At 35.7% G+C, this 72089-nt stretch overlaps 3 protein-coding genes and 1 non-coding gene across 5 annotated transcripts; 3 read left to right on the forward strand and 1 right to left on the reverse strand.

The window, feature by feature from the left end:
- The first annotated feature begins 22630 nt into the window (after positions 1-22630).
- Positions 22631-26390, forward strand: LOC133802382 (zinc finger CCCH domain-containing protein 40-like). The gene is made up of 5 exons (XM_062240681.1): positions 22631-22902; positions 23247-23421; positions 23774-24043; positions 24433-24656; positions 25308-26390. The coding sequence occupies exons 2-5, from the start codon at positions 23317-23319 to the stop codon at positions 26197-26199; spliced, it is 1491 nt and encodes a 496-aa protein (XP_062096665.1). The 5' UTR covers positions 22631-22902; positions 23247-23316; the 3' UTR covers positions 26200-26390.
- Positions 26391-31192: 4802 nt separating this feature from the next.
- On the forward strand, positions 31193-36411 carry LOC133800451 (disease resistance protein At4g27190-like). Of its 2 annotated transcripts, none has more exons than XM_062238410.1 (4): positions 31193-31747; positions 31839-31893; positions 32760-32840; positions 32932-36411. In XM_062238410.1, exon 4 carries the CDS (start codon positions 32937-32939, stop codon positions 35856-35858), a length of 2922 nt encoding a protein of 973 aa, XP_062094394.1. In that variant the 5' UTR covers positions 31193-31747; positions 31839-31893; positions 32760-32840; positions 32932-32936; the 3' UTR covers positions 35859-36411. The 2 variants fall into 2 exon arrangements, with proteins under 2 accessions (XP_062094394.1, XP_062094392.1); XM_062238408.1 differs by having other exon boundaries at positions 31194-31747; positions 32760-32836.
- A 2947-nt stretch (positions 36412-39358) lies between these two features.
- Positions 39359-40402, reverse strand: LOC133799418 (uncharacterized). Its single transcript, XM_062237436.1, has one exon. It carries the CDS (start codon positions 40400-40402, stop codon positions 39359-39361), a length of 1044 nt encoding a protein of 347 aa, XP_062093420.1.
- A 14198-nt stretch (positions 40403-54600) lies between these two features.
- LOC133802841 (small nucleolar RNA R71) lies at positions 54601-54707 on the forward strand. The gene has a single exon (XR_009877586.1). It is a non-coding gene; the product is annotated as a small nucleolar RNA R71 (small nucleolar RNA).
- Positions 54708-72089: the final 17382 nt, after the last annotated feature.

The raw sequence follows: 72089 nt of genomic DNA on the forward strand, positions 1-72089 counted from the left end.
CGCCCGGAATCAACGTCGGATAAGGGAATACGAGCTTGCACGCGAGCAGGAGGACATTTGAGCTCATTACCGCCGCCAGATAGACGAGGTCATAGAGGGGAAGAGGAGAGTTCTTCGGGAGGCCCTCTATCCGAAATCCAATTCAGGACCTAGGCCGATTCCCCTCGACCCTGCACTTAAGGTCACCGTCGCATACCATCCAGGAGAGGTCCAATTTTCACTAATGGGGGAACCTTCTTCCTCGCAGCCGAGGAGAGAAATGTTTGAAGTCGAGCACTGTTGGAGCTCGGTTACCACAATTAGTCAGATAACTAAAATTCTGGTTTTCCACGGCCTCAGCCTATCAGGCTCCTTGAAGTGTCAAGCTCCGGCCGACCATGAACGAAGCTGTTTCGCCCCTGGGGGCCACGACGCTAGGTTGAAGTAAGTGGCATGTAGCCAGGAACATATGAGGGCGGGAGCACTGCTGCCCTTGAAGTCTTTTTTCAAGGACTTCACCGATTTCGTTGGGTTGGCCCCGTTCCAACTCAACACCAATTCTTACAGGGTGCTGTCTGCCCTGAGGTCCTTATACCACGAGATGGGGTGGAAAGGACCTTCGCCCCAAGAGATTTTGTATCTCTTTTGTCTGAAGAGTAACCCCTCCCGAGCTCGGGGAGGGGATGGCTTTTACTATCTCTCGAGCTATCCCAAGGAGAAGAAGGTCTTTGAGGATCTTCCCAATCACCCCCCTGATTTCAAAAGGGCCTTCTTCTGGACAGATGGTCTGTCCCCATCTCGGCACTACTCGTTTAGGCGGATTCGTAAGTATTCTCGTTATTTTTGTTTCTGTGCTCGGTACTTTGGCTTATAGATCCGTACTTAGAAATATGTCTTGTCTTTCAGCCAATTTTCAGCGTCCCACTCCTGAAGAGACAATGAAGGAGCATAGAGAGACCCTGCTCCAACTTCCCCACGGCAGGCGGTCTCTCTTATACCTTTTACACGAGGATAGGCTCCGAAAGTGCGGACTTTTGGGGGAGGGCCAGTCCACCTTTGACCGGTCCAATAAAAAATATGAACACTGGGAGCAGGTGCCCCTGCCCACAGGCCCCTTTCCTCCAAGGAGAGAAACGAGGCCACCACCTCCAGTTCGCCTGAGGAGTCCGCTGTCGGGGTATGAGGCTAATGATGAAGCCTCGAGCTCAGATTCGGATGAAGGTAAAGTCTTTCCTACCTCAAGAATGTGGTCCCCCACCTTACTAAAACATAAGCCCAATAGGTTAGTCTCATGCCCACAGGATAGATACCACTTACATATGGAGCTGGGTAGATGACTGTGTCCATAGGTTTGATAGTGGGCTCGGGAAATACGACACCATGTATACCATGGACGAGGTGTGGGACGGGATAGTTGTTCAGTACGGGACCAACGACTATAGGGACCTTTCGAGGTTATCACCCACATATAGGGAAGGCACTCCCCCCGCCTCCTCTGAAGACGGGGGAATTTCATGGTCCCCAAGCTCGAGCTCGGGGGAGAGTTCCAGTTAGGTTTCTTCTATCATCACTTTATAAGTCTGTGATACTGAAACAACTTGTATGCTTCTCTTTTATTAATTCACTCTGTGTTGTGACTTGTGCAGGCAAGATGGACTCCGACCTCGACAACATCATTGACGGTGCTGGCGCCAAGAGGAGCAAGCGTCCCAGAGCGGGGGGGCTGAAGACCGATCGGCCGAGCAAGGGCCCCAAGAGGTCCAAGAAAACCCCTCCTCCTGCTCCGCCGGTTTCGAGCTTCATCGCTGCGGCGACTTCCCAGGCCGGCGCTTCCACAACGGCGCCGTCCTCGCAGGTCGTCGCCTCTGCAGTGGCGCCGACTTCGCGGGTCGGTTCCTCCGCCATGGTTGAGGCCCAACCTCCTGTGGTGGCTCAGTCATCCTTAGGTTTGCCTTCTAAAAGGCCTTATGCTTCTCGAGCTCAGAAGCTATCAATTTCCACCCACATGGATACATATGTGGTCGACAATGCCGCTGGGTCCCATGGATCTACGCTGGTCTCGGATGTTATGTCCCGGATCGGCCAGAGCTTTGGCAGTCTCGAAGCTCCCCAATGGCAATGCTTGAACTATACCCAAGACTGCACTGTCCTCTATGAGAAGAGTATCGAGCTCGCTGCCGCTGTAAGTATCCTTCTATAGTCCTTCTTCTTGGTTATAATCACACAAACTTGGTGTTAATGATGACTTTTTCTTTTTCAGTCTCTTGCCTTTACCGCCCAGCTCAATTATAAGTTGAACAACGAGATTCATTCGAGCAAGTCTCATGCCCAAGAGGCGAAGGATCTCCACCTCAAAGCGAGCGATGATCTGAAGGCAGCGAATGCGAAGCTTGAGGCAGGAGCCAAAGAGCGTGAGGGCATGGCCACCGAGCTCGGGAGGCTGAAGGCTGAGCTCGAGGAGCATAAGAAGGAGATCACCCAGCTCCAGGAGACCAACAAGAAGCTTGAAGAGGAGAAGGCTGCCACCTTTGACATCATGGAGGATGAAAAAGCTTGTCTCCTTGCCGAGTACAAAGAGAAGAAGGATCAAGCAGTTGACTCGGCCATGTATCGAATGTGGGCCTACAATGAAGACCTGGACACCAGTTTCTTGGGTCCTCACGAGGCGACACTTCTTGACAGGTGGAATGCTCGGCTCGAGAATGAGGAGGCTGCTCAGCTTGAGAAGGAAAAGGCTGCTCGGGAGGCCGTTTCGGAGGGAGCTCAGGAGGACAGTCATGCTATTCATCCTGAGGGATCCGGCGCTGCTGATGCTGAGAAGGCCAAGGAGACTCCACTTCCTTAGATCTGATCTCGGGGAAATCATCTATTGGGGCTGCGTCCCCTTATTTTGTAATTATTTTAATTTATGCCCACGGGGCTGATACAATTTCTTTAAATATTATTTATATATGCTATATATTTCTTGGTTCGAAATATTTTGCACACATTTTTTTTTATAGATGAATCATTTATGTTTATTTATTCATACAAACATATTTTGGATTTAGGTTCGAAGCTCAATGCATTCATGCACAGTTTGTTCAAATTATCCGCTTCCGACCTCGTTATTTTTCAAAGTCGGATGTTACTTTAACCATGAACTCGAAAGTACTTATATGATATGTAACGTGAATGGTTTGGTTATATCTTTTTTTGCTTAGTTACTTTTCCTCGTCCTCGGTTTTTATTCCAAGGTTAAGAGTTCGAAACTATTTTTCTTTAAGATATTCCAGCCTCGATCTCGACTTATCCCGAAGTAGGTTTAGGTTCCTACTTATCGTCGATTAGTTTTTTGGCTGGTTTGTTCCAAACCTGTTAAGTTTGCACATCTGGTTAACTCCAAACGTTTTCTGTTTTTAATAGTCCGGTTATGTCCGAACCATCTAAGCTCGCGTATTTGGTTATATCCAAATGCTTTATATATTTTTTGATAACTCGGTTATGTCCGAGCTATCTAAGCTCGCGTATCTGGTTATATCCAAATACTTTATATATGTTTGATAACTCGGTTATGTCCGAGCTATCTAAGCTCGCGTATCTGGTTGTATCCAAATACTTTATATATTTTTGATTTTTTAAGCTGATGGTATATATACCAATGATGCCCCCTTAATATCCTATGAGTGTGACCATAGGTTATTAAATTAAGAGAGATTGTCAAAAATAAAAAGAGATAACATATTGAACGAAATAGGTCTTTTATTTGATGGAATTCAAATGCAAAACAAATTAATACAGATAGAAAATCATGGTTATAGGCAACACTTTTCCTATACTACTGATAGTAAGGTCTAAGGTGTTCTCCATTCCATGCTCGTGGTACCAGGCTCCCATCCAATCTCGCAAGTTTGTACACACCAGGACGGATGATTGACTCTATCTGGTATGGTCCTTCCCAGTTCGGCCCGAGCACTCCTGCTGCTGGATCTCGAGTTGCCAAGAATACGCGTCTCAACACCAGGTCTCCTATTCCGAACTTTCGATCTTGAACCCTCTTGTTGAAATATCTGGTAGCTCGTTGCTGGTAGGCAGCATTTCTCAGCTGAGCCTCTTCTCTTTTTTCTTCAATCAAATCTAGGGTTTCTTCGAGCTGAGTGTGGTTTGAACTTTGATCGTAAATCTGAGTTCGGATCGTTGGGATTTCCACCTCAATGGGCAACATTGCCTCGCAGCCGTATGCTAGAGAGAACGGGGTATGTCCTGTTGAGGTTCGAGCTGTGGTCTTGTATCCCCAAAGGACTTGGGGCAATTCTTCGGGCCACCGTCCCTTTGCTTCCTCCAACTTTTTCTTTAAAGAACTTTTGAGAGTTTTGTTCACAGCTTCGACCTGGCCATTCGTTTGAGGGTGAGCCACTAATGAGAAACTCTTTATTATGTCGTTCTTTTCACAAAAGTTGGTGAACAAGTCGCAATCGAACTGGGTTCCGTTGTCGGATACGATCTTCCTCGGCACTCCGTATCGGCACACGATGCTCTTTACAACGAAATCAAGGATCTTCTTTGAGGTTATAGTTGCCAATGGTTCAGCCTCTGTCCATTTTGTGAAGTAATCCACGGCGACTACAGCATATTTCACTCCGCCTTTGCCAGTTGGGAGGGAGTCTATGAGGTCGATGCCCCATACCGCGAAAGGCCATGGGGATGTCAACATGGTCAGCTCGGATGGTGGGGCTCGGGGTATCATGGCGAATCTCTGGCATTTGTCGCATTTCTTCACATACTCAAAAGAATCTGTTCTAATGGTTGGCCAGAAATATCCCTGGCGTATGATCTTTTTGGACAGGCTATGTCCCCCGGTGTGATCTCCGCAGAACCCTTCATGAATTTCTTCAATGATTTTCTTAGCTTCGGGAGGGGTTACACACCTAAGTAATGGCATGGAATATCCCCTTCGGTATAGTTTTCCGTCCAAAATGGTGTAACGGGGAAGTTGATACATCAACTTTCGAGCCTGGTTCCGATCTCTTGGAAGAGTTCCATTTTCGAGGTAATCAACTATCGGGGTCATCCAGGTCGGCTCTGTTTCGATCATACACACATCTTCCTCATCTGGCTCGTTAATGCTAGGTGTTGATAGGTGTTCTATGGGTACAACATTCAGCTCCTCATTTTCGGCGGATGTGGCGAGTCGAGCTAAGGCATCTGCATTTGAGTTCTGTTCTCGGGGAACTTGTTCGATTGCATAAAACTCGAAATACTCCAATGCGGATTTTGCCTTCTCCAGATAAGCTGCCATTCTAGTGCCACGAGCCTGGTATTCTCCTAGGACTTGATTAACCACGAGCTGGGAGTCACTATAGCAATGTATAGCTTTAGCTTTGAGCTCCTTTGCTATACAAAGTCCCGCGAGTAAAGCCTCGTATTCGGCCTCGTTATTCGATGCTTTAAATCCAAACCTTAGGGCAGAATGAAATCTACTTCCTGGAGGGGTAACTAAAATGACCCCTACCCCCGCTCCATTTTCATTTGACGAGCCGTCGACGTAAAGTTTCCACAGCTCGTGGGCCGTGGTTATTACCTCGTCGTCGGCTATACCAGTACATTCCACTATAAAGTCCGCCAATGCCTGTGCCTTAATAGCCGTTCTTGGGTGGTAGGTGATCTCGAACTGACCGAGCTCAACAGCCCATTTAAGAAGTCGACCTAAAGCTTCTGGTTTTGACAGGACTTGCCTAAGTGGCTGATCAGTCAGCACATGGATGGGATGTGCCTGAAAGTAGGGACGGAGCTTACGGGATGAATGAATCAGGCTGAGCGCGAGTTTCTCCATTAGTGGATATCTTAACTCTGCCCCCAGTAATCTTTTACTGATGTAGTAAACGGGTCTTTGCACCCTTTCTTCTTCTCGGACGAGCACTGCACTTATCGCGTGTTCGGTAGTCGAAAGGTACAGGTACAATATTTCTCCCGTTTCAGGTTTTGATAGGATGGGTGGTTCCGCAAGGTGCTTTTTGAGCTCTTGAAAGGCCAGCTCGCATTCCTCCGTCCATTCAATTTTCTTACCTCCTTTCAGCAAGTTGAAAAATGGGAGGCCACGATCAGTAGATTTCGAGATGAATCTGCTTAGGGCCGCCATCCTACCAGTCATACTTTGGACATCTTTGTGCCTTCGAGGTGAGGGCATGTCAATCAGGGCCTTGATCTTGTCGGGGTTAGCCTCGATTCCACGAGAGTTCACAATAAAGCCCAGAAATTTCCCTGAAGATACCCCGAAAGTGCACTTCTGAGGATTTAGCTTCATGTTATACTTCCTGAGCACACCAAAGCACTCTTCGAGGTCATCAACATGGTTCTTGTTAAGCCGAGACTTGACAAGCATGTCATCAACATAAACCTCCATGTTGTTCCCTATTTGTTCGGAAAACATCATGTTTACGAGCCGCTGGTATGTGGCTCCAGCATTCTTGAGCCCGAATGGCATGACATTATAGCAGTATAGCCCTTTGTCCGTGATGCAGCTTGTATGTTCTTGGTCGGGGGCATGCATGGGAATTTGGTTATATCCAGAATAAGCATCCATGAACGACATCAGGCCATGCCCCGCCGTGGCATCCACGAGCTGGTCAATCCTTGGTAACGGAAAACAATCTTTTGGGCAAGCTTTGTTGAGGTCTGAGTAGTCAATACAGGTTCGCCACGTCCCATTGGGCTTCGGGACCAAAATCGGATTGGCTACCCAGTCAGGGTAAAAGGCGTCCCTAATGAAATGGTTTGCCTTTAACCTATCAACCTCCTCCTTCAGTGCTTTCTTTCTATTTTCGTCCAACTGTCTTTGCTTTTGTTGCTTTGGGGGAAAGCTTTTGTCTATGTTTAGAGCGTGGCTTGCTACATTTGGGCTTATCCCTACCATGTCTGAGTGCGACCACGCGAAGACATCCTGGTTTTTCTTCAGAAAGCAAATTAATTGCTATTTTGCCTCATCTTGGAGGTGTTTTCCGACCTTCACTTTCTTAGAGGGATCAATTTCTTCGAGCTCCTCTAAAGGTTCGAGGTCAGCTTTCTCCTCAATCCTCGGATCAATCTCCTCGTCAATTTCTAAAACTGTTCCGTCTTTGTTTTGTATGATAACGAGTGCTTGAGCGTTCGTTTGTTTCTTTCCCCTCAAGGAGATGCTATAGCATTCCCTCGCTGCCAATTGGTCTCCTTTTAATGTTCCGACTCCGCTAGGGGTCGGGAACTTAAGAGCAAAATGCCTTACTGATGAAACTGCCCCCAGCCCGACCAGGGCGGGTCTTCCGAGCAGCACATTGTAGGCAGATGGTAAATCTACTATCACGAACTCCATTATCTTGGTCACCGAGACTGGATAGTCTCCCAAGGTCACGGGGAGCCCAATGGACCCCATACAGGCAGTTCCTTCTCCTAAAAAGCCGTACAAAGTAGTTGCACATGCTTTCAGGTCGAGAACGGAGAGTCCCATCTTCTCGAGGGTTGCTTTATAAAGGATGTTAACTGAGCTCCCATTATCTATGAGTACTTGGTGGACCCTTTTATTGGCCAACTGGAGAGTAATGACCAGCGGATCATGATGAGGGAACTGAACGTGGGAGGCGTCTTCCTCGGTGAAGGTTATTGGTTGTGTTTCAATCCTCTGGCTTTTTGGTGCCCTAGGTTCAGGTTCATAAGGAGACCCGTCCCCTGTCTTGAATTCATTAACATACCTCTTTTGGGCATTCCTGCCTCCTCCTGCGAGGTAAGGCCCTCCCGAGATGGTTATTACATCCTCTCCATCAATCGGCGGGGGCCTATCCTCTTCCCGAGCTCGGGAGTTATTGTTTTGTGTCGTCGGGGGCGTGGCTATTCTCTGGCTCGTGGCCGTCTGACCAGTACTCTAGTTTTTGACATATTGCCGGAAGTAACCTCTCGAGATCAACCCTTCGATCTCGTCCTTCAATTGTCGACATTCATCTGTTGTATGCCCGATGTCTCTGTGGAACCGGCAATATTTACTGGAATCCCTCTTGGATTTTTGATTTCTCATCGAGTCCGGATGCCTAAATGGGACCTGGTTTTCATTAGCCAGGTATATGCTCTCCCGAGACTCATTGAGCTCGGTGTATACTCTATACACGGAGAGATATATTTCCCCTTTCTTCTTCTTTCCTCCCTCGGCTTCGAGGTTACTTCCTTCATTCTTTTTCCTCTTGGAGGGATTCTCCGTGGCAGGCTTTGGAGCTGCTGGGTCCGCCGAGGTTGAGGCAGAGTTAATGTTTATCGTCGTAGTTTCGGACTGGGAAGTCGCTTTGAGCATCGACCTCGCTTCCTCTACATTGACAAACCTCTGCGCTCGTCTGTTAAACTCGGTTATTGACCTTACCGGTTTCCCTTGCATGCCGTCCCAAAGGGCACTTCCCGGTAATACACCAGCTCGGATAGCCATTAGGTGCCCACTGTCATCTACCTCCCGAGCTCGGGTGACTTCCAGATTAAATCTTGTTAGGTAACTTTTTAGTGTTTCGCCCGGCTGTTGTCTGACGTTAGTTAAGGTGGACGCCTCTGGTCTGACCCCCATCATTGCTCTGAACTGCTTCTTAAAGTCTTTGGACAACTGCTCCCAAGAAGTTATTGAATGTCTCTTATATTTTTCGAACCAACTTTTAGCGGGTCCTGCCAATGATGTTGGAAACAACATGCACCTGAGCTCGTAACCCACGTTACTGGCTCTCATGATAGTGTTGAATGTGCTTAGGTGACTACACGGGTCGGTCTTTCCTTCAAACGTTGGAACGTGAGGAATCCGAAACCCTTGAGGAAATTGAGTGTTGGAAATATGGGGAGCAAACGGCTCGAGCTCCTCGTCAGAGTCCTCATATCGACCATTCCCTCGTTCATTCTTTAAAAGCCTAAAGGCTCTTTCGAGCTGATCGATCCTTTCTTGGACTGGGTCAGTAGAGGGTACTGTCTGGAATCGATCGTCATTGATCGTGATTCCAGGCTCGCGTCTCCGCAGGGGATCTCTACGCCTATTCAAGCGATCCCTCAGGTCCGGATTTGTTTGATCTCCATTACCCCGACTCTGGTTCAGATGATTTCGCAGGTCGGGACGATTCTTGCGGCTTTCGGTATTCTTACGACCTCAGTCATGCTTACTAACTAACCTGGTATCTCCGGAATCTTCACTGGTAAAACTTGTTGCTTGGTGATTTCGTGATGGATTCTTCCTTCGTCACCTCGTCTTCGCAGTGCGAGACCGAGACGTCTGACTTTTCTCAGATGGGGCGCCTCTCCGCTCCTGGAAAGTCTCCCTGTTTCCTTGTCTTTCCCCCGCACGCCCTTCATTCTGATCTCGAACGGGTTGAGCGTTTCTGCGGGAGGGCGAAGGATATCTTATGGGTGACGGAGGAAACCGTATAGGCGATGGTGGCTGCCATCCTTGTCGCGGCCTAGAGGGTCCAGAATTCGCCCGAGATGGGTCGGCCCCATTTGGTGCGCTCCTAGGTACCTGAGTCCGAGCCTCTACAGGGGTTCGGTTATTCTCAGTTCCTGCAGGCACTTCCACAGGCGGGTTAGCCGGGACCTGAGCCCGAGTACTCCTCTGGGGCCTAGGTGGAGCGGATGGCTCTGCTGGTGCCGGAGGTTGAGTTGGCCTCCTTGTGGCAGCATCTTTTCGTGGACGCCCACGGGGTCTATGGGGAGGAACATGCACGTCCTTTGGAAGAGGGACTTGGTTTTCGCGCGGAGGTGGGGGCTGAGCCACCTGCGCCTCAGCGGCTATCCTTGTCAACTCCTCATTCCGTTTGTTGGCTTCTGCCAACAGCTGCTTCAATTGCCGGTTTTCAAGTTCCACAATAGGAACGTACCGCTCCGGATTGTAGTACATATCCTCATCTCTTGGTGGAGGAGGTGGTCCCCGGGAATCAGATGACCCACTTCTCTCCTCAGCATCCGGGTTCTCCATTGGTTGTTTTCCAGGACGCCTTGGGTAGTTTTCCTCAGGTGTGTTCTGATTGTTAGCGGCCATGATTTTCTCAGGGAGGAATGCTTAAGGCTCTCAATGAAAGCACCAAACTGTTGACGCCGTTTTTCGTCAATCAGTGAAAGGAGAGCACGTAAACAATAACTGATAATGGCCAATTGAAATATAACAACACAAACACACGATTTTTACGTGGTTCAGCAGTTAAATTTGCCTAGTCCACGAGTCTCTGTTATTAAACTCAAGATTATCTCTGAAAATTCTTAAGCATGAATTCTTTAGAGTTTTCTCTCCAAGTTCAGAATTTTGGTCCTTTACAATGGTGCATGACCTCTCTATTTATAGAGAAGGCTGAGGAGTACTATCCCACATATCTGGGTAGTTACTCTTTTTGTATAAATGAAATAAATGGCTTTAAATGCCTACAATCAGATATAAAAGGAAACGTCCCCTGAAGATTAGGAGACGTATAACTGATTAAATAATATCCCACGATTCTAGGGGATTTACAGTAATAAATGAGGATTACATCTCGTATGGACAGTACTTGTAGATATTCAAGGTCTTTATCATATATCTCTAAGGCTTTAGCTTTCCAGGTTTCTCATCAGCTTTCGAGCTAGAGACATCTCCCGAGGTCACATGGCTTTCGAGATCGTCTGTGCGTCGAGCTCGGGACTCCAGATCCGAGGTCATCCCTGAGGATGGATGCGTCTCCGGAGCTTCCTTTCGAGATCATGAACACTTCGAGGTCATCATATTCGAGGTCGTCTATGCCTTGCAGGCTTGATACTTAGTCCTGGAGTATACTTTAAACCTTACGAGTCCAATTGCTAGTGAATCCAACTTTCGAGGTCACATTTAACATGGCTCGAAAACTGGGTATAACAACCTGTTTTAAACTTTTATTTTTTAAAATTAACATTTGGATCATGTATGTATTCAAAAGGTTCAAAATTCTTTATAAAAAGTAAATTATATATAATATATTTTGTGTAGGGGTTCACACCATTTTGAATCTTCTATTTTAGCCAATTACCTGATTGGACCATTTATTTTACAAAAATTAACCTTTTAACCTTGTGTTTTGTCAAAACGTTAAGAATAGGAATATATATAAATAGATTATTTGAACCACATGTATTTTGGTCAATTACTTATTTGAACCTTTTATTTTTAAAATGGTAAAATAAATTATTAAAAATGTATCGAAGAAAGAATTCGTATTAAATTTTCAGACAAAAATATTTGACGAAAATAGAGTAAATCATTTTTTTTTATATAATTGTGTTGTTATTTAATTTTTAAATCATTTAAATATACATTTATATATGCATCCAAGTTTCATTTTAATTATAATATTTTTTTAAAAAGATTCTCATTTAAAAAGACATTTAAATATCTTTATTTAAATTAGTTAATTAATTTATCATGATATACATGTAGATGTTTAGATATTAAAATAAAAGAAAATAGAGTTAATAGTAATTAGTTTATTATTATATATAGATAGATATTTTTAAAATAAAATAAAAGAGAGTTAATTACTTTTATTTTTATATTTAAAAAAAATAAAAGTATATTGTTTTTAGAAAAAGTTGAATAAAAAATGAGAAATATTAAAATAGATAGAGTGATTTAGAGCAATTTTAGAGTGTCTTTATATAAATAAATAGGTTTATAATATTTAAAATTTTTAGAAAAACTAAGAAAATACATATATCATTGGACTCTCCTTTATATAAATATATGGATTTATAATCTTTTAAAAAAATACAATATATGTGTTGATGCGGTTCTTCGCCAACAGGTAATTAATAGAATAAAGAGTAGGATTAGTGCTAAGTAATAAACCGTAATAGATGAATGATCTTAAAATAAAATGATGACACGAATACTTTTTTAGGTGGTTCAAAAGTTAAAATCCTTCTAGTCCATCAGCCAATATTATTGCTATCTTTCTGGTATTCTTTACAGGGTATTTCTTTACACAATAGAATCCAACCCTTTGCAACTCCCAGGGTCTACATATTTATAGGGAGAGGGCACCTGGGGGTTGGCAAGGAGGGTCATCCCGTGACCCTCTTACCCATCATGTCACTTCTGTGACATTCATGATTAATTCATAAAACCTGACAATGCAATGTGGTCTAATCAATAGGTAAGGAGGGTAATGGGCCGCACGGCCCAACCCAGTCGTGGGTGTCTGAACACGCACGTTTATGCTGCGTGTCCGAGAATTCAGGGATATATCAGACACGTGATGTCTGATATATGCACGTTTACATTGCGTGGTTGACTTTATAAGGGGTCACAGATGCCAACTTAAGCTCGTACCTCGAGCTTGTTGTATTCTTAGCCCGCGATGTCCGTACTTCTAACCCGACTCCTTAGTAATCTTAGTAAGCCTTTGGTTACCTTGAGCTAAAGAGGCAGGACCTGGTAACAGCAGCTCCGGGTACGTGGCATCCACATGGCTGATATAATTATGTCATATCTCAGCTTGCTAATAGCCCGTGGATAATTAGGGCGTACAATATGTAAGGAAATTATAATTTCTTTTGATAATATATAAAATTATAATTTTTGTATACACTTAGTAATTCTTCTATTTGTCTTTAAAGTTATATATATGTTTGTGTAATTCACCCAAAATTATATATATATATACTTACTTAAAACTATCTTATAAATAAATTTTTTCAATTTACTAATACTTTTTATAATTCTTATATAAAAAAATATGAGGAACTATATCATAATTACATTTTTTTTCTCTTTTATTTGATATGATTAGCACAAAAGATAAATCATAACACACACAAAAAAAAAATCAATATTATAAGGTCTTAATTTCTTTGAGTATCTTGAACTTATTAACATGTTAGAGTGTCTATTTTTTTCCCAACGAACTCAATATCACCACACCATAAAATATTTTATATGCCACTTGAAAAATTGTGAACATGATTTTTTTTAGAAATAAGTAATGAAACACATATATATATACATTATTGTTTGGTATACTATATATTTATCATTTTTTTCAATGTATAAAAATATATACTACAAAACTAAATATATAAATATAAATAATATATTAAATATTAATATAAATTTGATAAAGTAAAAAAAAATAACTATTTGACATGATTGAGTTAAATCAATCATCATAAGAAAAAGACAAATTATAAACCAAAGTTACTACATGATTTATTTATAACCTAAAAGTATCGCCCCATAATGATTTGTAAACCACGTCAGACTATAGGGATTTTAAAAATTGTTAATTAATTATTTTTTTAAATAAAAAAAATTTAGAAAAATCACAAATTATGATAAAATAAATAAATCATATATTATTGATTCTAGAAAGTCATACCACCTACGTATAGCTCACCTTCATATGACTCTCCTTTATATAAGTATATATATATATATAGATAGATATAGATTCTTAGAAAAAGATAAATAAAATAATGAGAAAAACTAAGAGAATAGATAGAGTGATTTAGAACAATTTTATAGTGTCTTTACATAAATAAATAGATTTATGATATTTAAAAAAAATAGAAAAATTAATAAAATACATCATCTTCTTCGAACTCTCATTTATATAAATATATAGATTCTATTGAATTTCCAAAATACCCTTAACATAAATTTCTCTATCTTTTTCTCATATTGTCTTCTCCCTCCCTATTTCTCACGCTTTCCCTTCTCTCAATCTCTCTCACTCACGAAAACAAGGCAGCCACAATTTATTTTCTCAATCTATAATAATTTTGGAGCTCATCTAATCTGAGATTTGAAGTTGTTCTTTGGACAAGTTTTAAATCATATCAAGACAAGAAACTCTATTTTGGGTTTGGGATCTAGTGGCACAAATCTTATGGTCAAGTATATTTTCGTTATATGTAGTGAGGATACTTGTTTAATTGCATTGCTTTAAGTATTTCGAATATATCTGTGTATGCATTCGTGTTTTATTATATTGTTTGACTGTCGGAATGGATATTTGTCTCTCTGCGTTTTTCTGGGTTTTTTGTTTGCCTCGATGAGTTTCGATGAAAGTCGACAGACCTTGATGGTTTCACATAACTAGAGGCTTGATGGTCCTAAATTTGCCTCGACGTGTCTCAATTAGTGTTAGGATTAGGGGACCTCGATAGATCTACATTCATTTAAGTAAATAGTTCACCTTGATTTGGCTCGATGGACCTCGATAAGTCCATAAGAATTCAATTAGAAAGTTCACCTCGACGGACCTCGACATTCCGAGAATAATTGAACTAGAAAGATTACCTCAATTGTTCTCGACTTGCCTCGATGGACCTCGATAGGTACTCATGCATTTACTTTGGAAACCACCTTAAACCTCGACATGCCTCAATTCTTGACCTCGACTTACCTCGATTAAGCTCGATGGAAGTTGATGTTTTACAGTTATGTTTTGCATTTTTTTTTTATAATAATCATTTTTGACAATTTTTTTCAATACAGATTCGATTGTTTTCATATTTGTTGCATATTATGGTGTTTGAGAACTGAAAGATAGGGATTGTATTTTCAGAGATGTTGAAAATCAAGTTCTACCTTTGTAGAAAGGTGTGATGTACAAGTAACCGCTTGACATTTTGTATGATGATATCCCTATTATCATCCTCCGATTATTGTCCATGATGATATCCCTATTAGAAATCTGCCATATGTTACTGACACAACAAAGTACGATCTATATGATTATGATCCTTATGTCAATGACGATGATGTTGCTGATGCAGCATATATTGATGGCCCAGATAATAAGTTAGATTTGCCAATTCAGAGTTAAGATATTATGCAGGTACAAGTAGTAGAGAAAAACCAACACAAAAGACAGTCACAAACACCTGGGACTAGCAATAATCATTCTGTTGGATATTTTTTTTTAATGGAAAAACCAATTGGGTTTTGTCCCACATCTTTTGTGAATAAAAGTGTGTCTCAAAGGATAGTCTATATATAGAGATTAGAGGCCTTAGTTTTATTTACACCAAAACATATGTTGTTATATATATTTGTCTTCCATTGGAGATTAAGATATATATATTTTCAGTATTGTTTTTTCTTTTCTACTCTTTAGAGTTTTTAGATTTGTTCTAGTGTGATAGAGTTCGGGCATATTTGGTTCGGCGAAGTAATTGAGTTACTTGTCGTTCACCGTTGTATCCTGGGAGATAGACGTTGAAACCTTGTAGAGGCGGCGAATCTGTTTTAAGGAAACTGTGTGTTACACAGGCCTCGATTTTTAATTTTGTTATTTATAATTATTGTGTAAATTAATTATAATTGCTATTTATATTATAGTTATTTATATATTGTTATTTATAATTATAATATTATATTGTTATATATATTATTGTTATTTATAATTATAATATTATATTGTTATATATATTATAAGTTATTTATAATTATAATATTATATTATTATATATATTATAAGTTATTTATAATTATAATATTGTTATATATATTATAAGTTATTTATATTGTATTATTTATAATTATAATATTTATGTATCTTTAATTTAGTAGATATAAATATTGTATTTATCATATTGCGTTTATTCAAGTATTATATACGATATGGTTTTTCCTACAATCTTAAAACAGATTATTGTTTAAATATAATATTTGAATATATCTATTAGTGATATTTCTATATCTATATATTGAAAGATATTGTTATTGCGAAAAGTTCGTTTGAACTTAAATCTCACTAGAGAAGTTCTGGGAACTGAATATTTTCAAAGAAACTAGACTGCTGAGGCAGGGGCTAGACCCTTCTTCTAGTGTTCTTTGGAAATTATCTAGTAGAGATATTTGAGGCTGGATAAATACTTAATAGAAATATTCTACGAGAGGCTAGACCACGAATGGTCGGGTTTTTTACCCTTCCAGGCTAACCTAAGAATTTTCTTTAAGTTTGATCTAATAAATCTATCAGCCATAGTGTCTGAGATAAACCTAGTCAATTCCAACCCAATGGAGTGGTGGATTGATACTGGTGCCACTCGGCATGTATGCTCAAACAAGAGTCTGTTCAAATCTTTTGAATAGGTAGATAATGGCGAGAAGATTTTCATGGGAAATTCTGCCACATCTAAAATTGCGGGTCAAGGAAGTGTGATCCTAAAAATGACTTCTGGAAAGGAACTGACTCTGAACAACGTACTGTACGTACCAGAGATCCGGAAAAACCTAGTGTCTGGTTCACTGTTGAACAAACACGGATTCCGAATTGTATTTGAGTCAGACAAAGTTGTTCTGTCCAAAAGTGGAATGTATGTGGGAAGTGGTTATGTAATTGATGGGTTGTTTAAACTCAGTGTAATGGTTGTTAAACCAATTATCAATAAAGTTAATAACTCTTCTACTAACTTGCTTGAGTCTTCCTATGTTTGGCATGGTAGACTAGGACATGTTAAATTATGACACTTTGTGTAGATTAATTAACTTGAATCACATACCAAAATTCCACATTGATTCAAAATCATAAGTGAGAAACCTGTGTTAAGGAAAAACTAACAAGGTCTTCCTTCAAAACGATTGAAAGGAATAATGAACCCCTAAATTTAATCCATAGCGATGTATGTGATTTAAAATTTGTTCAAACAAGGGGAGGCAATAAGTATTTTATTACTTTTGTCGATAATAGCACTAATATTGCTATGTGTATTTGCTAAAAAGCAAAATCGAGGCTACAGAGAAATTTGTTCTCCATAAGACTGAAGTTGAGAATCAACTTAAATTTATGTTAAAGAAACAGATAATGACTATGTCAATTTTTTGACATGCTCATTGTTGGAAGCAGTGATAAGATGATCAAATCTATCAAGAGTATGTTGAACTAGAAATTTGACATGAAAGATTTAAAATCTATGAGTGGATATGTGTTCACACTCGGTGGTGCAGTTGTATCATGGAAATCTTCTAAACAAACGGTAATAGCTAGATCCACGATGGGATCTGAGTTTATTGCCTTAGACAAGTGTGGCGAAGAAGCTGAATGGCTTCGTCAATTTTTAGAAGATATTCCAAAATGGCCTAAACCAGTGCCAGCTATTGGCTTACATTGCGATAGTCAATCTGCAATTGGTAGGGCGCATAATAATATGTATAATGGTAAGTCTAGACATATACGTCGTAGACACAATACCATTAGACAACTACTCTCAACTGGAGTTATCTCTATTGACTATGTGAAGTCAAAGGATAATATTGCGGATCCGCTAACCAAAGGGTTAAATAGAGAGTTGGTTGAAAAATCATCGAGGGGAATGGGTCTAAAGCCCATGAATGAATAAAGTCAAAACAGTAGACACCCCACCTAGTTGACTGGAGATCCCAAGATCTAGGTTCAAAGGGACAACTAAAACTGTAAAGACTATGTTGGATCACTGTGGGGGTTATCCTCATTGTCCATTCCTATGATGAAACAGTGATAACCGTAAGGAAAAGGTTAAGCTATGCTTTTAATGATTTCTTATGCGTCGAAATGTCGAGCAGAGTAATACGGGTTACTCTTAATTAAGAAAATCACCTATGTGAGAGAGAAGATGGGCCGCTTCTATAGGGATTGAATAATGGCTCAATTCCTAGAATATCTCTTGCAGAACCAGGGAAATGTTCAGGGCCAAAACGAACATAATCTTGAGAACCATTATATGTCAGGAAGATTCCTGTGTGTGGTATATCATCGTTTACACGAACGGCAGAACAGTTCAAAGACATCGCGTCTACTGATCAGCCAGTAAAGTAAATATACTTACACAAGGGAAGGTTTAAAGGGTAACACCTACCTATCCTATGCAGGCTTCTACCGTTGAACTCTATCACCTAGGTCTAAACCATCTGTTGGTTATTCTTGAGTCAGTTTTTCCATTCATGTGGGGGATTGTTGGATATTTTTTTTTGAATGGAAAAACCAATTGGGTTTTGTCCCACATCTTTTGTGAATAAAAGTGTGTCTCAAAGGATAGTCTATATATAGAGATTAGAGGCCTTAGTTTTATTTACACCAAAACATATGTTGTTATATATATTTGTCTTCCATTGGAGATTAAGATATATATATTTTCAGTATTGTTTTTTCTTTTCTACTCTTTAGAGTTTTTAGATTTGTTCTAGTGTGATAGAGTTCGGGCATATTTGGTTCGGCAAAGTAATTGAGTTACTTGTCGTTCACCGTTGTATCCTGGGAGATAGACGTCGAAACCTCGTAGAGGCGGCGAATCTGTTTTAAGGAACCTGTGTGTTACATAGGCCTCGGTTTTTAATTTTGTTCTTTATAATTATTGTGTAAATTAATTATAATTGCTATTTATATTATAATTATTTATATATTGTTATTTATAATTATAATATTATATTGTTATATATATTATTGTTATTTATAATTATAATATTATATTGTTATATATATTATAAGTTATTTATAATTATAATATTATATTATTATATATATATTGTATTATTTATAATTATAATATTTATGTATCTTTAATTTAGTAGATATAAATATTGTATTTATCATATTGCGTTTATTCAAGTATTATATACTATATCTTTTTTCCTACACATTCAAATCCAAATAAAACTGAAGATAGCATACACATTCAAATCCAAATAAAACTGAAGATAGCAGTAGATGGAGTTGTTCATCGAACTTAGGTGGAAATATAAACTCGCATTTTTCAAAGATATAAACTAATGCGATGAGTCTTATCTTGCATAAACGTGGGAACTACTTAGCCTTGCATACTTCTTATACGAAGACCAAACGACTCTCAAGTGAAGACCAACATTAAGGAACGCTCGAACTTTTAAGTATAATCAATGCAGACATTTCCAATTATAGAATAACTATTGCAATTAATGCAATCAGTGTAGTTAATGTTTAAATATTATTTGTAACGGTTACACAATGACCATGTATTGTAACGAGCATACCATCTCTTTTATAAATAGGCGATCCAAAAACTAATATGGTATTAATTATTTATTTTAACATTAATTATACGTGGGTCTCACATTATTTTGATTGAGAGTAATATTTGAAACCCACTTATTTTGTAAGATTTTAGATTAGCCTCTTACGTATTAACTTAACCTTTTCTAACCAAAGATTACCTCATACCAAAATGTTTTCCAAAAAAAAAAAAAAACACAACTAGTTTATTTTTGAGATTTTTTCAAAAATTTTTTTTTTGGTGTTTTTGTACTTTTTTTTTATGGTGCCTGATGTCTTTTTTAAAAAATATTACCTTAAGTTTTTAAAAATATATTTTTAAAAGTTTTATATTTGAAAAAATACGGTGTCAATGAAACAACTAAAAACAACAATAAGACAATAACTTAACATTAACTCATTACACGTTAATATGTTTTTTTTTAACTAAAACGCAACACGACAACAATCTCATAACAACAATATTGACGCGGTTCTTTGGCAATAGATAATTATATGAATAAGGAAAGAGATTAGTGCTAAATGATGAACCGTAATAGATGAATGATCTCAAAGGAAGATTATAACTCGAATACTTTTTTTAGGTGGTTCGAATGTTAAAATCCTTCTAGTCCACCAGCCAATATTATTGATATATCTTTGATATTCCTTACAAGGTATTTCTTTACAAATTCGAAGCCAACCTTTTGCAACTCTCAGGGTCTCCATATTTATAGGGAAAGGACGCCTGGGTGTTGGCAAAGGGGGTCATCCCGTGACCTTCTTACCCATCATGTCACTTCTGTGACATTCATGATTAATTCCTAAAACCTGACACTGAAGTGTGGTCTAATCAATAGGTAAAGGGGATAATGGGCCGCATGACCCAAACCAGTCGTGGGGTGGCTGAACACGCACGTTTATGTTGCGTGTCCGAGAATTCAGGAATGGGGTAGACACGTGATATCTGATATATGCACGTTTACATTGCGTGGTTGACTTTATAAAGGGTCAGACGTGTCAGCTCCAGCTCGTACCCCGAGCTTGATGTAGTCCCAGCTCGTGGTGTCCACGCTGCTGACCTAATCCCTGAGTATTATTACTAAACCATTGGCTACCTCGAGCTAAAGAGGTAGAGACTTGTAACAACAGCTCCGGGTAGGAGCTTCCACGTGGCTAATAGGATTATGCCCATTTTCAGCTCGCTAATAACCCGTGGATATCTAGGGCGTACATTTGCCCCCCAAGCCCCTGCTCGTGGCACATGACGTCACCTGCGGTCACAGTGGGGGCTTTTAGGCTTCCTTGTGGACTCTTGATATCCCGCCCATTACGCTGGTATCGGATACGTGGAGCATCGTGGTTGGTGACGGTCCGTCTTCCGAGAACCGCATTAAATGGCCTAGCCTGTCTTGGGCCGTCGTTTCGTCTTTCGAGTTGTGATCCTCGTATCCTACATTAAGACAATTGAACGACCCTCATTCTTTTACATTTTACGTATTTATAAGGCTGGCCACCTTTCGCATGAGCCACCATTTTATTTGAAATTTTTCTCTTCTTCTTTCTTCTTTCTTCTCAGTCTCAAAACCCTTTCTTTCTTCCGGTCACTATTCCCGACGTTCCTGAGTTTCAGACACGAGGGCTCTTTCGTGACTCCGGTACCAGCGATTCCAACGGGACTTCAACCCAGACGCTCCTTTCAGTCTTTACGCTGCGAAAAATTTCTGTAAGTCATCCGTTTGTTTCATGCTTTAAATGTTTTCCCTTTTCCTTGCTTAGGTAAACTTTCTTGTTAGCCGCATGCAATAGGTTGTTTGTCTTTCGTTTTTCTTTGCTGGTATTTTGTGCGTAGGTTTTTATCCTAGGGGTATTGACCGTAGGAAAGAGGATGCTTAGGAGCATGACTCATAGGATACAATTCCGGGGTGATTTTCTGGGAAAAAGTTTTTTATGCCTGTTTGGAACAACAAGTTTCTAGGGTGCAAAAACCGGGTAGCTTAGGGGACACACTTCACAGGCGGTTTTGCCTTTCGAAACTTTCCTTCTAAGACAAATTTTATCCTGACCCTCTTGACACATGGATCCCGAGCAATCGAGGACCCGTTGGGAGCACAGGTGCGTGTTCATAGAACCGCGTGGTCTCACTCGCCGCGGGCTGAGATTACCTCAACCCGTGTAAAGGAAACCCTTCTTCGCGCTAGATTCTTTCTTATGCTTAGGTCGCCTTTTCTAAACTTTCTTCTTTGTTCGTTAGGCGACTAGATGGGACCCAAGAAGAGCGCATCCAAGAAGAGTGCTGGCAGCTCGTCTTCTCAACAAGCCAGCAAAGGGAAAGAGGTCGCAACAGACTCCCTGATTCCCCACTTTGGTCCCACCGTGGAGAAGGAGGTCGTGGTGGGGCCCGACGCCTTTTTCGAGGCCTAGAGAATTGCCTCGAAGGTAAAAAAAAAATTATGAAAAAAAACATAATTTTTTTCTCTGGCTACTTATGTAAAAAAATTTGACTTTCATTCAACTAGTAAAAAGAAGGCTTACTAAGAATTTAAAAGTTTAAGACTTAGAGCATCCATGCTTTGCTCCATTCTTTAAAATATATCAAAAAATACACATTTTTTTATTTTATCTCTAAGTTTTACATTATACCATACATCATTTTCTATATATTTCTCTACATCATTTACATATTATATCTTTAAACATATTTTATTAATTAAAGTAAAATAAAATAATTGAAAAAGAAAAAAGAAAAAATAAATATATATACTAAATGGGAGAGAGAAAACTTATAAAGAAAAATAATAATATTAAAATATTATATAAATGATATGTAAATGTTATGTAAACGTAAATATAGATTAATTAGAATTTGTGCATAGCTATTATAAATATATGTATTAAGGAGCTGATGGAAGACGTTTTTGTGAGTTTTAGCTAAATATTATAGAGAAAATGTATTAAAAAATACATGTTTTTTTTAATAAAATTTACCTCAAACTTTTACATTATAGTATATATCAACTTCTCTATTTTTTCTCTACATCATTTAAATATTATATTTTAAAAAAATATTTTATTCATTTTAAGAAATAAAATAATTAAATATAATAGCACACTCATATATATATATATATACAAAAGTTTATAAAAAAATAATAAAATATTTAAAGCTTGACAACATATAAAGAAATACTATTCATTTAGGTAAAAAAATATAACTTTACATCACCCATTGAAAGACTATTTAACAATTTTTTCTCTATATTATAAAAAATTAAACATTTTACCTCTTCCATTAGGAGTGCTCTTAGTTGCTAAAATAAAAAGTATATTGACAGCATAAATATTTAAATTTATGCATAATTTTATGTCATTATTTCACTTAAATATCTAATTTTTAATATTTGTAAAATAAATTATAAATATTTTATTTTTTAAAACTAATTTTTATTTATTTATGTTTACATAAACAACTTAGGTATTTATACCGGTAATATTTATATTTAAAAAATAAAGTATTTATCAAATAACGGTTAAAAAAAACAAATTTGAGATATTGATGTTAAGTTAGATATTTAAATAAAACATAACCATAACCATAAACTTAAATATGTATGTTGCTAATATCACTTAAAACCATAAAATTCATAAGGACCAAATTGTAATCAGTAGTATAATTCAGGGACTAACAGAATCAAATACCCTTTTCTTTAGTTTTGTTTTGCCCTAATTGCCTCTGCTTTTTGCAACGTTCGCCTTCACCTGGTTGCTCTTCTCTTTCATCTCCCTTTGGGTATCTCCTGTAGACCGCCGGCCTCCCCAGTCCGCCAGCCGGATCGGCTGTCCTTGTCGTCGGACCATTGCTGCGGTCACATCTCGGCATCTCCGACTCCCTTGCACAGCTGCTGTCGCGACTAGTGTTGCTGTGGTCGTCTCTCTTCTTCACTCACCATCGCTCGCTGCCAAGAAATTTGTATGTGTTTGGGATTTTTCTCATGTCAGTTATATCATATTTTCCGTTTTGGGGGTAAATTCTTGTGTTAAGATTGGAGATTAGTTCAATATGTATGCCGAAAATCGATTGAATTTGATATAAAAAGCTTCGCCAGTGCTTAGGGTTAGGTTATAAATTTTTGTTCTTTTTTATATTTATTAATTATTTTTTTTTCCAACAAGGGCATTCAGTCTAAGTAAAAATTGGGGAAATTAGTGTTCTTTAGACTTGGATTTCAAAAGCCAGAAAGCAATTTAAGGGCTAGATTATTGGCAAAGAAATTTAACTGATCCATTCCGTTTCTCGTTTTGGCTTGTGCTCAGGTTAGGTTTTCTGAGTGGGTTCAATATCAAGGAAGGGCGTTTGAAAGAGTTAAATTTTCGTTAGGCAGTAATGGCACACAGGTTGCTTCGAGACGTAGAGGCCGACGGTTGGGAAAGATCGGACTTCCCCATAATCTGCGAGTCATGTCTTGGTGACAATCCTTACGTTCGGATGGTATGTATCTTTGATTTCAGATACTAGAGATATGAGTATTAACAGTTTATATTAATGTTTTGTAATTAGCACAAAAGCTTTATTCTATTTTTGTAGCCATTTTGTATTGAATTACTTTTCTCTCTGTTTTTGTTATGTGAATCATTGTTTCTTTGCTCCTTATTACATGTGAGTGTGACAACACCCTTGAAGATTCTTACTTGTTTAGCTCTTGACAATTGTCTACTTGTCCAAGCTGGAGCAAAATGCATTTCTTTAGAATGTGTTTGATTTAATCCAATATATGTTTTATATAGTTGTGTAATTTCTAGTTTCTACTAATGCTGTTGGTGTACATATACATGGAATGCAGACAAAAGCAAATTATGACAAGGAGTGCAAGATTTGTACACGACCATTCACAGTTTTCAGATGGAGACCAGGTCGGGATGCAAGATTTAAGAAATCAGAAATTTGCCAGACTTGCAGTAAAGTGAAAAACGTTTGTCAAGTTTGCCTTTTGGATTTGGAATATGGTTTACCAGTCCAAGTTCGAGATACTGCACTTTCTATTAATTCAAATGAGGCCATTCCCAAGAGTGATGTAAATAGAGAGTTTTTCGCTGAAGAACATGATAGGAAGGTATGTATAAATTTATTTTTATTTAATTTGGCAGTAAACAACAATATTGACAGTGACACTAAGAAAGAAATATATACTAGTCTACTTAATATGATGTCATTGTTTTTGTTAGGGTTTTCCTAAGCATGGATAGTTTTTCCAGTAAATTTTGGCTCCTAGTGGAGATCAACTTGATTGTTCCTATTTATGATTTTGATGATAGGATGTTAGCCCATTAATGCACTCTTTTGGATAATTGTAGTTTGATGAGAGAAGTGAACTATATGTATATGTGCTTTTGTTTGCTTGTGGTGTCTTTGTTGGAATTGCTAACCATGAAGATGGCTGCAATCACTTAAGAATCCTTTTGCTTTCTTGTTGATAGTTAGTTTGATTCGATCTTAATGCAGGCTAGAGCTGGTTTGGATTATGAATCTTCTTATGGAAAGGTGCGGCCAAATGACACCATTTTGAAGCTTCAAAGAACAACACCTTATTACAAGAGGAATCGAGCCCATGTTTGCAGTTTCTATATTCGTGGTGAATGCACTAGGGGTGCTGAGTGTCCTTACAGGCATGAGATGCCGATAACTGGGGAGTTGTCGCAACAAAATATAAAAGATCGATACTATGGGTATGTTCAATAGGGAATAGTTGTCAATTTAATTATGGATATGAATAATTTATATGATGCCTTTCTTCTTCTTCGAAAGTGTGTTTCTAGTTAATCTCTCATCTGCATGGTGAAGGGATCACATATATTAATTGGTATTTGTCATTAGTAGATGTGGGCTAGTTGCTTGTTTCTTTGAGTTAATGGTTTACTCAAGGTTTTAAATAGCTTATTTGGGTACTTGAGGGTTTTGCTTTAGCTCAACGATGCTTGGCTTCTAGGCAGACTGAGGCAGCAATCATAGGCTTTTACTTTAATAACAAATATAGAAAATGTCATGTAGAAATTATGTAGTAGTATAAAATACTTGATAACAATATGATAAACTAATTCATAAAGAGACAGTTGCAGAACAAAGCTGTAGAATTTAAGAAAATTATCCATCAATAGCTCGTACAAACTAAAGTTCTCAAAATCATGAATCCTTTTTGCAAACAATTTGTCATCTTAAAGGTCAATGAAGTTCTTCTCAACACATTTTTGCCTATATGTAATATGTATCACACATTTGTTCTTACAAGTTGAAGATTTGGTGTTTACTTGTTATTTATCTTAACTACTTTTAGTTGATGGTTAAAATGTTAGCTTGTAACTCATTTTTAATGTGAACAGAGTCAATGATCCTGTAGCCCAGAAGCTTCTCAACAAGGCAGGAGAGATGCCGTCTTTGGAACCACCGGAGGATGAGAGCATCAGAACGCTTTATGTGGGTGGGCTTGATGCAAGAGTTACTGAGCAGGATTTAAGAGATAACTTTTATGCTCATGGGGAGATTGAATCCGTTCGGATGGTACTACAGCGAGCATGTGCCTTTGTGGCCTACACAACTAGAGAAGGTGCAGAGAAGGCTGCAGAAGAGCTCTCAAACAAACTCGTAATTAAGGGTTTGAGGTTGAAGCTTATGTGGGGTAGGCCACAAGCACCCAAACCAGAGAGTGATGTCTCTGATGAAGCGAGACAGCAGGCAGCAGTAGCTCACAGTGGGTTATTACCTCGAGCTGTCATATCTCAACAGCAATTTCAATCTCAAGACCAATCTGCACCAATGTACTACAACATCCCTCCCCCTTCTCAGCCAGAGAGAAACTTTTATCCGTCAATGGATCCTCAGAGAATGGGTGCTATTGTTTCCTCTCAAGAGGGTGCTTCTAGTGGATCCTCAGGGTCAGGTGAGAACAAATCACAAGACAAGCAGCAGCAGCAGGGGCAGCATTTTGCTTACCATCCTAGGCCTCCACAACATGGCCAATATCATCAACAGTATTATCCACCATACGGTGGGTATATGCATCCGCCACCACCACCAGGTCCACCACCACCTTATCAGCAGTACCCTGCACCACATCATTCCGCAATGCCACCACGACAACCCCCTCCTCCAGTAAACCAGCAGCAGTATCAGCATCCTGCTGCTTCAGCCTCTGCTCCGGCAGGATCTGTAGCATCGGGTTCCAACCCTCCAGGGTCATCTGGATCTGCTGCCCCTACATCATCATCATCTTAGCTATAAACTTACATGTGCTGTTTTTGGATTGTGGCTGTATAGTGCACTGTTTTTGCTTAGTTGACTCTTAACTGGCTTTGTCTTCTGAATTGTGAAGATCTATGTATTCAGCGGCTTGCGTACACACCCACAAATCTTTATGATTATGGTGTTTAGTTGGTTATATCAATTGCATGATGTTCATTTCATTATATTTTTTGCTAATTCACCTGCGTATATACTATGACATATTGTCATATACATCACATAATCCAAAATATATATTTTTTTGAGAGAAAAAAAGGATTTTTGTTTGATAATGCCCCAGAGACAATATTAATTGTCTTTTAAAATGTTATTGATGCAAGTTGTGTTAGATTTTTCCAAGAGAGCTCTCAGCCATTTAAATCTTGCAAGTATTGTTGTACAATTTGCCTATTGATAAAAACATCTAGTTTAGAGGATTTGATTCAAAACTCTCCATTATCATTTGTCTCATAAAGCAGAAATTATATGTAGGGGATTTAGTTAGTCTATTCTATTTTTACCCAAAATTTTAAAACTGATAATTAGTACACTTTTTTTAATCAAAATACCTATTTTACTCTTTCAAAGCATGAATGAAAATCATAATTAATTAAAATATAAACCAAAACCATTTAAAATGTAAACTACCAGGCTTTAAAATATAAACTATAAGCTAAAAATGTAGACCTAAAAATAAAATGTGGTTATTTATGGTTCATAAATGTAAACCACGAGACTAAAATGTAATCCAAAGATATTTTAGTCGCTGTGTCTCTCATATGTGACTATTTATAGTTAATAAAAGATAAAAGTAAGTAGTTTTCAAAAAATCCTATTGAAAAACTATAACACTACAAATAACATTCAATTAATTAATAAATAAAATTATAATTTTTTTCTTTCTCAAGACTTATCCCACTTTAAAAAATAAATTCAAAACACAATAGTTAGCATATATTATCATTCTTCCATACAATACAGACTCAAGAACATATAAAATATGTATTATACAATTTTACAAGACAAGTGGTAATTAAAAAAGTCATTTGAATAAAATCAGATCATAATAAATATTAGGCATCAATGAATATTATTAATACGACAAGCGATAATCTCTTATTTCAAAATCTCTGTATCTAAAAAATACATGTCGAAGTATTTTTTTTCCAATATTTTTTTATAGTAGTGTTCGTTGTAGTTACAATATATATCCTACAAATTTTTAAAAAATTTCAAATAATTTAGAGTATCGAAAACAAATTTGTATTTTTTTAACACGTGTGGTAAACTAGAATATCAAGAACTTTGTTTTAGTTACTATAAACTATTTGAAATTTTGTAAAAATTTGCAGAAAGTATGTTGTAACTACAACAAATATCGCTACAAAGAAAAATTAGAAAAAAAATGCCCCGACATGTGTTTTTGAAGTCAGAAGTTGACTAAATAATTGAAATAAAAGTTTACTATAATACTCTTTTAATGGGTTATATTAAATCTCGTCAAACTCTCTAGTTATATACTATTTATATAGCCAATGGTTCCATCGTATCTCGTATGGAGGCTTGCATCCCCATTTTTTATTAGTAAACATGTCATTTGTTTTTGATATGATTTAAGTGTTGAATATTTTTTACAAGTGATTGTCCTTTTCTGAAAAGTGAACTTAGGATCTGGACCTAAATTGATTTAATGAAGTAATAAAATACTTATTGTAGCTAGTTTTGGTAAACATTTTGTTATTTAGGATTAAACTATTAGTTTTACATAAGGTTAGAGTTGTCATTGCTGTTTGTTGATAATATTTTATTATGTATTCAAGGGTGTTACATTGAATTTACATTTTTTGACAAAGCATACAGATTAATGAATTACATACAAAGCAAATCAGATAAATTTCATATATATATATATATATATATATATATGAAATTTCTTTGGTAGTGCCTTCAAAAAGAGCCTTACCAGTAGGGCTCTTTTGTGTTCTCAACCTATGAACAGTTTTCGACGCGATTTTTTTTTTATGATCGTGTATATTGTAATTATTTAGAACATCCTGCAAATTTTCAGAAAATTCCGAATAATTTACAGTGTCGAAAACTAAGTTCAATCATGCTATTTTCCACTCGCATAAAAAAATTAGTCACGCGTGCAACTTGTTTTTATACTAGTTTTCGGCACTGTAAATTATTCGAAATTTTCTAAAAACTTGCAGGATGCTCTAAATAACTACAATATACATGGTCATAAAAAAATCGAGCCGAAAACTATTCACGGGTTGAGAACACAAAAAAGCCCTACCAGTAGGGCTCTTTTTGAAGTCCCTACCATAGAATTATCATATATATATATATATATAAATATATAGGGGAATTCTCTTATAGGAGCTTCACTTTAAGCCCTACCGGTAGGGCTCTCACTGTTTACAACCCGTGAACAGTTTTCGGCGCGATTATTTTTTATGACCATGTATATTGTAGCTATTTAGAGCATCCTGCAAATTTTCAGAAAATTCCGAATAGTTTACAGTACCGAAAACTAGGTTCAAACATGTTGTTTTCCACGCGCATAAAAAAAATTAGTCACGCGTGCAACATGTTTGAACCTAGTTTTCGGTATTGTAAACTATTCGAAATTTTCTGAAAATTTACAGATGCTTTAATAGCTACAATATACACGGTCATAAAAAAAAGTTGCGCTAAAAATTATTCACGGATTGAGAAATACTGAAAGCCCTGCCTATAGAACTTTAAAAGGAAGCCCTATTAAAAAAAAATTGTCATATATATATAACAGGGACCGGTGATGTCCCGCTTAGAAGGAAGGCAGAATTTGTGCCGTCCCTTGATCCGGGCTATTAATTAAAGACAAAGCAATCTAACGGCTATAGTTATTAGGTGGTGTTTTAATCGTAGTCGTTCAATGGATCGTGTGGTTGAGAAGCCTCATAGGAGGAAGTATAACCTCATCTCTCTCATTTTTCTAAAGCCCAAAAAAGCTCCTTTGGATTTTTGAGAGCAATACACTAAACTATCTTTTATGCAAGGAAATTGAAAATTGCTCATAGTTTATGGTAAATGTGTAGTAGACCTGACCTGCTTGTTTGAGCAGCTTAGTTTATTGCATGCGCTCATTAGGTTAAAGTTTGGTTTGTCGATCAAGTTGGGGCATAAAATTTTCATCTTTAGCTTGCAAAGATGAACTTGGGGTGTTGATTAGAAGGAGACAAATGATGGTTATGTAGGTAAATGTCATGTGAAGGAATAGTATTCCATTGCTTTATTTCAACTATTGTGGCTTGAACTGGAATTAATCATATTAGGTAGCAATATACCTTTGTACATTTGTAGTTGTGACAGTACAGACGAGGCCAAAATTTTCTTATTGGGAAACTATTCTAGAAAGAAACACATTTCCATTTTCAATAATTTGCATCGATGGTTAGTGTTTAGTTGTTTTATTTAATAATTTGCTTGAAATTTGTCATTTAATATGGTAAATTATATATTGAAATACTATGTTCTATCCTCTGTTTTTTGTTTGCAAAGAATCTGTTAATTAATAACTTCAATATATTGAATCATTTACCATATCTCACATTGTAATGATCAGTTGCAGCTTTTAAAGCAACATTAGTGTACGTACGTACTAGAAATGTAGTACAAATCAATGTGATTATAATTGTAGTGTTGATATATTAGTAGCATCATGGTGAACGAGCCATTATAACAAGTGTCATCTAGATCAAAACTAAAGAGATCTTGGAGAAGAAAGTTAGTGATGAATCCAGGACCGTGGATGATAATCAGGAAGCTGATACAATTGAGTAGCTAAATCAGCAGCCTCGTGAAAGAAGAAGAAGAAGAAGAATGTTGGAAGCTAGCTGTGGTAAAAGTAGTAATCATGACATATCTAATTAATTTTATTTCGATTACACTTTAGTTATATTGGTTTCTTGTTCTTTTTAAAGAGAACTTGCTGAGGTGTCCAAATTGTTGAAGACCAATATATATATATATATATATATATATATATATATAGGAGAAGCTCATAATTATAAGGCAGAGGAGAGAAAGCTGAGAAGAGTGCTCAGGTTTTTTTTCAGATTGAAGAGGTTCATCAAAAAGTTCTAATACAGAAGGTTTCGGCTCAGAGAATTCCTAGGAGAGTTGAGTGAATTCTTGTATGAGTGTGTGAGGAAATCTTTGTATAGTGAGGAGTTCATTCTTGAGTGAAAATTAGAGAGTTTTTGGGAGAGATTAGCTTAGTAATCTACCGGCTTTCTTGTTTAAAGGATTGGTGTTTTTCAGACCAATTTGGAGCTGTTGTAACAGAGGTGTAACATTTGTCAAAAATCAATAAAATTTTTGGGGAAAGCTGGATGTAGGTTAACTATTTGTTAGCTGAACTAGGATAAAAATTTTGGTGTTCTTCTTCCTTATTTTCATATTTGCTTAATACTTATTTCTGTTCTTAATATTGTTAAATTGTTTATTCTGTTTGATTTGAATCTTTAAGATATTATAAGCTTAGAACTCAATTTTATACAGCTTTGATCTTCACCTATATTCTCAGTTTTCTTCCTACACTAGCTAGATGCATATTAATGTAATTTGGTAACAAGCGGATAATAAAATTAAAATCTTTGTGCTGTGTAACGTGTTCACTGTGCAATGCTTATTTAAGTTGAATGCATTTGCTTACTATCCATGCCTTGTCAGATCATCAAAATTACTTGTTTAACCCTACACTTATAAATAAAAAAAATGTTTACAGACGAATTTTAAAAGAAAATAAATTCCTACCCGGTCAACAAAACCCCGGTTACTACAGGTTTTAAATTCTTTGTGCAACTTACTGTGTGCCGTGACTCTATAAGTTTGGTCAGTAAAGTGTACAACAAATAATATTATATATAATTTGATTAATATGCTCGACTATGAGGTGGGTTGGAATCGGTGGCCATGTAATAGACATCTTTTTTCTGAAAAATGATTCTCACCCATGTGTTGATTTTACTGTAAGACATCATCTTATTTGAACTTAAAAATTCTCTTCTAATTGAAGTAATAAACAATCACTTGTGAGATTTCCAGCAAAATAATTTTGCTTGAGCATAGGAAAGAGTTACCTTAATTAAAGTAATAATTTGAAAGAAGATGAACTTCTGAGTATAGAAAAAAATTAATTACAATTCAATAGACTACCTAAAGGCGCACCCATGATGTAAAATAAAAACAAAGTTAAAATAAAAATGATCTAAAATGGCACAAAACAAACAAAATAAAAAAGGTTAAAAGGAGTCAAGTCAACCCAGCAACTCCAAAGCAAAACAGAGCAAAGTTTCAAAGTGAATTGGCTTTCCGGTTGATATTTCCAACAAAATAAAGCAATTACATGTATAGTTAGTTGTCTTTCTCTCCCTAATTTAGAGAGAATTTGCAAAGTCAGTGAAGGTCAGCTATACTAAGCTTTAGCCCCTAAGTATATCTCTGCTGCTTTCTGCTGGAAATTTCTGGCCAATACCAGTTTTCAAGTCTTAAGGTAGCTAGTTTCCTTTCATCTCTGCAGTTTTTCTATATTGCTGACATCTTTATAGAATGCACTAACTTTTTGCTTGTACTGGTTTTTGCAGTATGGATCGATTGGAAATGGAAACTAATTTAGAGCTACACTTTTGGCATTAATTGGTAAGAAAATTGGATATGTTCTGTGAAAATATAAATGGGTTTTCTTTTTTGAGAGCATTATTTTCCTATTTCTCTCGCCTTTAATTGCTTCTCTATGTGGTGGTAAATTGAGTGTTACAAGTAATCAGAAGTAATGTTAGGGTTCAACCATATAAAATCTTTCTAATAATTTCTATGCTAGGAAAGCTGAAAGCTCAGGTTGATTGTTGCATAAATAGTTGGTTTAATCTAATAACTAATTGGGATTTGATTGAATGTTGTTGCATAAATAGAAGTTGACAGAAGATTCTACACATACTTTTTTTTTTTTTCTTTTTTGAAATATCCAACTTGAGCTTCTTTGACATAATTAAATTTGGTTAATGCTAAGTACTGCTTCTACTCACAGTGTGAGAAGTCCTCTATTTGATTTGATGTTTTCTTTTAAATTTTGTTTTCATTAAATCAATCAATGACAAGTCTCTGATCAAGTAAAACTATTATGTAGAGAACCATTATTTGCTATTAATTCCAACTCAAAGATTTGTTACACCTTTTGGAGGTCAACTTTGAATTAAACATGAAGCCCTTATTATCAGTTGGAAAGTAGACTATTGCATTTTCCCCCTTCTTCTAGCTTTTCTAAGGCTAATCAAATTATAAGGAAATATATAGAGAAATTATGCCTAGTTTTGTGTGATCTTCATGTTCCCTCTGATGATCATCTCAAGTGCCAGAATGACAATCAGAGTGGCTGAATGTCTGGCAACCTGTAATGCTTGTATGCCTCTTTATTGCATTAGCTGTCTTTTTTTTTAAAGTTTCTGGTGATTTTAACTGTTATGAAACACCACTCTAATCCCCATGTTTTGTAATTTCTTCTAAAGACAATGGCTTATTACCTTCATCAGTCCCAGTTAAAATGACCATCTTGAAGGTTGTGAGGGTGTCCAAACTCTAAAAAGTAGGTATTATTCTCGATCTTGATCTACAGTAAAAAGCATACGACTTTTGCCATGATTTTAGCTTAATCATTGGTTGTTTTTATACTTGATGCAGTTACCATGGATGTCATTAGTCCCTTGGTGGGGATTTTAGATTTAATTTGCACACCCGTTGCAAGAAGGATTCAATGCTTAAAAAATGTTGAGCAACTTGAGAAAGTTCTGCATAATGATCTCGAGATACTAAAAGAAAGAGAAAATGACATCAAGCTGGAGATTGACAGGGGAACAATGAGCCAGAGAAAGAAGCTAAGAAGTGAGGCACAGTTGTGGCTCAAACAAGTGGAGAAGATACGGAATGAAGTGAGTGGCATAGAGAGTGACATTGTTGAAAAGAGGAGATTTTTTAAGGGATGTTGTCCCAACTGCTATTCAAGGTATAAATTAAGCAGAAGTATTGTAGAGAAGATAAGAGAAGTTAAAGAGCTTCAAGAGAGAGGAGCATTTGTGAATGGTTTGTTCATTGATTTATTGCCAGATAGGGGAAGGATTATACCGACATCATCATCGATAACAGAAACAATACCATCGAAAGTTTTACATGAGATCTGGGAATGTCTAGTAGATGACAATGTGCATAAGATAGGTATATATGGCATGGGTGGTGTTGGAAAGACAACTATCATGATGCATTTAAACAACCTACTCAGTGAGGATAAGATTTTTGATTTTGTCATTTGGGTGACTGCTTCGAAAAGCTTTGACTTGAAGAAGCTACAAACTGATGTGGCTAAAGGAATAGAGTTGGACTTCTTGGATGATGAAGACATGATCAAAAGATCAACCTTGTTGTTTGAGCACTTGCAGAGAATAAAAAATTTTATACTCATAATAGATGATTTGTGGTGTAAGTTTTCTTTAGAAGAGGTTGGAATCCCACAACCAAATAAAGAGAATGGTTGTAAAATAGTTTTCATCACTCGACTTATGGAAGTATGCCGAGGCATGGAAACACACAAGGAAGTTAAAGTGGATGTCCTTTCTGAGGATGTTGCCTGGAGCTTGTTTGCTGACAAAGCAGGAATCCACACAATCCACTCTCCTGAGATAGAAACTATTGCAAAGAAGATTTCAGAAGAATGTGGATGCCTTCCTCTAGCGATCCTCACTGTGGGGCGAGCCATGAGGAGAACTGATGATGAAAGAGTTTGGATGAATGCATTGGAAGAACTGAAAAGCTCAAAAGCTGAGATTGAAGGTATGGAAGAAGATGTCTTTGCACGTTTGAAGTTTAGCTATAATCACTTGAAGAATGACAGGTCTCGGGATTGTTTCTTGTATTGTGCCTTGTTTCCTGAGAATTCCAAGATTGATGTTGAATCACTGGTGCAATATTGGATGGCAGAAGGGTTGATAGAAGAAGTAGGTAATAGAGAGAATGAAATAAACAAAGGACATGCAATAATAAAGGAACTCAAAGATGCCTGCATGCTAGAGGGTATTGGAACAAGGTGGGTTAGAATGCATGATTTGGTGAGGGATATGGCTATTAGAATCACAAGTGACTGTCCAGTGTTCATGGTAAGGGCTGGTCTTGGTTTGACAACATTTCCAATGACTTGGAAGGAAAATGTAGAAAGGGTCTCCCTAATGGAAAACAACATGAATGTTCTTTGTGATATTCCCAAAAGTACATGTTTATCAACCTTGCTCTTGCAAAAAAATCCCCTTTCGAAAAAAATTCCAGACTCATTCTTTTTAAACATGCCCAATCTTAGAGTTCTTAATCTATCTGGAACTCTTATCGAATTGCTTCCCAATTCACTTTCTTGCTTACACAATCTTCGAGCGCTCCTCTTAAGTTCTTGTAACCTTAAGTCTCTACCTTCTCTAACAATGCTCATAGAGCTGAGAGTGTTGGACCTTTCAAATACTTTGATTGAAGAGTTGCCACATGATGTTGGAACCTTGATAAATCTCAGACATCTTGATATCTCTTACACTGAAGAATTGGAAATCTTTCCTGTTGGACTTATCCCTAGGCTGTCTCGACTAGAATATTTAACCATGTTTAGAAGCAATTGGAGATGGTCAAAGAATTCACAAGAAACTGGAAGGGGAGTAGTTTGTGATGAAATCATCAAATCAACACAACTAACTAGTCTAGGTCTTACCTTTGAGGACTTAGACAGCTTCAACAGTTACATGAGATCAGGACACTGGCGAGAGCTTAAAAGCTACCATATTGGTGTAGGACTTTTGTCAAGCTTTTCACCAAAATCCAAAGAAGCTTGTAGCATTGAAATTCAAGGCTGTAACCTGTCTAGTAGTGGAAATTCCATTGAGATACCAGAAAACACTCAACAACTAGCATTACAGGGTTGTCATGATATTGTTGTTCTGTCAAAATTGTCAAACTCATCAAATTTGGCTGAAGTCAATGAATGTTATGTGTCCACCTGTAATAGGTTGGAGTATATCATAACACCCGATGGGACTTATTTTCCAAAGCTAAAGAGTTTAGTCCTCCGAAAACTCTCTAAATTGAAAGCTATTTGTGATGGAGCTGTGGAAGATAATGTACTTTCTAGGCTAAAAACTCTGCATATTCACAATTGCAATAGTCTCAAAACTATATTCTCTACTGGATTTTCACAGTGCCTTGAGAATCTTGAAGAGCTTGAGATATGGAATTGTCCTTCCTTAGAAGAGATTGTTGAAGGAGAGGAATTAGGAATTGTTGACAATTCTACTTCTCCATCTCTAAGAGTCCCCAGACTAAAGAAAATGGACTTGTCTACTTTACCGGAGTTGAGAAGTATTTCCACAAGGGAACTTGCTTGTAATTCATTGGATTCTATTGATGTGTGGGACTGTGAGAAGCTAAAGAAGCTGCCTTTCTCAATGGACAACTTTCCAATCTCTCTCAAGCACATTGGAGGAACCAGAAAGTGGTGGGATGAGTTGTCTTGGGATGATCCTAGTCCCAAAAGTTTCCTAGAGCCGTTTTTCAGGGAAGACAGATTAGAAGAAACAACTTAAAAATCAGACATTTCTCAATGATAACCTTCACGAGTGGTGAAGAATGAAGAGAATTTCATTTGATTGGTGGCTTCTGCTCTGTCTAGAAACAGGATAATTGGGAAAAGGAAACCAACTTCGCCATTTTTGATTCAAATGTTTCCTTGTTAGTTCATAACAACCAACTTTGTAAGGGGTTTTATGAAGATGGAACTTGAAGAGTGCTGCTATGTTTAAGTTATCATCATGAATCTTTTCATTGGTAAAATCCTTCGATACGAGGAAGAAAGAGTTTCTGGTATGCCTGTTATCCTATTCTCTTAATTGGGGTTGTGTTAACAGAGCATATTTTCCATTGTTTCACAATAAGATGTTCATACTTCATAGTCCCTCATCTATTCTGACTAGTCAAATTCTTTAATTGTTGGGATAAAGGTGTACCACTACCAATGTATTATAGTCACTAGTTAGATCATATTAGATTGCAATGTATCCAAAATAAGATCTTACACATTATTTTGTGCAATAAGAAAATTTATTAATCACTTCTATGTATTATACCAATTTTCATTCATATTTGTTTTGAAATATAGGCAATTTCATCACTCTGTATTTACAATTCTACACTGACATTTTGTGATCCCCTTGACTGCATAAACAATGAAGTTGTTGAAATGGGGGACATGGTCATCAATAACAAAATCAATTAATTTAATCTATTTTTTGGTTAAGAAATTTTTTGGTTAAAAAAACATAGAACTTATTGAATTTTTTTTTGAGCAAATCATAATAGATTAATTTTGGTAGATTTTTGCAAATAAATAATCACGTAAAACAAAAATAGTAATTTTTAATTTACTATTTTAACAAAATTTTAATTTATTATATTTAACAAATTAAAATATAAAAGATATTTACTTTTTTTAACCACAGAATTTGTCTTTGGAATAGAGCACACACGGTAGTCTAAGAGTAGTTGTTTGAGTCAAATATTGTGGTCAGATATCTTGAACCAACTACATTCCAGGACCCTTTTTAATTTTTAGGCTATTAGATGTGCTGAGGCTTTAGAAAAAAAATTATAATTTAATAAAAAGAAAATAAGTGTTTCAGTCTCACATATATATATATATATATATATGAGTGTGTGAGTCGGCTAGCATCATTCGTTTACTAAAAGGCTGCTGAAATGGATTTTAAAAAAAAAAATTATAAGCCACGTAAGAAATACCCTATATATTAATACTAACGTACAAAATTATAGACATGTATAATATTTAATTAAAACTCAAGAATTAATATTTAATAATATAAAAATGGTAGTTTACTAAAGTCGAGAACTTTGTCATTTAATTAGTATAATTCAACATATATATTATTGCTGTGAAAAATAATATAGATATAGTTATTGACTGCTATATATAGGTCTTCTATATATAATGTCAAGTTGTCAACTAATTCAATTTATAAATTGAGTAAACCATATCGTGCGCACAAGGGAGAAGTTCACCTTATCAGATCCTCCGGCGACCAAGCTGGATCTGTTGTGTTCATCAAGGTTAGTGTATTTATTTTTATTGAAGTTTATATTTACTCTTATTAGGATTAATCATTTGGGGGAGTGAGTTTGGTTTGACTCTCTATTTAATTTATTCAGTTTGTTTTATACTTCCACAGAAAAGAAAATTTATACGAAGCCAAAAAATCTTACAGAAGCGTTATTAGCGGCCATGGACTAGTAAGTTTGCTTTGATCTTTTTCTTGTATTTATTATTCAGTTTATTTTTCCTGTTTTTTCATTAGCGATGAGAGAATTGGTTCATAGGAACTAAAAATAAAAAAACTTATTATAAAGAAGTAGTTTATATGTAAATGTAGTATTAATGAATATAAATAATAAACATATGAAAAAAACAATATATATAGTTATATACATATATAGAACAGTTAACCACGGTTTCTTCTGATGCATTGACCCACTTATACGAGTTCAAACCCCTACGCAAGTAATAAAAAAACCTAAATAACAACATTATATAACTTAGATATATGTTATTTTTGTGTTTAATCTATATACTATATATATATATAAATAATATAAATATAATTCATATAAATTGTACACATGGACGTGGGTGATATGATTCTTTGATGTCAGACTTGAGTTTTTTTTTTTCATTTATTACACGAATTTTTAGATACTTCCTCAAATTTTTTGATACCAAAGTAAGTCTAATTAATAAAAGGTAGACATATATTATTTATAAATTAGTAACTCATTCTTCTTCTTCTTCTTCTTTATTATCTTTTTATCCCTTACAGTATTATTTTATAGCCCTTTCATTTATTAGTTTATATCAAAATACTATTTTGTATTAAATCAATATAAAACATTCATCTAGCATAGTTTTTTCAAATTTATTTTTAGTACAACTAATATTTTTTTTTAAATTATACTAAAACCCTATTATATTTATAATTTTAATTATTCAGAAACCTAAAACAGAAAAAAAAACTAATTACTTTTCCTTTTTTCTTTATATTTTTTATTAATTGAAATAACAATAAAGTAATTTTTTTAATTATTACTTCAAAAAAAGTATTTTTTAATTTGAAGTTTTTAATTAATTATTATTTTCTAATAATGTATAAAAATCTAAGAATTTTTTTCCCCAAATCAACTAAATGATGAGAGATTCATAAATATTTGATTTAAAAAAAAAATACTTATAAGATTTAAAAATTTGTTATCATTTAAAGTAAATAAAACTAAGAAGGAAAAAGATAATTAAAAACTGGTTTTTTTAATTATTTTTATAATATATTAGATACATTCAGTTCAAAGGATGTTTTATATTAACAAATACATGATGGTGTTAGTGAATAAAATAATATGGTAAAATAGAACTTTTTGTTGACTATAACAAGTTGTACCCAATAATTTATGTTAAATTAATTGCATACATAACAAGCACTTAAAAAAAGTTATCATTTAGTCATAATTGTTTTCTAACAACTTATATATATACTAGGTATAATCAAATGCACGTTTAGTTTTATTTAGAAAAATTAAACCAAAATATTATTTATGATTTTTTTTTAAAGAAAACTATAATATAATAACATTTTAGATCACAAATTGTCCTATCTAAAATATAAAACATTCATAATATTATTCATATCACACCTAACATGATAGTTGAAAAAAATCTTGTTTATTCTTGATAGAAGATAAATGTTATACTAATTTATATGTGGTTACACAATCATATTATTTGTACACAATGTATTTATAATGATTGTTGTTATTTAATATGAATATATATATTTATATAAGTTAGATTAAGCAATAAAAAATATATTTTTTAAATATAAATAATAAATTTTTTATTTAAAATTAAGATTATGTATTTTATATTTTTTTGGTGAATAAGAATCTTTGAATTGCTTGCAAAACTCAAATACATCAACTAATTCTTACAAAACCAACTACCCGTGAACCCCCTGAACTAAATTCTCCCCTATATGACACTACATGTATACTCAAACCAATCTCTATATACATTCTTTGCCTTCCTTGGCATTATATGAAACATTCGAAATTTAACCTCATTTTGCATTCTCTGTACAGTATGATTAATACACCAGACTTTGTGATTCCAAAGAGCATAATTCCTTACTAACCAAATGTGGTAAACAAGGGCTGCCAGAACAACAATAATGATTTGTTTCCTCACCTTGATGATTTGTTTTGCTTTATCTATCCAAAGAAGTAATCTGCCATTATCCTTTGCTCGAGTTCTCCAACTCAGCCAGGTTTTCAGTCGAGCAAGGCAACTTCGGCTGTAGGGGCAAGCGAAAAATAAGTGCTGCTCATCCTCATCTTGATCTCCACACAGTAGGCAAGAGTGATCAATAGATGGATCATATTTACTAATCTGAACTCGGGTGCGAAGTTTCTCCTTCATTGCCAACCAAAAAATGAATCTATGCTTGGGAATATTGAGTCTTCCCCAAACATAATTGTTCCATTGCACTCGATTAGTAATCAGATAAAGAAAGGCATACCGTTGTTGGATGCTATATCCTTCAGCGATGAAAGTGCTCAAATCAATCTTAGTTTTTATGATGTCCTTGACTGCTACTATCTTTTTCCAATACCAACTGCAATTAGGGAGGGCTGAATTATTCCACCAATTCCCATTAGACAAGTAGACACTATGTATCCATCTAACCCAAAGATTATCCTTTTTAGCAGCAATCGCCCAAACATATTTCCCCATAGCTACTGTGTTCCAATTAATCACATTGCGAAATCCTAAACCTCCAGTCGATTGAGGAAGACAAACATTCTCCCACGCTACTTGACCCGGACTCGAGCCTTTAGCCGTCCCTTTCCAAAGCAAAGCTTGACAAATTGATTCCATCCTCCTCAACAAAAGTTTAGGCAAAATCATGATTTGAGCCCAATAAGAATGAATTGAGATCAAAACTGAGTTTATAAGAGTTACTCGCCCCATATAAGAAAGATTCCTCGAACTCCGTATATGAATCATCTGAACCATGTTATCAATAATGTTTCCACAATCAGCAGAACTGATTCTTTTTTAGAAAATCGGAATACCCAGGTATTTCAGTGGTAAATTGCTTCTCGTGAATCCTGAAGCAGCCAACACTCTTCTCACTTCCGCTTTTGCCATGCCACTACAATAGATTGCTGATTTTGTTACATTAGGGAGAAGGCCAGATGTTTTAGAAAACAATTTGAGCCCCCTCAGCAGTAAAAAGATTGACACAAAATCTCCATGACAGAAAAGGAGAAGATCATCTGCAAAGCACAAATGATTCAATCTCAATTGAGCACACCTATCATGAAACTTATATCCTGCCATATTTCCAACCTTTGACATTATCCGAGACAGATATTCCATGCCTAGCACGAACAACAATGGTGACATCAGATCACCTTGTCTCAAACCCCTCTTAGAAGCAAAAAAACCATGCATTGTTCCATTAATCATCAAAGAGAACTTCGGTAATCTGATGTAAGTCATGATGAGGTGAGTAAATTCCTGGGGGAACTTAAAAGCAATTAACATTTCTTCAATAAAATCCCACTCCACCGTGTCATATGCTTTTCTCAAATCAATCTTTATCATACAGCTCGGTTTACTACTTTTCCTTCCATAATGACGCACCAAATCTTGACAAACCATGATGTTATGAGCTATATATCGCCCATGAACAAAGCCCCCCTGGTTCTTAGCTATTAAATTAGGCAGAATCTTCCTCAATCTTGAACAAATTAACTTTGTGGCTGCCTTATATAACACATTATAGCAAGCTATAGGTCTGAAATCACTCACATTATTTGGGCATTTATATTTTGGAATAAGTGTAATCGTCGTAGCATTTAATTCTTTTAAGAAATTTCCAGTTCTTAAAAAGGAGAGAATTGCATTACAAACTTTTGAGCCAACTAAGTCCCAGTTATCCTGAAAAAAGAAGCTACCATATCCATCCAGCCTTGGCGCCTTCATCCCCGGAATTGCCTAGAAGATCCTTTTAACCTCTTGCTGAGAAAAATCAGCTTGAAGGATTCGAATATGATGAGCTAAAAGCAACGATCCCCTCTCCACTATAGCTGTAATAACTGTCAGCCTATTAGTCATAGTAGTACCCAAAAGTTCTTGATAATAATGTAAAAAAGCAGCCTTGACATCTTCTGAATTATCTACCCAAATCCCTCTCCCATTCTTAATTGAATTTATTCTATTATGAGCCCGTCTTGCCTTCAAAGATGCATGAAAAAATGTAGTGTTTTCATCCCTAAGGTGAGCCCAGTTTGTCTTAGCTTTTTGAGCTAAAAACATACTACAAGCTTTGCTTTATTGAATATAATTACCTTGAGCCTCCTTTTCCTTATAAATGAGAAAACCATTCAAAGGATCCTGTTGCAAAGCATCCTGACAAGCAAGCATGATCTGTTTTGCTTGTAACTCAGCTACTTGGATATCATTGAAGCCTTCCCTGTTAATATCCAAGAGCAATCTCTTTAATCTCTTTAGCTTCTTGACTACTTTATACATAGCTGTACCTAAGATAGCCTTTTCCCAACTAGCTTTTACAAGCGCATCGAAATTCTTTGCATCCCTCCACATTCTGTAGTATCGAAAAGGCTTATGCCCTTTGCACGGATCCTGGTAAAATGAGACAAAGGGCGGGCTATGATAAAATGAGCCTTCTGGGAGAAAAACCACTTCAGAATTTGGAAAAGCATCTGCCCATTTCGGGTTCACCACGACTCTATCAATTTTGGAACAAACTCTGTCTTCTGCCTGTTGCTTGTTGTTCCAAGTATAAAAACATCGTGAGTACTTAAGGTCTTCCATTTGGAAATGCAACAAACAATCTCTAAATCTTTTGGATGGTTTCTGAGTAGTCATCTTCCTCACCCTTTCATCAGAGTATAGAATCTCGTTAAAGTCCCCCAAAATCATCCAAGCATCATCAATGTTACTGGCCAATCCTGTAAGCACTTGCCATAAAATTTCCCTTCCCGCTTCATCATTGAATCCATATACAAAGGTAAGATAAAACCTCTCGTTCAGGTGCGGAGATTGAGCCATACAATGAATTAATTGGCTAGTACATACCCTGATATCTATAGTATACAAACAAGGATTTCAAGCCAGTATTATTCTCCCTTTATCTACCCAAGCCAGTATACCTTTGTTTCTAAGAGACTAACTAAACCAATCTTCTTGGAATTGATCAATTGCTTGATCTTAGTATGCTTTTGATGGTTGTTAATCCCTCTTACATTCCAACATAGGATTCTATCCATTAGAGAGAGAGAGGGATCTCCCCCTCATCAATATTCGGCCTCTGCTCCTAATCCAATTCAAACCTGGAATCCAGTATCTCAAAAGAATTATTCACCTCTGTGATATTTTCCATTGATGCTTGCACTTTTTTCCCTTGAACAACTTTTTGAAAACCATCCGCTTCCACCACTTGCTTCTTCCCCTCTGCCAGCTTGCCGTCTGCTGATTTCTTTGGCACCCAAGTCTGCGGAGCTGCACCAGTGGTTGGCCCATTATTCTTACATATAGATGCCGTATGACCCATACCCTTACAATGCTCACAACAAACATGCAACCGTTGATAATTCATAGTAAGCTCAATATCTTGATCCAATTCACTGATGAATGAAATTGCATGCGGAAATGCTTGTGTAATTGATACCTCAACCATTATCCTTGGAAAGTGTAGTCTTTCCCTTCTTTTTGTAATATTATCGACCTGAATCGGTTTACCCAGCTGCCCCACAATCTTGAATAATGCCTTGTCTCCCCAGTACTTGATATCTAGACCCCCAAGTTGAACCTAGATAGGCACTGTCTTGACATCCTCCTTTGTAAAATCATCACTAGAATTCCACCGTTTCATGATAAGAGGCTTCTTATCAAAGAAGATGTAACCCCCGTTTATGACCTTATCTCTATCCTCCATATTCTGAAACCTAACAATGAACACACCATGAGACAAAGTACCAAGTTTATCAACTCCATTATGCTTCTAAATCCTTCTCACAAAGCCTTATAGCACATGTAGATATGGGTTAGCACCTAGGACATAACAAACAATGGTCGATTGTTAGTAATTTATTTCCTCTTCAATGTCTCCCGGGTCAAAGGCTCCCTCTTGCCTGGAACTTGGACACGGGCCGCGACCTGCCTTAGAGGGTCGCGGCGGACCTCCAAAGTATAAGCTCCCCCTTGGCCCTGGGTTCACTAGGGTCGCGGTGCCCCAAGAACAGGGCCACGACCTGACCCTATTAACCCATAATTCCTTTGTTTTTCTCCAACAAAAAACCCACCAAAACAATCCTAGAACAACAATTAAATCCTTATAACAATATCAACATAATACCAGCAACAAAACCCCAGCTCAACGCACTCAAAACACCACCCAAAACTCAAATTCATAACCTTGAGCCTCAAAGCTCAAGAACAACCAAACTTAAATAGAAATTCAATGGAAATCAAGTTCTAAAGCTTACCTTAACAAGCAGAAAAATTTCCCCCTAGTTGTAGCTAATCCAAACCCAAGTTTAGGCCTTCAATTCCCAAGTTTTCAGCCCGAAGATCTCCTTAATTCTCAAGGAATTCCCTTAGAAAAGTTGAGAGAGAGAGTTAGTTGGGAGCTGATGCTAACAAAGTGTTTGAGTGTTTGCTTTTTTATTCTTAAGGCTTAAGTAATCTTAAGCTAATCCTGAGGCTCGGGGTACCAAAAACGTCCTCGAGGGAAAAATGGTCAAAATCCCCGTCATCCCTTCCTAATCTCACTAACTCAAAATATATCCTCGATTACTTATTCCCATTACCCGATAACCTGATAATGTATTAATTACCCACAATACCCCTTGACTTGCCCCGAGTCGGGTTGGGTCCCGTTGTGACTTTCCCGCTAACTTGCTCTTAGGATCGTCTCGTGCTGTCGTGCCGAGTAACCCAGATAAACCCACATAATAATGTAGTCTCTCATATATATCACATATATATACAATTATTCCCATAACGGGCCAAATTACAAAAATTTCCCTTCTAATAAGAAACGGGCCCCCATGCATATTTAATACTCCTAAACATGCATATCTAGTTATATTATCATAAAACTCATATAATCACACTAAAATATAACTTATATAAGCATATAATTCCATCCTGGCCCCCTAATCACGACACTAAGCCTTATTAGGTAATTTGGTACGTTACAGCTACAATGACTCTAAGCTTAAGGTCTAGCGGAGATCTCAGGGTCTGGATCGGGATATACCGTAACTCAAAGTTTCTTTCTCTTCCTCTCTTTGACCTAATCGATCTGACGTCTAAAATGGGCTCGTATATCCTCTTGTTTGCGTTGTTCCTTATGCTCACAGATTAAACGTTGATTTTGCGTGAATGGCGATTCAGGTCGAGGAGAGGACAGGTGGTAAGGGATAGCAAGCTTGGGCCCCACCGATTCTTTGAAGACTGCAACATCTTACAAGAAAGAAAAAGGTGACGACCCATTATAAAAAAGAAGAGGAAAAGATTAAGATCTTAATAACTCGAGTTCGCAAGCTCGAGATAACGAGATCACCTTAATCGAGCCTGAAGGCTCAAAATGGCGAGATTAACTCAAATGGCAACACCAAACTATTATGAAGTTCGGAGCATTAAGGGTATACCCACGCGATTGTGGGGCAGTTATTGTCAGTTCAAGAGTATCCCGAATTTCTAGGGAAAAAGTGGGCAATTACCTAAAAAGGTGATATTATCGGGATACATGCGTTAAAACCCTAATTCAAAACCTTATTTCTTAAGCTACACGAAACCTATAACCTATTACCCCATAACCTAAAGAAAAAGGCACCATTTTTATCTATTTTCACAGAATCTTTTTGCCTAAACACATCTCTGATCACTACCAACCAAATCAAAAGACAATCTAGTGCAAAAGATGTTTTAAGAATCTGGTAGAAACCAGAAAAACTTTTTTACACACAGAGGAAACGCATATAAAAAAATATAAACAAAGATCAGAGAACTTACACTATGTGGACTATGGGTACGAAGAAATTATCGACTGTAGAAAGGGTAGCAGGAATGATCCCACAGAGCCCAAAGTGGAAAGGGCACTTTGTTTCTTTGGCTTGGAGAACATACAAAGAGTTGAGAGCTCTGGTTTATGTTTTTTCTTCCAAAAGTTAGAAAGCAAAGTGAAGGGGTAAAAGACAGAGAATGGGTTTAAATAGGCCAAAAGGGTAGTGTTCAAAAAAGAATCTGAGCCATTGATGCCAGTTAAAAGGTGATCAAAAGGATCAAATTTGGTTCCAAAAAAAAGGCGGCAAAAAGGTCATAGGAGAGGACATGTGCAGATAGGAAGGTACTCAAGTACTCTTGGTATGTAACCCCTTAATGACACGTGTCCACACTCGAGTGTGGTAGGTAGGCACATTTTTCGAAAGTGAAGTTAAGAAGTTTCCTTCTTAAAGGATTCGAACCAGCACTTTTCAGGGGGAAAAATGATACACCCAAATTTCAAGAATAAATAAATAGCCTCAAAATGTAGGCTCGAAAAGAGTAAGCTCGAAAGTAACAAGTGTTGGTTGTACACTTGTATAAATTGACATGATTCCAGATCTGTTATTAGAGTTCGAGTATGAGTTGCAGGCTCGAACACACTAATCTTCTTCGATGAATGAGTTCGAAAGAATCACTAGAGGAGGAGGTTATAACCAGAACAATGAGCTCGAAAGCGCGTCAGCACTACGATCAAGCTTAGCGATGCATTTTGCACGCAGAAAGACTGTTAGGAAACCACTATTCCTTAGGGATTTGTTATTATCAGATATTAAATCCCTGTTATAATGGGATATTATGTAATTAATTCATTATTTGTATTTATTTCAAATTTAAATGCTTGATTGTAACTTCCCAAAATAAGGGGAAGATATTCTCTCAGCCAGGTCTATAAATAGCCTGGGGAATTTAATTTGTATTCACGGAAAATTTGTACTGAAGAATGCTCTGCCAAATTGCTTTCGGAAAAAGATTTGACAGAGTAGTGAGAGTAATAATAGTGACTCGTGGACTAGGCAGATTTTAACTGATGAACCACGTAAAAAGCCTTGAGATCCTTCTATTTTTTCTATATCTGTGTTTAGTGATCTTCATATTTAAGTTGACGAAAAACAACATCAACAGGGAGGTTGTGAAGCCGAGGAGGAGATTTTGGATTTTTTCTAGGGGAGCATGGTTCTCAGCAACTTCCCTTTCTTACTTTTCCTCAAGCGGCAAGGTGCTTTCTCTATTTCAACTCAGGTGTGGGTTGGACCCAACATGCTACATACGTTGAGATTCTTATTAGTGAGAAGGTAGTTCATGTGCCTCTTACTTGGGTCCATTTTTTAAAGATGGGTGAGGCGAGCAGTCATGGAACCTACAGGCTTTGACCTTTCATAGACACTTGCTTGGATAATGAGAATTTATGAACCCTACAAATTAACTAAGTCTAGGGAAAAGGAGAAGTGTTGGATAATTTACCAACTTGGTTAAAGCAGATGTGTTCTACTCCACCTAATCCCGAGGTCACAAAGAATTGGCCCTTGTAGTCCTTTGTTGATCCCAAAAGAGGGTGTTTTAATATTTAAGCTCGCAAGTGCACGAATCGTTTCGGAATATAATGTTCATGTAAGTACGAGGTCGAACCCATGGGAGTTGACTAACATCAAAAGAAACTATTTCAAACAAAGCAAGAATATTCTAACCTAGTTCCAAATATTTGATGAGATTTTGTTTTAGAAAAATAAAACACAAGTAATAAAAAGATTTAAGATTAAATAGAAAAATTGTTTTCAAATGAGATATATAAAATAAGATTATTAAGATTTTAGAATCCACAAAATGCAAGTTCAATAGTATTTATAAGTATATTGATTCCCAAGTTTTAATATAGTTGAAATAAATCACACTATATATTTTTTCAAAATATATTTTCTATTCAAGCACAAGTTACTCTTTCAAAAAGGTAGGACTTTTCTTCACTTTTATAAGATATAATTTCTAAGCATTAGTTGTGTTACAACCTAATGAAACTACAAAAAATCAAAGAGATTATGTTTAGGAAAAATATGATACTTATGCTCTAAGAATTAGATGTGAACAATTTAATGAAAAACATTTAATCAAATAATATCATATTTTTTTTGCATAATGAAGAACTAAGTGTAATATGCTTTAACACTCAATAATAGATGAAAAATGCATATCATTGATAGAAAAATCCATAAACAATGTTACACAAATGGGAAATCAACATACAATAAAAAATACTATCTAGTTACATTTTGCTTCATCATCATCTTAATAACCTTTGAAAAAGATTAGAAGCTCATAACTAGATAAAAATTACAAAATAACATACTTGACATGCTCTTCAAAAGATGAAAATGGTAGAGAGAAACTAGTGAAAAGAAGAGAGAAAAATGTGTAGAAGAGGATGAAAAATATGAAGAAGAAGAGCCCCCCCCAAATGGTCTTACAATACTCTATTTATAGGCAAAATGTGGAGATTAAATTAATCAAATTAAAATAAATAAAATGATTAATTTAATTGTGTTGGGAAGTGGTAGGATAAATATAGTAAGTGTAAGAGTATTGGAAAGATGAAATGTTTGGTTGGGTAAAAGAGTAGTGAAAAGTTAGGGTAAAAAATAAATTAAGAAAGTTTATTTAGGTGAGAAAAATATGGAATAGTGAGTTGATATTTTAGTGAAAAGAAAAAAGGTGGACATTGGGAACAAATATGGTTTTTTTAGCCATATTGGTGGCTGTGGCATATGTGATGCTCGGTTTGGCATGAGTGAGCTGAAGGTAACGTGGGCCTGGGGTGAGATTGGGCCATGTTATTGGCGGCGGCTGGGCTGGGCATTTGTGATGCTCGGTTTGTTGATGCTGGGCATTGCTGAAGGGACTTTGGTGAGGCACGTGGAGGAAGGCTTGGGCAAAGTTGACAGCTGGCGTTGGTGAGCTACTTCGTACGGACGCTGGTGTGAAGCTTGTCCGTACGGCTGGCGTTGAGAGGGAATGCTGAAGGCTGATGGTGTGAGTTGCTGCTGGGCTTTGATGGAATCGGGCCCAAGCTTGGGCCTGGGAGAAAAGTTGGCCGTGGGCTGGGCCGAAGGAGGCAAGGCAGCTGGGCTTGAAGGGGATGCTTGGACCCTTGCTCAAATGCCACAATCTCTTTGTCTTTCTCACAAAGTTATCACTTTTCTTTTCTTTTCTCTTCTTTATTTTCAAGCATCAAAATTTCCCTACAAAATAAATATAAATAAATCATAATAAAATATTTTCAATTATAAAATAAATCAAATTAATTCTTTGAAAATATTAATTATAACTTAATTTATATTTAACATTTAAACTCAACATTACATCTTTTTACTCCTAACTTAACAATATTAATTTTAAATAATTTAAACTATAACATTTTACAATAATATAACTAACAAAAATCTATAAAATTAAAATAAACCTAATAAATTCAAAATTACTAAAAAAACTTAATAAATCAATAAAGAACTCAAGAACTAAGCAACAATTAACACATAAAAAGTAGTAAAATAACTCTATTTTGTAGAGTTATCACACCCCCAAACTTAAAGTTTTGCTAGTCCTCAAGCAAAATAAAAATTAAAAACACATATATATATTTTTTTATTTGGTGATATCAAAAATGTCCTCAAAGATTGCACATTGAAAATAATTTATATAAAAAAATATGAATCAAAATTAACCTTATGTAATTAATTCTATAGTCAATCTTGCTTTGAAAATATATTTTATATTCGAAGTCCAAAACTATTTATCAAGTTATTATGTGAATTTTGGAAAAAATTGTTGTAATAAACTATTTAATTCACATATTATGATGAATAATTTTTTCAAAATTTCATTTTTTTAAGCAAAATTGACCCAAGAATTAAACACAAAACTTAATAAAGATTCATATATTTTTTAAACTAAAATCAAACTCAATCAAGGGTATTATCATAGGAAAAACGGATATCACCAAAGGTTTTTTTTTTTTTTTTTTAATAGTTTTTGATAGAAAAAGTACAAAACTATATATATTAGAAAGATAACATTTTTTTTTATATATAATTAATATATAAAATAGATACTCTACCATTCAATTATTTTTTTGTTTTTTGTTTTTTTTAAAGAAATTCTACCATTTTCAAACATATGAAAGAAGTAACCATATAAACCCACTACCCCCAAACTTAATTTATGCATTGTCCTCAATGTATCAAAATACAAATATAAATTGAAGTGTGAAAGAGTTGAGAGTTTAGAATGGTCGTACCTCATCATAGAGCATGTCAAGAGTGCACAAAAAAAAAAAAAGAAACAAAAATCAAAACAAGAAGTTAACCTAAAAACATAAATAAAACACACATTTACCAATAATTGATGAGAGCGATCAAGGACCATGGTAAATAGGATCCTCGAGAAGGATTTCATCCACTTTAGCAGTTTTTAATTCTAAAAATGGTTTCAATTTTTGTCCATTCACTTTGAATACATTACCATTATTAGGATTTTCAATTTCAATGGCTCCATGTGGAAAAACAGTGCGAACAATGTATGGACCTACCCACCTAGAGCGTAACTTCCCTGGGAAGAGATGCAAACGAGAATTATATAAAAGGACTTTTTGACCGGGGGAGAAATCTTTTCGCAAAATGTTTTTGTCATGGTAAATCTTCATTCGATCCTTATATTTTTTGGAATAGTCATATGCATCATGCCTAATCTCTTCTAACTCATTTAATTGAAGCTTTCTTCGCTCACCCGCTTTGTCTAAGGAAAAATTCAATTGCTTAATTGCCCAATAGGCTCTATGTTCTAGCTCAACGGGTAAATGACAGGCCTTTCCATACACAAGTCTATAGGGAGACATTCCAATGGGTGTTTTGTATGCAGTTCTATATGCCCATAATGCATCAACGAGTCTTAAGGACCAATCTTTCCTAGATGGATTGACAATTTTCTCTAAGATGTGCTTAATTTCCCTATTTGATATTTCGACTTGACCACTAGTTTGTGGGTGATAAGGTGTAGTGACTTTATGTGTAATACCATATTGTTTCATTAAATGCTCAAAAGATCTATTACAAAAGTGTGTACCGTTATCACTAATGATGGCACGTGGTGAGCCAAAATGGGAGAAAATATTTTCTTTCAAAAACTTAAGCACAACTTTATGGTCATTTGTGTGGCATGCAACAACTTCAACCCATTTAGACACATAATCAACACCAACAAGAATGTACAAGTTACCAAAAGAGTTAGGAAATGGACCCATAAAATCAATGCCCCCAAACATCAAATATTTCAACAATAAGGATAGGATTCAAAGGCATCATGTTTCTTCTAGTTACACTTCCTAACATTTGACAACGTTCGCAAGATTTACAATATACATAAGTGTCATGAAAAATAGTAGGCCAATAAAATCCACATTGTAAAATTTTCAAAGCAGTTTTCTTACCTCTAAAATGTCCACCACATGCATGATCATGACAAAAAGATATGATTTTAAGTTGATCACAATTTGGAATGCATCTCCTTATTATTTGATCAGGGCAATATTTAAACAAATAAGGGTCATCCCACATGAAATTTTTCACTTCAGAATAAAATTTAGATTTATCATGCTTAGACCAATGAGAAGGAATTTCACCAGTGACCAAATAATTCACAATGTCAGCATACCAAGGCAAAGAAGATATATGCATGAGTTGTTCATCAGGAAAAGTTTCAGTTACAGTGGTGGAGTCATTATTAGTCTCAACAACAATTCTAGACAAATGATCAGCTACAACATTTTCAGAACCTTTTTTATCTCGTATCTCTAAATCAAATTCTTGTAAAAGCAAGATCCAACGAATTAAGCGAGATTTAGCATCTTTTTTTGACAAGAGATATTTCAATGCAGAATGATCAGAATAGACAATTATTTTAGATCCTAACAAATAAGACCTAAATTTCTCCAATGCAAACACAACAGCAAGCAATTCTTTTTCAGTTGTAGAATAATTTAATTGAGCATCGTTCAAAGTTTTGCTAGCATAGTAGATTACATGAGGTAACTTGTTAATTCTTTGTCCTAGAACGGCATTGATAGCATAATCAGAAGCATCACACATTATTTCAAAAGGAATATTCCAATCAGGAGGGCGAATAATAGGTGCACTAGTCAAAAGGGATTTCAATCTTTCAAAGGCAACATGACAATCATTATCAAAGACAAAAGCATTTTCTTTTCCTAGTAAATGACATAATGGGCGTGAAATTTTGCTAAAGTCTTTTATGAATCTTCTATAAAAACCGGCATGGCCTAAGAATGATCTAATTTCTTTTATTGTTTTAGGTGGGGGAAGTTTTGAAATAAGGTCAACTTTTGCTTTATCAACTTCTATTCCCTCAGATGAGATTACATGACCTAAAACAATTCCTTTTTTAACCATAAAATGGCATTTTTCCCAATTAAGAACTAAATTATTTTCTTTGCAACGAATTAAAACAAGAGAAAGATGGTGCAAACAGTCATCAAAAGAATTTCCAAACACAGAAAAATCATCCATAAACACTTCAAGATTTCTTTCAACCATATCAGAAAATATTGCAATCATACATCTTTGAAAAGTTGCAGGAGCATTACAAAGACCAAAAGGCATGCGACGATATGCAAAGGTTCCAAAAGGGCAAGTGAAGGTAGTCTTTTCTTGATCTTCAGGGGCAATGGGGATTTGGTTATATCCCGAATAGCCATCAAGAAAACAATAATATGCATGGCCAGCTAAACGTTCAAGCATTTGATCAATAAAGGGTAAAGGAAAGTGGTCTTTTCTAGTAACATTATTTAGCTTTCTATAGTCTATACACACTCTCCACCCCGTTTGTACTCGAGTAGGGATTAATTCATTTTTCTCATTCTCAATAACAGTGATCCCAGACTTTTTAGGCACTACTTGAACTGGACTAACCCATTGACTATCAGAAATAGGGTAAATGATACCTACATCTAACAGTTTAAGTACTTCTTCCCTAACGACCTCTTTCATATTTGGATTTAACCTTCTTTGACATTCCCGAGAGGTTTTAGCATTTTCTTCTAGATGGATTCTATGCATGCATATGGATGGGCTAATTCCCTTGATGTCTCCAATAGTCCAACCTATGGCTTCCTTATGTTTTCTAAGGACATCTAACAATTTATCTTCTTGTTCTTTATCTAAAGCAGATGCTATGATAACAGGCAAGGTTTCAGACTCTCCTAGAAAAGCATATTTTAAATTTTCTGGCAAAGGTTTAAGGTCTAACTTTGGAGACTCGGAAATTGATTGAACATGATCTAAGGGTGAAAAGGGTTCAACTTTGGTTTCATTTAAGGGTATAGACTCTAACAAAGAATTCACATCATCATTAAAATCATCAATGTGCAAGTTCATACCAAAGTATTTTTCACAAAAATCAAGTAAGTCACTTCCATCATCTTCACACATATTCTCTATCATGTTAACTTCATGCACTTCCTCACACTCAACAGATTTAGCAACATTAAAAACATTTAATTCAACAGTCATGTTTCCAAAAGATAATTTCAATACACCATTACGACAGTTGATAATTGCATTAGATGTAGCAAAAAATGGTCTACCTAGAATGATGGGTATTTGAGCATGAGAATTTTCAACAGGTTGAGTGTCAAGAACAATAAAGTCCACAGGAAAATAGAATTTATCCACTTTAATTAAAACATCTTCTACAATACCTCTAGGGATTTTCACTGAACGATCGGCTAATTGAAGTGTTATAGAAGTTGGTTTTAATTCTCCTAGACCTAGTTGCTTATACACAGAATAAGGCAATAAATTCACACTAGCTCCTAAATCAAGTAAAGCTTTGTTAATGAAATGATCGCCAATGATGCATGAAATTGTTGGACAACCGGGATCTTTATATTTCACAAGGCTTTTATTTTGAATTATGGAGCTAACTTGTTCAGTTAAAAACGCCTTTTTTGGAACATTTGTGTTTCTTTTAACAGTGCAAAGGTCTTTTAAGAATTTAGAATAGGCAGGAATTTGTTTAATGGCATCTAAGAACGGAATGTTGATGCTTACTTGTTTGAAAAATTCTAAGATGTCACTATATTGGTTGCCTTTCTTGAGTGGAATTAATCTTTGTGGAAAAGGAGCTTTTGGGATGGAAGGAAGGATTTGAGCATCATCTTTTGAAAGGTCATTTATGTTGGAACTTTGAGGTTGGCTTTGGTATTTTTCAACTTGAGGTATGTAATCGGGTTTGACAATTTGTTTTCCGGACCTAAGAATTGAAATAGACTTAGCTTCTTCTTTATGACTAGGGGCTCCTATTTCATATTGGCCTTTAGGATTTGGGATGGGTTGGCTAGGAAATCTTCCTTTTTCTCTCTCATTACAACACTAGCAAGTTGACCCAATTGTGTCTCAAGTTTGGCAATGGATTGAGACTGATTTTGTAAGATTTGTTGGGTGGATTGCATGAATTGTTGTAAGGTGTCTTCTAAAGAAGGTTTTCTTTGTGGAGGGTAAGGTTGACTTGGTTGGGCATGATTTGGATTTGGCATGTGGAATTGGTTTCCTTGATTCATTTGTGGTTGGTTTTGTCTCCAGGAAAAATTGGGATGGTTTCTCCAATTTGGATTGTATGTGTTAGAAAATGGGCTATCAGAAGAAGGTTTTCCATATGAATGTAAAGCATTAGCCTCTTCAGAAAATGGTTCAATAAAAGAAGGACATGATTGAGCATTATGACATGAACTAGCACATAAAGAACAAACATCTTTTTTAGGTTGCACATGAGAATTCATAGATTGACTTATTACTAAGGCTTCTACTTTTCTTGCTAATTTATCAAATGATGTTCTTAAATCACTTTCTTCTTTTATTTCATATTTTCCTTCTCTTTTTGGTGAAGGGTTGGCTCTAGACCTAGGCTCAGAATAATTCCATTGTTGTGAATTAACAGACAATTCTTCAAGAGCGTCCCAAGCCTCTTGCCCTTGCAGTTTTAAAAATTTTCCAGTATGCATAGATTGAATCATTTGTCTATTTGAAGGGGTTAAACCATCATAAAAATATTTTACAAGTCTCCATTTTTCAAAACCATGGTGGGGACATTTTAATAATAAATCTTTAAATCTTTCCCAACATTCATAAAATTCTTCGTTATCTTTTTGATAAAATTCGGAGATTTCTCTTCTTAAACTATCAGTTTTGGACATGGGGAAAAATTTAGCAAGAAATTTATTAAAAAGTTGATCCCAAGTAGTGATGGTTCCAGTTGGAAGTGAGTTTAACCACGCTTTGGCTCTATCTTTTAAAGAAAAAGGAAACAACCTAAGTTTAACTGACTCATCTGAAAATTTTTGAAAACGAAAGGTTGAGCAAATTTCCAAAAAGTCTTTTACATGCATGTATGGATCCTCTCTTTCTAAACCATAAAATGATGGTAACAATTGAATGATTGATGGTTTAAGTTCAAAATGAGTAGCATTAGTAGTGGGCAAAACAATGCATGATGGGGCATTAGATGAAATGGGTGAAAAGTATTCAAGAAGAGTTTTCTCTTGCACAACATTAGGTTCTTGTTCCATTATGCTTAAACTTTCAAAAACACTTTCAATTTCACGTACAGACACTAATTTTTTCACCAAACGATTTTTTGAATTACGATGCCACTGATGCATACAATGTCACAGATTTCACCAAGTAACACAAACAATCACAAGAAAACAAATTTCTGATGTGGAAGATCAGTTAGAACCGCAACCACAGAGCATACTTATAACAAGAAGAGATTACAATATTTATATAAATATATAATTTTTTTGTTATGATTTTTATGATTTTTTTTTTTGTTTAACTTGTTCCCAGGCCTATTTGATTCCACTTACTCACAACTTAATAACAACTCCCCGAGGTTAATTAATAAGCGTGGATGAGAACTTTGCCAAATTTCCTTTAAGCAAAAATTGCTTATGTTGAAAGAACAAGCTTTGTTTTTTTAGTTTTTTTTTTTCAAGTATTTTTCTTAAACAATAAAATTACAACTAACTAAATGCGATAATTAAGAAGAAATAAAATAAAATGACAATAGCAATAGTAAATAGTTATATAAAAATTAGGAGGCACTTATGCCATCAACTAAATGATCAACAAAAAATAAAATTAGGAGGCACTAATGCCATCAACCAACAATAATAATAATAATAATAATAATAATAATAATAATAATAATAATAATAAACTTAGGAGGCACTAGTGCCATCAACTAAGATAAATAAAAATAAATAAAATAAAATAAAAGCTAGGAGGCACTAATGCCATCACTAGAAGAGATAAATTGCTCAAGTATGTAGGAGGCAAAAATTGCACTCAACTATCAAGTATTTAGGAGGCACTAATGCACTCAACTAATAAGTAAGTAGGAGGCACTAAATGCCATCAACTACCAAGATATATATATAATATAATATATAACAATATAAATATATTTATATAATATAAATAATATATATAATATAATATATAACAATATAAATAAATATATATATAACTTTCTTTTTTTTCTTTTTTTTGATTTTTACTCTTCTTTTTTTTTCAATTTTTTTTTATAGATATATATATATTTTTTTTACTTTTTTTTTAAAGATAATTGTGCAAATAAAAAAAAAATAAAAAAAATAACTAGTAGAAGAATGTTACTTACCTTGTAGAAAGACCGTTTCTTTCTTGCAACTCCCCGGCAACGGCGCCAAAAACTTGTTGATCCCAAAAGAGGGTGTTTTAATATTTAAGCTCGCAAGTGCACGAATCGTTTCGGAATATAATGTTCATGTAAGTACGAGGTCGAACCCATGGGAGTTGACTAACATCAAAAGAAACTATTTCAAACAAAGCAAGAATATTCTAACCTAGTTCCAAATATTTGATGAGATTTTGTTTTAGAAAAATAAAACACAAGTAATAAAAAGATTTAAGATTAAATAGAAAAATTGTTTTCAAATGAGATATATAAAATAAGATTATTAAGATTTTAGAATCCACAAAATGCAAGTTCAATAGTATTTATAAGTATATTGATTCCCAAGTTTTAATATAGTTGAAATAAATCACACTATATATTTTTTCAAAATATATTTTCTATTCAAGCACAAGTTACTCTTTCAAAAAGGTAGGACTTTTCTTCACTTTTATAAGATATAATTTCTAAGCATTAGTTGTGTTACAACCTAATGAAACTACAAAAAATCAAAGAGATTATGTTTAGGAAAAATATGATACTTATGCTCTAAGAATTAGATGTGAACAATTTAATGAAAAACATTTAATCAAAGAATATCATATTTTTTTTGCATAATGAAGAACTAAGTGTAATATGCTTTAACACTCAATAATAGATGAAAAATGCATATCATTGATAGAAAAATTCATAAACAATGTTACACAAATGGGAAATCAACATACAATAAAAAATACTATCTAGTTACATTTTGCTTCATCATCATCTTAATAACCTTTGAAAAAGATTAGAAGCTCATAACTAGATAAAAATTACAAAATAACATACTTGACATGCTCTTCAAAAGATGAAAATGGTAGAGAGAAACTAGTGAAAAGAAGAGAGAAAAATGTGTAGAAGAGGATGAAAAATATGAAGAAGAAGAAGAGCCCCCCCCAAATGGTCTTACAATACTCTATTTATAGGCAAAATGTGGAGATTAAATTAATCAAATTAAAATAAATAAAATGATTAATTTAATTGTGTTGGGAAGTGGTAGGATAAATATAGTAAGTGTAAGAGTATTGGAAAGATGAAATGTTTGGTTGGGTAAAAGAGTAGTGAAAAGTTAGGGTAAAAAATAAATTAAGAAAGTTTATTTAGGTGAGAAAAATATGGAATAGTGAGTTGATATTTTAGTGAAAAGAAAAAAGGTGGACATTGGGAACAAATATGGTTTTTTTAGCCATATTGGTGGCTGTGGCATATGTGATGCTCGGTTTGGCATGAGTGAGCTGAAGGTAACGTGGGCCTGGGGTGAGATTGGGCCATGTTATTGGCGCAGGCCCACGGTGGGCTTTGGACTGCTTTGCTGAAGAGCAGGCGGCTGGGCTGGGCATTTGTGATGCTCGGTTTGTTGATGCTGGGCATTGCTGAAGGGACTTTGGTGAGGCACGTGGAGGAAGGCTTGGGCAAAGTTGACAGCTGGCGTTGGTGAGCTACTTCGTACGGACGCTGGTGTGAAGCTTGTCCGTACGGCTGGCGTTGAGAGGGAATGCTGAAGGCTGATGGTGTGAGTTGCTGCTGGGCTTTGATGGAATCGGGCCCAAGCTTGGGCCTGGGAGAAAAGTTGGCCGTGGGCTGGGCCGAAGGAGGCAAGGCAGCTGGGCTTGAAGGGGATGCTTGGGCCCTTGCTCAAATGCCACAATCTCTTTGTCTTTCTCACAAAATTATCACTTTTCTTTTCTTTTCTCTTCTTTATTTTCAAGAATCAAAATTTCCCTACAAAATAAATATAAAATAAATCATAATAAAATATTTTCAATTATAAAATAAATCAAATTAATTCTTTGAAAATATTAATTATAACTTAATTTATATTTAACATTTAAACTCAACATTACATCTTTTTACTCATAACTTAACAATATTAATTTTAAATAATTTAAACTATAACATTTTACAATAATATAACTAACAAAAATCTATAAAATTAAAATAAACCTAATAAATTCAAAATTACTAAAAAAACTTAATAAATCAATAAAGAACTCAAGAACTAAGCAACAATTAACACATAAAAAGTGGTAAAATAACTCTATTTTGTAGAGTTATCATCCTTAGGATGATTAGAAATTCCCTGGACAATTCTCTGAGAACCAAGCCAAGCAGTGAGATAATAGAAGTCATCTCTTCCCTATATTTTATTTAGATTTTCTTTCAGGAGATAAAGGTAGAGAATTTCTTTAGGGCACATATTTTCCAACTCTAGGTCATGGTATAACACTTTAATTCCATCTAAAATATGGCATGAGTTGTTATTGAGTTGAAAAGGAGTTGTATTACACCAATCAAACATGTCTTAGAAATATTGGTGTAAAGGGAAGATAATTCTTGCGCTCATATATGTTTGGCGCTCCAAGCCCTGAACTTATCTTTTTCTGGCAAGTAGCTACATTCCTAGGTCAATGTAGGTTGACTTCACCATTTAGGGGCTATTTGATATGCAGGAATCTAGAGACGTGAAAGAGAATCTGAATATTTTTCTATGTTTGGTACTAGGTTTGAATTTTTCCAACCCGGGAAAATGAACTCTAGGACTTTAACTTTTTTTGATTCTGGGTTCAAGTGAAACCCACCTGTATAGGTAGTTTTCACATGCCTAGGAATGTGAAACACTGCAAACCGATTATTATTATTTTTTAAAAAAAAAAAATCTTAAATCAATAGTCTTTTAGTAAATGACTAATTTTATTTTTGATACTTATAATATAAAAAAAATATACACAAACTATAAAATGATAAATAATATTTGTTTATTTCAAGAAATTGATATGTAAAGCATTTATATCATTAATTTAGTTTAAATAACAAATAAAATACTATTAAAAAAAATAAAATAAGGGTATTATTGTGTTTTTCAAAATTATACTTTATTCTAGTATTTAATAGCTCTCTCTCTCTCTCTCTCTATATATATATATATATTTTTTTTTTTAATTTTGTTAAAATTTATTTCATGAGTAAAATTGTTTATAAATTATAATCTAAGAGAAAATTTGGTAATTTTTTTAAATGTCATTTGCAAGTTATGATTATATTTTAGATTATTTTGATAAAAATATATTATTATATTTTAATTATTAGAATATAAAAAAAATTGACTGATACCTATGCACAACTAGGAATGATTTTCCTAAGAATCATAGATAAGATTCCAGTGCAACCCCAAACATAGTGATGTAAGTTTCCAGACTATCTGATTACCCTCTCCAACTTTCCCAGTAATATGAAAATTATGAACTCCTCATACCAAACAACCCCTTAGTTAACAGTTAGATTTCGTGTTTTTTGAAAGATCTCCCCTATTTGTTTCAGGGAGGTGATTTTTGAGATGATTCTCTTGGCCTATAAAACTATTCTTGATAACCTTGGCTTTTGGGTCAATAATGGGCCCAAAATCAAGAGTGAGGGTGTCTAATGCAATGGTAAAACTACTCAACCCTGTCATTATTTCAAATTTAAGCCTTCCTGGTGGGAATATGACATTGTCTCCTTTTCCGACCTCATCTATGAGAAATCCACAAGATATTTTTTTTGGTTTTGGATATGCAGCAACATGAAGGAATTTTATTTTTCCTTACCGCATCTCTTGAATGTTTCTTTTCCTAAAAGTTGTATCCTCTTCCTTTAGCTCTCGTTGCTCTTACTACGTGATTAACCTCTGGTTTCGAGTCAAATGTGATTCCTGGTCGGGAGTTTCTAGTTGGGTCTGATCGTAAGTAGATCCTAGATGGAGAAAGCTCCCCCTTATGCATTTCATATTAGGTTATCTAGCATGGAATCTCCAAAGAAAAATAAAGATATGTAAAGTTTAATAGAACGGTCGCTGCTCTCAATTGGTTCATTTCAAGGTCAATAGATAGGTGCATCCCATTGTTTAACGTACTTGGAGGAAAGAAAAAATCCAAATGGACTTAGAAGTATGAACAATAATTCTAGGTGATCAAGCAACACTTGTCTTAGCTTTTTGTCCTATCGAAGCCTGTAGACAAGGGATAGTTGTGCATATATTAGTTCAACTCTAGTGAAAGAAAAATCAAATCTGACAATCAATGTACTATGTTAGTAAGTGACTAATCGTAGCTGAGGCCAGGTACCCTCAACTGGAAAAACTTGTGTATTGCTTGATTTTGGTATCTAGAAAGTTAGGGATCCTACTTCCAAGCTCATTTGATAAAACTCATGACCAACATGTCCCTACGATAAGTCTTCTAGTGACCATATGCATTTGGTCACCTACTAAAGTGGCCATTGAGCTTGAACAATATGAGATCTTTTACCATCCGTGAACAGTGATCAAGGGGCAGGCATTCAAAGACTTTATATCCGAGTGTACATGGCAACTAGAGGCAAAAGAGTGATATCAGCAAGAAAAAGACTATTGGAACTTGTTAGTTGATGGGTACTCCAACGAGCATCACGAAGGTGCTAGTCTCATGTTGGTAGTGCTCGAGGGGCATTGCAATCACTTAACCTTAAGGTTTAGATTAAATGCGACTAATAACAAGGTTGAGTATGAGGCCTTGTTAACTGTGTTAAAAATGGCCAATGAGCTAAAAGGCCAAATTGCTAAAGATCTGCAACAACTTTCAGCTCGTAATGAATCATGTGCTTGGAGAATACCCGACTCGAGAGATGAAAAATGCCTTTTATTTCTCAAAGGAAAAAAATAAATATTATCTCAATTCGACCACTATATACAAATGTCGACGCCTTAGCAAAATTGCTGAGTGAAAGAGATACTGAGATTTTAAATGTCATTCCCATCAAGTTTTTACCAGCTCCTAGCATCAACGAACAAAACGAGAGCATGCTTATAGACGAGGTTGATTCTTGGATGACCTCAATCGTCAAATATCTAGTTGACAAAACTCTACCAGTGAACAAAAACAAAGTAAAAAAAATGCATTACCAAGCTTCCTGCTATATCATGCAAAATGGTCGCTTATAGGCATGGCTACTCGTTACCCTTATCAAGGTGTATAACAAGAGAGAATACATATATACTATTGCAAGAAGTTCACAAGGGTTTTTGTGGCAATCATGTTGAAGGAAAAATCCTATCCAGAAAGATATTCCGACAGGGATATATTTGGTCTACCATGAACTAAGACTCAATGGAGTACGTGAAAAAGTGTGACAAGTGCCAACATTTTGCCAAAATCCCATAAGCTTTCCCAACTAATTAAATTAGATGCAAAGCCCATGGTCATTTGCTATGTGGGGCATAAACCTGATCTGTTAACTTCCTAGTGGTTGCGATGGAGTTAGATATGAAGTGGTTGCTGTGGATTATTTCACAAAATGGGCAAATTCTGAGTCCTCGCAACCATTACATTAGAATCTATTAGATAGGTGCTAGAATTGTGTTTTGTTTTTTCTTTAGTTGCACACTCTAAAGCAAAAAACTAAGTCAAAACGGTAAACAAGAACTTGAAGGACACTTTGAAGAAGCACCTTAAATAAGCCAATGGAGGATGGGCAGACGAGCTCCCTAAGATGTCGTGGTTGTATAGAACAATAGCAAGGATTTCCACTGTGCATATGCCTTTTTCACTCGCCTATGGTCCCGACCCTGGCCCCGAACCCCGAACCCCGAACCCCGACCTAGACCTTACCACAATACAACTTAATTTTAAAAAAATATTACAATAGGGTTAACAAATACCATTTCTTATGTATTTAATAATATAATTGCTATTGTATTAAAATTTGTGATTGTAATAATTAATTTAATACAAAATTCAATCCAAACATAATGTTCTACTTATTTAATACAATATGACCCCCTTATACGACATACCAAACGTGCCTTTATTGTAACTGTAATACTCACTATAAATAAGGGGGTAAAGAGATCAAAGTATTTTTAGATATTAAATAGTATGAAAAACTTTATTTTCTCTGTAACCTGAAGCTCCACAACCACAAGAAACTCATTTGATTTTGTGTTTGGAAGAGTTAGAAGCAATATACTACACTAAGTAGATGTAGGTCATTTATTAGGCCGAACCACTAAAAATCCCTTTCTCATTTATTACGTATTTAATTCATATTGAATTCATGCACTCACTTTGTCATTTTTATTTAATACTTGTCGTTGAAAAAAAATGTGGTCAACAACTTGTGACTGAAAGATAATATTTAGACACAAGTTGTCACTGATACTATTTAGTCACAACCTCATATATGTAGTGATGAAATTTATTGTAACTAAAAATACATTTAGTCTCAACAAACTGTAATTTTTGTGACTAATACTTTTAGCCATAAACTTTTTGACGACGACATATTGATATGATGATGTGTTTTAGTCACAAAATTTTCACTTTCAGGCACAAATTTTGTTGTAACTAAAAGTAAGATTTTTTGTAATATATCAAAAGCTTTCCATTTGTCATCTTAACTCTTCATGATAAAATTGTACAATTATATAAGGCTAGTTAAATTGTAATATTAATGACTACAAAAATATCCAATAATGAGCCGACACAAATCTGCTCAGACAAAAATCAATAGAGAAAACAGAGGAAGTAGTAACAAAATCCCTATTTCGGTAACATTGAGTCCTTTTCATTTAATACCTGTCGTTGATTAAAAAAATAATATTTAGATACAAGTTGTCACTAATATAGTTTTAGTCACAACCTCTCATATGCAGTAATAAAATTTGTTGTAACTAAAAATACATTTAGTTGCAACAAATTGTAATTTTTGTGACTAATACTTTCAACCACAAACTTTTTGATGATGACATATAGATATGATGATCTTTTTTAGTCACAAAATTTAATTTTCAGGTACAAATTTTGTTGTAACTAAAAGTAAGATTTTTTGTAGTATATCAAAAACTTTCCATTTGTCATCTTAGTTCTTCATGATAAAATTGTAAAATTATATAAGAATAGTTGAATTGTAATATTAATGACTACAAAAATATCCAATAATGAGCTGACACAAATTTGCTGAGTTAGCAATCAATAGAAAAAATGGAGGAAGTAGTAACAAAATCCTTTTTTCAGTAACATTAAGTATTTTTGTCATAAAAAAAAAAAAGGTATATAACTACAGCAAAATACAAAAATGATGTATTTATGCCACAAATTATCTATTTCATTATGTATTTTTGTCGCAAAAATTGAATAATTTAAAACACTACAATATACCAGAAAGAGAGGTGGGCGATGAAAAACCAATTGCATCAATTGCTCGCATTATTATACAAGTCATCCATGCATTTGAGAAACAACTAGTGTGCAAATATATAATATTTGAAGAGTGTTATTATTGGCACCCCTCTTTTTCTCTACCCATGTTTTTTTTATTAGTTCATTATCATCAAATATGTAATTTTTGTAAATTTATATAAATGTCCTCTTTAAATAATATAAATTTATTTTTAGCACAACTCCAAACAACATATCACTTCATATATTAATTAATTTTTAACCTTTATAAAAAGTTTTGTACATATTTGAATTTTTAGTAGTATGAATATTGAATATCATGATTTTATTAAATGAATTTAATTTTAGTAAGACTATTTAAAAATTATTAAATTATTTACATTTGTTCTTATTTTAAATTAAAAATAAAATAAAAATGTTGTAATTCCTTTTAAATAATAAATTATAAAGGCGAAAAAATAAAAAAAATCAAATTGTTTACTAATGGGTATGTACTAAACAAATATTTAAAATTTGTGTGAAAAGAAAATTTAAGAATTTATTTTGGACTTATTATGGAGATAAAAAAAATGTATACACAAGTACCCATATTTTGAATGCATGTTTATGTATTTGTCTTGAAAATCATGTAATTTGTTTATTTTAACAACATTATTTGTGTTTCTAGCTCAAGCTATGAAGAATCATCTCTTATTTCTCCTTTAGCACATTCTCATTCAAGGTGAGTTTTTAAATTTGCTTCATTTCATAACTATAATCATGAAAATAGTTGTGTTGGAATTTTGAGCAAAACTTGTACATGTTCTCTAAATATGTGAATCATTTCAAATATTTCACAGCTTTAGATTCACTCAAAAAGTACATATGGTGTAAAAATTAATAACAAAATCTCCAATTAGAAATTTATTAGAAAATTAGATTTAAACTTGAAAAAATAAATGATTATTTTTTAAACGAAACCACAAAAAGCTCCATCAACAATATAGCTCCTTTATTTTACAATTAAATAGACTTGAATGTACTCATAGATATCACATTTTTGTTTTGTTCACACCAACGATTGGTATTCGATAATAAATTGTTTTTTTATATTAAAAAAAGTTTGATAAAAAATTATTCTTAGTGTTAAAATAAATAGGGGTGCACTGAAACTACCCATTTTTTTTTTCTGGCAAAACTACCTAAGCCTATTAAAAATATGTTCTATCACTGCCTATTGCTAAACAACATTAAGTTTGCCGTCAAAAAAGAAAGTCTTGAGTGTTTATCTATCACGTTTACAAAAGTTTGAGTATTTATTTGTCACATTTACAAAAGTTTAGGTAGTTTCATTGCTAATATTCTTTTTTATATATATTTTTATTTAAAAAATAGAGATTAATTATGGTATAAAAAATATTTATATTTACACCAGAAAAATATATAAATCGATTACTTATAATATTTCAAAATTATATTCATTTTTATAACAATACAAATGACTCAATTTAAAATATTATAAATATTTAATTTAATTAGAAATGGAGTATACTCACTAATCCTAAAATTTAATTAATAGAATTAAAGTTGTATACTTTAGTTATTTTACTTGAGGTTATTCAATAAATGTAACGCTCATTTATAATATTCAATCCCTATATTTGTAGAAATAAAGTGTGTATATAAAATATTGGGTTATTTGCATCGAATAAACTTAAGTTTTGTACTTTGTAGTACTTAAGTATCTAATTATTTTTTTTATAGCTAAAATATATTCCATCAACATTTCTTAGTAGCTATAGATATCTGGCCGTTAAGTGCAAGGTAAGCAAATATGTGGCAACATGTGATTGATCCAAATCAATAATTTTTTTATTAAAAAAATTCATTTAAATATTAAAAATCAATTAAAATTTTTTAATTTAAATTTAAATTAAATAAAAAATCCCTTAAAACCTAATAAATTATTAAAAAAAAGGCTGATTTTTAATTAAATTAAAATTAAAATCATTGAAATATTTGAATCCTAAAGGGATATTGACGTCAATAATACCCGAATTTTTTCAATTGTTAAACTTTAATACCCAAATATTGTTTTGAATGTAATTATATATAATTCTAAGATTTTGGTGCAACTGTTAGTACTTATAGTTAACTTTATGTTAAGTATCTATGTGTCACATTTTTATTAGTTTTATAATTTAAATTCTTTAAATATTATAAAAATTATTTAAAAATAAATTAAAATAATAAAAATAAAAATGAAAACCTATTTGTTTTAATATATATATTGAAAAAAAAAAAAATCAAAACACAACTCATTCTCCATCTTCATCTTCTTCTTCTCAGCAACAACGCTGGGAAGGAGTTTGCTGTCGGAGCTGTTGAACGACAGAGGCGACTAGAACTTGCAGTCGATGGAGGTGTTGAACGACATATACTTTGCACGAACAAGATTAACACCGCGATCGAGTTGTTGCACCAGATCGATGCTATGGCCGACGAGAGAGATTTTTTTCTATAACTGTTGGGCTTGGCCGGCAACCATGGGAGGAAGGCAGAGATGTGTGATGGGATGACTAGGCTAGGGAGGAGATTGATTACCATACAAACTCCTAGATTCAAACCAAAACAAGAACCTAGAAAAACGGTAGCCGAAAGAAATCTAATATGAAGCCTAGAACCAAGAAATCAAGAATTTAGAACAATTTTAAAATTTATAAACCCAAATCTAATATGAAAAAAGAAAATCAAAATCAAAGTAAACATATGAAATGAAGATAAAAAAAACATAAAAATAAATCAAGATTTTCCCCAGAATCATCTTCGTTGCCGAAGAATGCATATACAAAGACGTATTCTTTCAAAAATAATGAAGGAGATAAGATCTATCTTGTTGACGCCGTTTTTCGTCAACAGTGAAATAAGAGCATGAAAGACAATAATCAGTTATGGCCAAAAAATATGATAATACAAACAAGATTTTTTACGTGGTTCAGCAGTTAAAATCTGCCTAGTCCACGAATCTTTCTTATTAAGACTTAAGAATATCTCTGAAAATCCTTCAAGGATGAATTCTCCAGAGTTTTTCCTTAAGATCACAAAAGTTCCGTCCTTTACAATGGTGCATGACCTCTCTATTTATAGAGAAGATTTAAGAATACTATCCCACATATTTCGGGAAGTTATTCTGTATATCCAAATAAATTAAATGGCATTAAAAGCCAGCAATCCTATATACAAGGAAACGTCCCCTGAAGATCAGGGGGCGTATAACTGATTAAATAATATCCCTTGATTATAGGGAATTTATAACAATTAACGTAGACCGCATCTCTCGTTGATGATTCATAAAGATATTCAAAATTATTATCCTATATCACCAAGGCTCTATTCACCCAAGTTTCTTATTGACTTTCGAGCTATAGCATCTTCACGAGGCTGCATGACTTCGAGCTCATACGTGCATCAGGCTCGGAGCCCTGATCCGAGGCCATCTGAGAACAGACATATTTCGGGGTCAGTCTTTCGAGCTCGTGAGGATTTCGAGGCTATCCTCTTCAAAGTCGTCTCTGCTTCGCAGGCTCGATGCTTAGATTTCGAACATGTTCCAGACATTACGAGTTCATTGATTACAAACCATCTTTCGAGGTCACAATTCTTGTGGCTTGAAATCTGGGTGTAACATTTTGCCTCCTCAAAAGTATTTGTTTGAATCCTATGAGAAGGAAACTTTTGAACTACTTTCTTCTGGAACCACACCGTCACATACTTGAAAATGAACACGTGTCAGTTGGGTATTGCTTATTCAGGGTACTCGAGTACCTTGGAAATCTGCCCACGATCATTCGTCTGCCACCTTTCTGGTACCATCATATCATTAATCCCCATCCATTGGATTTTACAAGGGTTTTGTTCGATGGCTTAGATTAATCCCCTTTTTACCATCTATATATATTAGACCCCGATCATCATCTTCCTTTTATTTTGCACTCATCAGAAGAAGAACGAGGCAAAACCAGGAACTATCTCTGAGAACTTTTTGCTTGAGCATGTTTTCTCAGCCGAAGAAATAGAGGACTGCTAGTTTGTTCGAGACCGTGTGCTCATACCTGCAGCCTCTCCTTCAATCAACGATTTCTCTGCAATCGCCATCCTTGTGTAAGTATCTGATGTCTTTTAATTTTCCATTATGCCAGTTTCTGTCTACGTTGTTCTTGTTATTTCTGGGAATGCACTAGTTTATTTTCTTAGTATGCTACGCTAGGAAATTTTTGACCGATAGGCTTTCAGATTTAAGCCTCCATACTAGGTTTAAACCATTGGTTCCAAATCTAGTTTTGGCGTAGAACAAGGTCTCTTTTTTCTGGGTTTCAAAATTTCAAAAGACATATCTTGCACACCAAGATATCGAGTATAAAATCTTGGTTTTAAAGAACGCACGATTTCCAAGATTACCATTTCTGAATAACCGCCACACTTTTTTTCCTGATATTTCAGGATTTTCAAAAAATTTATCCACTCTCCTCCTTTTCCTCGTAGATTTCACGTTCCGGCTCTCTAATCGGGCTCTTAGTATCGAGCTCATTTCGTATTCAAGCATCCTTCGAGCTTGTCTTGTCAAGCTCACATTTCTTGAGCTCTTGCATGCATGGCCCTCACCATTTTTTCTTTCTCGCTAGATGTCACAGAATCTGGAAAGACGGTGGGGATCGTTGCAGGCAATCCCTTACTCACCAAAAACCCCGAGCCTAGAATCACTATTTGCTCGAAATCAATGTTTGATTCGTGAATACGATCTCGCACGCGAGCAGGAGGAAACCCAGCTCACTATCACCGCCAAATTATCAAGGTCATAGAAAAGAAGAGGAGAACACTTCGGGAGGCTCTTTATCCAGAATCTAATTCAGGGCCCAGGCCGATCCCCCTTGACCCGAATTAAAAGTCACCATCGCGTATAGTCCAGGTAACTGATATCCTGGCCTCCCATGGTCTTAGGTTGTCGGGCTCCTTAAGATGTCGAGCTCCAACCTCTAGTGAACGAAGCTGTTATGCTCCAGGGACTGGAAACCCTGACAATAGGCTTAGGTATGCGGCATGGAGCCAGGAACACATGAAGGCAAGAGCGCTACTGTCTTTAAAGTATTTCTTTAAGGACTTCATGGACTTTGTTGGGTTGGCCCCGTTCCAGCTTAACACCAATTCTTACAGGGTTCTGTCTGCCCTGAGGTCGTTATACCATGAGTTGAAGTGGAAAGGTCCTTCACCACAGGAGATTTTATATCTCTTCTGTCTAAAAAGCAACCCCTCCCGAGCTCGAGGAGGGGACAACTTCTACTATCTCTCGAGCTATCCCAAAGAGAAAAAGGTATTCGAGGACCTTCCTAACCATCCGCCAGACTTTAAGAAAGCCTTCTTCTGGACATATGGCTTGTCCCCGTCTCGATGCTATTCATTCAGACGGATTCGTAAGTACTTCAATTTTCTTTATCTCTGTGCTCGGGCTTTTGTTTGTAGGATTGTACTTAGTTGAAATGTCTCTTATTTTCCAGCCAATTTTCACCGTCCTACTCCCGACGAAGCAATGAAGGAGCATAGAGAGACTCTGCTCCAACTTCCTTACGGTAGGAGGTCTCTCTCATACCTCTTACATGAGAGTAAGCTCCGAGCTTGCGGGCTGTTGGGAGATGGCCAGTCTACCTCGGACTGGTCCAACAAGAAGTATGACCAGTGGGAGCACATGCCTTTGCCTACAGGCATCCTCCCTCCAAGGAGAGAGGTGAGGCCCCCGCCTCCAGCTCGCCGAAGAAGCCCGCCGTCGGGGAACGAGGCTAACGATGAAGCCTCAAGCTCGGACTCAGATGATCAAGGTAAAGACATCCTTAGATCGAGAATGTGGTCCCCCACCTTATTAAAACACAAACTCGATAGGTTAGTTTTATGCCCTGATGATAGAGACCACTTCTATATATGGACTTGGGTAGATGACCGGGTTCATAGGTTTGATAGTTGGCTCGGGAAGTATGACACAATGTACAGCCTGAACGAGGTGTGGGACGGGATAGCCGTCCAATATGGGACCAATGACTATAGGGATCTTTCGAGGTTGACATCCACCTATAGGGAAGGTACTCCCCCCGCCTCTTCTGAAGATGGGGGAATTTCGTGCCCCCGAGCTCGAGCTCGGGGGAGAGTTCCAGTTAGGTTTCTTTTATCATTACTTTGTGTATCTATGCGATGCTGAATCTCTTTATATACTATTCCCTCTTTTTGTTATGATTTACATTGTGGCGTAATTGTGCAGGGAAGATGGATTTCGACCTTGACAACATCCTCGAGACTGGCGGTGCCAAGAGGAGCAAGCGTCCCAGGGCGGGGTCGCGAAAGGTGGACCGGCCTGCCAAAATCCCCAAGAGGACCAAGAAGTCACCACCTCCCTCAACTCCGCCTGTTACAAGTTCCATTGCGGCGCCGTCTTCGCAGGTCGGTGCCTCCACTGTGGCACCGACTTCGCAGGTCGATGCCTCTATCATGATCGAGCCCCAGCTTCCTGTAGTGGTTCGGCCGACACTTGGTCCACCTCCCAGAAAGCCTTCTGCTTCTCGAACTCACAAGCTGTCAGTTTCTACTCACATGGAGGAGTATGTAATTGAAAATGCAGCTGGGTCCCATGGGTCTACACTGGACTCGGATGTTATGTCCCGAATCGGTCAGAGCTTTAGCAGTTTAGACGCTCCTCAATGGAAATTTTTGAACAATGCCCGAGACTGCACTGCCCTTTGAGGAGCGTCTAAACTGCTAAAGCTCTGACCGATTCGGGACATAACATCCGCAGTAATTTTTGAACAATGAGAAGAGTATCGAGCTCGCCACCGCAGTAATTTTTCTTCTACTCCTTAGTTATATTTATAGATAGTTCTGGTGTTGATGACGATTCTATTTTTTTGTTAGATTCTTGCTATTACTGCCCAGCTCAACTATAAGTTGAACAATGAGATCCATTCGAGCAAGTCTTATGCTCAGGAGGCGAAGGATCTCCACCTCAAAGCAAGTGATGACCTGAAGGCAGCAAATGCAAAGCTTGAGGCAGGAGCTAAGGAGCTTGAGGCCAAGGCATCCGAGCTTGAGAAGCTGAATGCTAGGCTCGTGGAGCTTGAGAAGGAGAATTCCAAGCTCGCAGAGCTTGAGAAGGAAAACGCTCGGCTCCAGGAGGCCAACAAAAAGCTCGAAGAAGAACGGGCCGCCACCTTTGATATTATTGAGGGTGAAAAGGCTCGCCTCCTTGCTGAGTCTAAAGAGAAGAAGGACCAGGCGATTGATTTGGCAATGTACAGGATATGGGCCAACAACGAAGACCTCGATACCAGCTTCCTAGGTCCTTATGAGGCGAAGCTTCTAGATAAGTGGAATGCTCGGCTTGAGGCGGAAGAGGTTGCTCGGGAGGCCGCCTCTGAGGGTGCTCGGAAGGATAGTCATGCTATTCGTCCTGAGGGGTCCGATGCTGCAGATGCTGAGAAGGCCAAGGAGGGTGCTTCTTCTTGAATCTGATTTCGGGGGAAATCTTATCTTGGGGCTGTGTCCCCTTATTTTTTGTAATTACTTAAATTTATGCCCGTAGGGCTGATACAATTTCTTTTTATATTAATACATATGCTTTACATTTCTTGGCTCGAAATATTTTGCACATTTTATATTAATGAATCGTTTATGTTTATTTATTCATACAAACATAGTTTGGATTTAGGCTCGAAACCCAACGCATTCATGCATCGTTTGCTCGAATTGTTCGCTTCCGATCTCGTTATTTATCAAGGTCGGATATTACTTTAACCATGAACCCGAAAGTACTTGTATGGTTGTGTAATACTAACGGTTTAGTTATATCCTATTGCTTAGTTACTTTTTCTCGTCCTCGGTTATTTCTCCGAGGTTATGAGTTCGAAACTATTTTCCCATAAGATATTCCAGCCTTAATCTCGACTTATCTCGAAGTAAGTTTAAATTCCAACTTGTCGATTAGTTCTAGTTGGTTTGTTCCAAACCTATTAAGGTCGTGTTTGGTTTGTAATCCATACACTTATGTTTTTAATCTAGTTCGCACATTTGGTTTCATCCAAACATTTTTATCTTTTGATAATTTGGTTACGTCCAAACTATCTAAGCTTGCGCATCTGGTTGTATCCAGACACTTGTATGTATTTCGTGTATGTTATTTTATTTTTTAAGCTGATGGTATATGTACCAATGATGCCCCCTTAATATCCTATGAGTGTGACCATAGGTTATTAAATTAAGAGAGATTGCAAAAATAAAAAGAGATATAACATATTGAACGAAATAGATCTTTATTTGATGGAATTCAAAAATAGACAAAGTAGTACAGATAATCAATCATGGTTACAGGCAACATACTTCCTATACTACTGATAGTAAGGTCTAAGGTGTTCGCCATTCCATGCTCGTGGTACCAGGCTCCCATCCAATCTCGCTAGCTTGTAAACACCGGACCGGATGACTGACTCTATCTGGTATGGTCCTTCCCAATTCGGCCCGAGCACACCAGCTGCTGGATCTCGCGTTGCCAAAAATACGCGTCTCAACACCTGATCTCCCACATCGAACTTTCGATCTCGAACCCT

This window comes from Humulus lupulus, chromosome 9 (genome assembly GCF_963169125.1).
Source record: "Humulus lupulus chromosome 9, drHumLupu1.1, whole genome shotgun sequence".
Taxonomy (NCBI): domain Eukaryota; kingdom Viridiplantae; phylum Streptophyta; class Magnoliopsida; order Rosales; family Cannabaceae; genus Humulus; species Humulus lupulus.

What these genes read in the sequence shown, in the direction of transcription:
- LOC133802382 (XM_062240681.1), top strand. Translation starts at nt 23,317, where the DNA reads ATGGCACACAGGTTGCTTCGAGACGTAGAGGCCGACGGTTGGGAAAGA. An exon ending in CTGAAGAACATGATAGGAAG is followed by an intron (nt 24,044 to 24,432) that starts GTATGTATAAAT and finishes ATCTTAATGCAG; the next exon opens with GCTAGAGCTGGTTTGGATTA. An exon ending in ATAAAAGATCGATACTATGG is followed by an intron (nt 24,657 to 25,307) that starts GTATGTTCAATA and finishes TAATGTGAACAG; the next exon opens with AGTCAATGATCCTGTAGCCC.
- LOC133800451 (XM_062238410.1), top strand. Translation starts at nt 32,937, where the DNA reads ATGGATGTCATTAGTCCCTTGGTGGGGATTTTAGATTTAATTTGCACA.
- LOC133799418 (XM_062237436.1), bottom strand. Translation starts at nt 40,402, where the DNA reads ATGGTTCAGATGATTCATATACGGAGTTCGAGGAATCTTTCTTATATG.